At 42.5% G+C, this 72,089-nt stretch overlaps 1 pseudogene; it reads right to left on the bottom strand.

The window, feature by feature from the left end:
- Positions 1–19,422: 19,422 nt before the first annotated feature.
- On the bottom strand, positions 19,423–70,897 carry LOC132819993 (sodium- and chloride-dependent neutral and basic amino acid transporter B(0+)-like; annotated as a pseudogene).
- Positions 70,898–72,089: the final 1,192 nt, after the last annotated feature.

The following is a 72,089-nucleotide window of genomic DNA, read 5'->3' as shown; positions in this document are numbered from 1 at the left end:
GCATATTCACATCAAGAAAATCCTGAACTAGGACTCTGAAATTCCTTTGTGCTTCTGATATCCGAAGACTTGCTCCATTTAGAAAATATTCTGCACTCTACTTTTCCAACCAAAGTGCATAATTCCACACTTGCCACAGTGTTCCATCTGCCACTTCTTCATCTACTCTCCAAGTCTTTCTGCAGCCTCCCTACCTCCTCAACATTATCCGTCCCTCCACCTATCTCTGTTTAACACACATGTTGTTCTGAAACTTGTTGCTACTCTCACTCCCATTTGTAAAACCAATGACATTTGAAATCTGCGTCCTGGTCCTGATATTCAAATTTCTTTTCAGGCTCAAAATCCAGCATCCAATCTCATGACCCCTAATCCTAAAGGTCAAGGAGTGAATGTAAATCATTCATTGCGTTACTGATGACATTGAATGAAGATTTTGAGGGAGATGAGCCTGAGATGAAAACAAAGAGAAAAACTGAACTCTGTACCAGACAGTAGTAATGTAGGTACTGATAATAAAAGGTTGAAACTACCTTAGCTTCCCTACATCTACAATCCAGGTAGAGTAAAGCAGCCGAGAATGACCAACAGTGACAATACTAAAGGAGAGAGGATTTTCTTTGAAGCATCTCTCTTGCCTGTAAGCAATTATTATTGACAATCTTTCACTTCAGTGACTCAGTGACATGATCCTTGGAGCTGGATCCTGTCCAAGTCTCTCTGCTGTACAATCACAATGAAGTTGGTTATCGAAAGCATTGGCTACTTTTCTTATGACAGATCAACAGAATAAAATATGAACAGTCACGGAATGTCCCCAGTCAAAGTGAACACTGTACCTTTGGGAGTCCTGCTGCATGTTTCATCTGCTCCCCACCAACTGAAGCAGTCTGCCCATGGTAGGGGTGATTGGAAGGAAGCAAACAGGTAGTACAGACTGTACCAATAATGCAGGCATAGGAAATGTTGGCAATTATGATCAGAAGGACCATGGTGACTCCAAACCCTTAAAATTGAACAAAGGAAAAAGAGCTTAGAAACAATACTGTTTATTTGAAATAAAATTGTTCTCTTGAATTCAATTGCAATGTATTTCCAACTAGAATATGTTTAATGTAATTTGAGAGAGAAAGAGGGAGACAGTGTTTTGAAATAAGGCAGCCATGGTTGACTGATGTTGCTTCTCTCCAGTCTGAATTTATAAAGCTGAAAATAAGCCATCAACTTTATTTTCCCTGTTCTTGAATATAAGCACAGGTCATCCTCAGAGTTCAGAAATTATGATAAAGTTACAGACAATTAGGTTCAGAATCTAAACAAGAATTGGACAAGAGAATATTATTCTGTTGTTACAACTATCCCTCTAGTATTGCCATTGTCTTAGTGGGTGTTAGATTTGGTCAGCATTTCCAACAATGTTCAGCTAAAATTGTTGAGTTGATGATCCACCTTGGCCTCATCCGACGGTCGCCAGCATCACAGATGCCAGTCTTCAGCCAAATCAATTCACTCCACTTGATGTTAAGAAACAGTTAGAGTCACTGCATAGTGCAAGGGATTTGGGCCCTGACAGCGTTACAGCAACAGTACTGAAGAGTTGTGCTCCAGAATTCATCGCCAAGCTCTTACAGTACAGTAAGAACACTGGCATATACCTGACAACATGAAACATTGACCAGATATGTTCTAGACACAAAAGCCAATTACTGCCCTAACAGTCCACTCTCTCAATCATCGGAAACAACCTGCTCAGTGACACCCAGCTTGTGTTCCTCCAGGGTCACTCAGTGCCTGGCCTTGGTTTAAACAAAACAGCTGGATTCCAGAGGTATGGTGGAAGTGACAGTCCTTGACATCAAGGCCGCATTTGCCCGTGTGTGGCATCAAGAAGCCTGAGCAAACTGAAATCAATTAGTGTCAAGGGACAAACTCTTCACTTGTTCGAGTCATACCTGGAACACTGAAAGATGGATATGGATGCCGGAGGCCAGTCATCTCGGCTCTAGGACATCTCTGCAAGAGTTCATCAGGCAAAGTCTTAGAGAGAATTGTAAGGGATAGGATTTATGAACATCTGGATAGGAATTGACCTGTACAAGAAGGACGGATTGCACCTAATTTGAAAGGGGACTAATATACTGGCAGGGAAATTTGCTTGAGCTGCTCAGGAGGATTAAAACTAGTAAGGTGGGGGTTAGGGGGGTGGGACCCAGGGAGATAGTAAGGAAAGAGATCGATCTGAGATGGGTACAGTTGAGAATAGAAGCAAGTCAAACAGGGCAGGCAGGGACAAGATAGGAATAATAAATTAAACAGCATTTATTTCAATGCAAGGAGCCTGACAGGGAAGACAGCTGAACTCAGGGCATGATTAGGAATGTGCGTCTAGGATAGAAAGGGAGGTGAGAGAGGAGGGGGAGTGGCATTTGTGATAAGGGATAGCATTACAGCTGTGCTGAGGGAGGATATTCCTGGAAATATATCCAAAAAAGTTATTGAGGTGGATCTGAGAAATAAGAACGGGATGATTACCTTATTGGGATTGTATTATAGACCTCCTAATAGTCAGAGAGAAATTGAGAAACAAACTTGCAAGGAGACCTCAGTTTTCTGCAAAAATAATAGGGTGGCTATGGTCGGGGATCTTAACTTTCCAAACATGGACTGGGACTGCCATCGTGTTAAGGGTTTAGATAGAGAGGAATTTGTTAAGCGCATTACAAGAAAATTTTCTGATTCAGTATGTGGATGTACCTACTAGGGAAGGTGCAAAACTTGATCTACTCTTGGGAAATAAGGCAGGGCAGGTGACTGAGGAGTCAGTGGGGGAGCACTTTGGGGCCAGCGACCATAATTCTATTAGATTTAAAACTGTGATGGAAAAGGATAGATCAGATCTAAAAGTTGAATTTTAAAATTGGAAAAAGGCCAATTTTGACAGTATTAGGCAGAAACGTTCAAAAGCTGATAGGGGGTAGATGTTCGCAGGTAAAGGGACGGCTGCAAAATGGGAAGCCTTCAGAAATGAGATAATGAGAATCCAGAGAAAGTATATTCCTGTTAGGGTGAAAGGAAAGGCTGGTGGTATAGGGAATGCTGGATTACCAACGAAATTGCGGGTTTGGTTAAGAAAAAGAAGGAAGCATATGTAAGGTATAGACAGGATAGATCGAGTGAATCCTAAGAAGAGTATAAAGGCAGTAGGAGGATACTTAAAAGGGAAAGCAGGAGGGTAAAAAGGGGACATGAAATAGCTTTAGCAAATAGAATTCAGGAGAATCCAAAGGGTTTTTACAAATACATTAAGGACAAAAGGGTAACAAGGGAGAGAGTAGGGCCCCTCAAAGATCAGCAAGGCGGCCAGTGAGCCTGAAGTCGGTGGTGGGCAAGTTGTTGGAGAGAATCCTGAGGCACAGGATATACATGTATTTGGAAAGGCAAGGACTAATTAGGGATAGTCAGCATGGTTTTATGCGTGGGAAATCATGCCTCACAAACTTGATTGAGTTGTTTGAAGAAGTAACAAAGAGGATTGATGAGGGCAGAATGGTAGATATGATCTATATGAACTTCAGTAAGGCGTTCGACAAAGTTCCCCATGGGAGACTGGTTAGCAAGGTTAGATCTCATGTAATACAGGGAGAACTAGCCATTTGGATATGGAACTGTTTCAAAGGTAGAAGACAGAGGGTGGTGGTGGAGGGTTATTTTTCAGTCTGGAGGCCTGTGACCAGTGGAGTGCCTCAATGATCGGTGCTGGGTCCTCTACTTATTGTCATTTACATAAATGATTTGGATGCGAGCATAAGAGGTCTAGTTAGTAAGTTTGCAGATGACACCAAAATTGGAGATGTAGTGGACAAAGAAGAAGGTTACCTCAGATTACAACAGGATCTTGACCAGATGGGCCAATGGGCTGAGAAGTGGCAGATGGAATTTAATTCAGATAAAGGTGAGGTGCTGCATTTTGGGAAACCAAATCTTAGCAGGACTTATACACTTCATGGTAAGGTCCTCGGGAGTGTTGCTGAACGAAGAGATCTTGGAGTGCAGGATCATAGCTCCTTGAAAGTGGAGTCGCAGGTCGATAGGATAGTGAAGAAGACATTTGGTATGCCTTCCTTTATTGATCCGAGTATTGAGTACAGGAGTTGGGAGCTCATGTTGCTGCTGCACTGGACATTTATTAGGCCACTGTTGGAATATTGCATGCAATTCTGGTCTCCTTCATATCGGAAAGATATTGTGAAACTTGAAAGAGTTCACAAAAGATTTACAAGGATGTTGCCAGGTTTGGAGGATTGTGCTGTAGGGAGAGGCTGAACAGGCTGTTTTCCCTGAAGCATCAGAGGCTGAGGGGTGACCTTTCAGAGATTTCCAAAATTATGAGGGACATGGATAAGATAAATAGACAAAATCTTTTCCCTGGGGTGTGGGAGTCCAGAACTAGAGGGCATAGGTTTAGGGTGAGAGGGGAAAGATATGAAAAAACACCTAAGGGGCAACTTTTTCACACAGAGGGTGGTACATGTATGGAATGTGCTACCAGAGGAAGTGATGGAGGCTGGTACAACATGTAAAAGGTATATGGATGGGTGTATGAATAGGAAGTGTTTGGAGGTTCGGGCGCTTGCAGGTGGGACTAGATTGAATTAGGATATCTGGTTGGCATGGACGAGTTGGACCGCAGGTTCTGTTTCTATGCTGGACATCTCTATGACTCAATGACTCTCGGTGTTCCTGCCATAATGTGCCTTTTGTCATATCGGTTTGGCTACAATGTGATTAATTAATTATGGGTGATGTTTGGATAATGTGAAGTTTCTCTTGAGCAGATTTTCTGTAGCAATCTACAACACAATTCTCTGTAACAATTTCAATAGCACGATTTTCTGTAGTGCGGAGTTGCAGAAGAACGCAACGGCTGCATTACAGCAAAACAACCTGTATCTAGATGCATCTGCTCCAAGCTCAGCGAGGTTACTCTCGTTTTTAAAATCATTTCACAAGATGTTAGCATCTTCACATTTGTTGCCCATTCTGGATTACCCTGATAATGAGTGACCTGTTGACCATGGAGGACCTGTTAACTAACAAAAGATAGTTAACTGTTAATTGCAATGCTGTGCAGTCACACGTAGGCCAGAACTGGTAATCATGAGAAATATTGTTTGACAATGACTCTGGTGAAGCAGGTAGGTGTCTGCAATAACCGATGGTTGTTTTACAGCATCATTCAATTCCAGATTCTATTAATCACATGGAAACCTCACAAACCATTGTGATGAAATATGGAGATGTGGGCACCATGGTGGTTCAGTGGTTAACACTGTTGTCTCACTCACCAGGAACTCAGGTTTGATTCCAGCCTCGGCTGACTGTCTCTGAGGAGTTTGCACATTTTCCCCGTGTCTCTGTGGGTTTCCTCTGGGTGCTCTGGTTTCCTGCAACAATCCAAGCAAGCTAGATGAATTGGCCATGGTAAATCGCCCGTAGTGTTCAGGGATGTATAGGCTAGGTGCATGAGTCAGGGGTAAATATAGGATAAAAGGGTAGGGGAATGGGTCTGGTTGGGTTACTCTTTGGAGATTCGATGTGGACTTGTTGGGCCACAGGGCCTGTTTCCATACTGTATGGATGCTACGATTCTATGACTTCCCAGCTTTTGGCAGTGTTGGGTACTTGTTTCCCTGATAATAGGAATAACCAGACAGGGAACTGCACAATGCCTTCGTGAAGTCTTTATTGCAGAAGTATGGCATTAATGGTACATAGCAAGGTGATGCAAAGCACATCTGTCTGTGTTTTGCTCACATTCTTATACATTATTTCTTCATTCTATGCTCTCCCTTTACCCAATCCTCAGCCTCCACTTGCTCTGAGTACTTCTAACCAATCACATCTTACATGTCCAATCACAAAATGTTTCTCTATGTCCTACGATTATCTGCTAAGTTAAGCATGACCAAAATTTACTCATCAACACAACTTGTTCTGACTGTGATTGCCAGATGTTTCCTTTACAGGGTACTTGATATTTTGTTTGTCAACTGTACTGCTATAGTTAGCAACTGAGCGAATTTAAAATTCTCATAAAGTTATAGAGCACGGAAACAGACCCTTTGATCCAACTCATCCATGCTAACTATGTTTCCCAAACTAAACTAGTTCCACTTGCCTGCGTTTGACCCTTTGGATTCCAATCACATTGTACATTATGAATCATTACCCATATGCAGCAGTCAGTATTCACTTCTTCTGATCAGAAGCTTCAAGATGTCGTAACTTAGGAGGGTTAAGGGCATGAGTAAAACAACATTTGATACATACATATAAAGCAAGAATAACAACAAGAAAGATGTTAGTCTCCTGGAGGATAGATGTTTCAAGTGATCCTGACCAGTTATAGCCCAATTCTATATGGTACTTGAAAGGAGTTGTTTAAGTTTGTCGACCTCCTTGTGAATATGAGCAGCTGAATTTATGATCTCTTCAGAATTGGCCAGAATGTAGATACAACACTCTTTTCCTACGTGGGCATAGGTCCGTCCTTTCTCAGATAGTAGCCAATCCAGGGCCATTTTGTAATTTTGTAATGTTCTTGTTCGAATAGCAACCATTTCTACATTACTCTTATCAAGGGCTTGGGAGGTGTCATGAACTACTTGTTCCAATATGGAATAGAGTAATTGAATCTCAGAAAAGGATTTATATGCAGCATATGGCCAATATCAAAGGGCAAAGAACTTGTCTATCTTAGAGTTGCAACGTTTATGGAGAATAAGGAATGAAAGGTAGATTATGACACATAAAAGGGACTAAAAAAGCTAAATAAACAGAAACCAGATCATGACAGAGGTAACCACGTGTAAGCCTTATGACCGCAAACAAAAAAAAGTACCATTGCACAGGATAAACTGAGTTATATAGTTCGGGAGCCAGGTGTGGTCAAAAGTTTCTGCTGATGTAAGATAATAAAATTAAGTTTAGATGGAAGACAAGCATCAGATGTGCCATTAAAATATTAGGTACAATTACTCTGACATGCAAACCAACCCTTCGGCTTAAATCAAGTGCGACAAATAGAACATAACGGTTTTCCCACCATTGATGTATTAGTGATGGTGATACGGACGGTATTAAATTGAGGTTGATACCAGCATTCAAATGCCGAAAAACTGTTGCCTGTCGATTCCCACATACCTCTGGTGCCATTAATTTCCACCCAATATATCCCTTTCTCTGTGGAAGATGTGGCAGCCATGTGGGATTCGTTCTGGAGAGTGACCCATTCAGCCACTGCGGATACATTAAAAGGCATGGGTCTAAGGGGATACCGTCCTTTGAATATATGGGAATATGAGAGCAAACCCAGCAGCTGGAGACGTTCGTATGTCCAGGATAAACATAAGACATGCACAAAAAAGTATTCGCATACAACTTGTGCCTGACAGTGCATGTTCATGTGACCCAAGAGATCAAAACAATTACGAGTTCCAAAATAAAAACTTTGTCACAATGGGGCAGGGGTGTTAGCCCTTTTCACATGTGATGCATGAATCCAAGTCTTCCTGCCCTGCATATTCATGGCTGAAGGTGATAGGAGAAGAACTTGATACCGACCTTCCCACTTGGCACCCAACGGTTCTTTGTGTATTTTCTTAACGTAGACCCACTTGCCAGGAATGATGTCGTGAACACCTTTAGGGGAATCTCCTCAAGCTGCTGACACCTGTGGGGAAGCAAAATGAACAGAATCGGTTAGATCCTGAAATACTTTAACAATGAATCACTCAATAGTTGACAATCTGCTGTTCTAAGATCAATTGTACCAGGTAAAGACATGAGTCTACCAGTTATCACCTCAGAAGGGCTCATACCTGTGGTTTAATGAGGGATAGCTCAAATGCTACATCATACCAGAGGCAGAGCTTGAGGCCAAGGCAATCCTTCCTGATGATAGTTAGCCGAGTGTTGGTTCAGAATCCGATTTGTGTGTTCCACCTGTCGCAGTGACTGAGGGTGATTAGGCCAATGCAATTCCCACTTAATACTCAGCAGTCTCTACACTTCCTGGCACAATGCATCTACAAATTGAGTCTCTTGGTCCAAATCTATACAACTTGGGAGTCCCCATCGGGGAAGGTATTCCTTACAGAGGGCTGTAGTGGTATGATTGGACGTGGCTTGCCGAGTGGGAGATGCTTCCACCCAGCTTGACAATTTGTTAAGAGTGACTCAAACCTCGAAATATCCTTGACATTTTGGTCGGGATATCTAAGAAGATGTTGGAAGAGCCCAGCAGGTGCCAGAGGTCTCAATTGTGCAATCACTGTGGTTGGTCCAGGATTATTTTTGCATGTTGCGCAACGATTTGCCACAAATAGCGGATGTTACTTGAATCCTGTTCCTCACTAACTCTTTTGGAGCCTTGCCATCATCTGTAATGGAAACAAATGTCCCCACCAATAAATTTTCTGTGCCAGAAATGTCATTAGTATTCGTGGTGTTCTTTTTATTTTTTTCCTTTCTTTTGATTTTTTTAACCCCCACACTACCGCCTAACTGCGGTAGTGCTTATTTTTTTCTCCTGCACCCATGGTGTGTGTATGCAATTGTGAGACACAGTAAGAGACACAACTTGCACAAATCTTTATTTAATTTCCACCACCAGGAAGAAAGGAAACACCCGAATGGCCTGTGACAAGGAGTGCCCTTCACATCAAAGGGCAATGCTGTGTGATCAAACAGTGAAGGGGAGGGCAGGGACTAAATCAAAATAGAGTTGGAGGGGGAAATGATGCACCCCACTCCCTGCGGCGCCCACCTCTCCCTGAACAACTCCAGGGTGTTGGTGGACACCGCGTGCTCCTTCTTCAAGGACACCCGGGCCCTAACGTAACCGCGGAAGAAGGGCAGGCAGTCGGCCCTAACGACCCCCTCCACGGCCCGTTGCCTGGACCTGTTTATGGCCAGTTTGGCCATGCCCAGGAGCAGACCCACGAGGAGGTCTTCAGACCTGCCCTCCCTCCTCCGCACCAGGTGTCCGAAGATCAGGAGCGTGGGACTGAAGTCCATTCAAAAGCAGAGGAGGAGGTTTTTCAGAAAATCAAAAAGGGAGTTCAAACGCCCACACCCAATATACACATGGTCCACGGACTCCACAGCACCACAGAACAAACAGTTGGGCTGGGAGTCCATGAACCACCGCAAACTGCGGTTGCAGGGGACTGCTGCATGCAGCACCCTCCACCCCAGATCCCCGAGAGAAAGGGGGAGGACTCCCGCGTAGATGGCCCTCCACTGGGGATCCCCACCATCCGGTGGCAAATGGGCATGCCAGGGCATGTCCGGACGGTGGATGAGGGAGAAGAGGTGGACGGTGTGCAGCAGCAGTCGATACAAGGCCCGCCTTTTCACCCCCTGAAAAGAAACAAAATTAAAATTCCGGAGGTGGCTCAGGTTGTGGGGCACAGGCTCCCGCGGGAAGTACGGGACCTTGGGGCCAATGCGAAATTCCGTCCGGGCTGGGGTGAGCGCGGACGGGATCCCACCGCACACCTGAGCATCCTCCAACTGGTGCACTACGTCGGGCCCGAGCACCGCCGTTTTAAGGCGTCAGATGGCAGTGGCCACTGTTGAGACAGATCTTCTGTCCGTTTGGAGGAGAGAGAGACACCGGGTCTGATTAAAAGTATAAACAGGTTTAATGAGAGAGAATCGTACACAGTACAGTGAGGTGTCTAGCTCACTGGAGAAGGTGCGTTCTGACTATATTTTTAATTTGTCTATCCTTTTGTTCTCTCACATTCCAGAGTTACATCCTTATTTGGTAAAATGCAGAATTTTAGTATGTCATTGGTTCTCACCTGATAACATTCTATTACCTCAGTTTGAGCTACGTGCATTTAGACACGGCTCCAATGTCCTGTTATCTCTCACCCTCCCTGGGGCCTCTTCAGGCTATGCCATCAGCTTTTCAGTCTGTTCTTAGTGTAACATAATGGCTTACTGTTGTCTAGTGAAGCTAACAAGTTCCAGACTTGCTAATACTACCTTACGTGAGCACTACCTAACAATAAAGTTTCTTACACTACCTAACCTTAATAATGGATCCCAACACTCCCTCCCTTGGCCTCGAAAGAGGCCACACAAAATACAGCAGTTCGCGTGCAGCAGTCAGGACCCGGATGGTCGGTGAGCGCCCCTCCGTCGCTCCTTTGCAAGACCGACCAATTAGCTTAACCCGGCTTGTCTGACTCTAGGGAGACATAGTTATAGGGGATAGGAGTCCCTAAGCAGCATACAACTTCACAAAGCAATCCGCGTCGCAAAAAATCCCTACTCTAGGCGCCTCTCCAGTTCGCATACAATCGTTAAGGCACGAGAAGCAGTGAAATAATACATAACAGACATAAGCACTCAAAAGTCATAACATGGGGGTGGGAGGTCCCCCTCCATCTCAAATTCGGCCATGCCAACTGTCGCACAGGGAGCACCTGCGCATTCCTGCTGTACAGCTTGATAAGGTGAGGGCGAAGAAAGGTGGTCATCCTTGTCTGTAAGGGCTCGGTCGATAGTTCGAGTTACAAGGGTCCTGAGACAGGGGATGCAACGACAGCCACAAATAATAAAAATAGCAACAGAAATGCTCAGGCCCAGGGCCAACTGCCCCAACATATTTCCCCACTTCCCGAATGTTTTACTCAACCAATCTATAACAGGATTACTGACCCCAGACTGCAGCTTCAGTTCAGTGGCCAGAGCACGTAGTTTCCTTAAAGTTCTAGTGAGTTTCCCATCTGGGCCCATATTGTTTGCTATTGAAGTACAACACATTGTACCAAACATCGCGCAGACCCCTCCTTTCTCTGCTAAGAGCATATCCTTTGTTACCTGCACGGAGAGTCGTACCGCAAAGCACAGACCCAGCCCTATGAGAAGATGACCAGTCCGCCTTGGTTCAGACATCATCACCACCACTCTCCGTCTCCTCTCCGGGAGCGCCCTCCGCCAGTGATTGTCCTTTTGGAGATCTGGAACAGTGTGAAAAGTGGTGCCAGTTATTGTCCCCCTCCCTGTCCACCCTCAGGGTGTTGTTAGCCACTTTGGTGACTCGGAATGGCCTTTGCCACCTCTGCTCACTCCAGGATGTCCTGCCTGGGTGCCGGAGGTAAACTTCCTCCCCCACCGAGAGCGGTGCCATTGAACCAGTCTCCTTTTCCCGAGCATCGATCACCTGTTGCCTGACTAGCTTAACCATCTCGTGCAAGACCTGCATGTACTGGGTCATGCCCTGGTTCATGAAGTCCCAGGTGTCCTCCCACCGGGGTGATAAGCGAGGTCCGGGCATGGATCTACCGGTCAGAATCTCATGAGGGGAAAGGAAGGTGTCTCCGCACTTCTCCTGGCGCATGGACATAAGAGCCAGGGGCAGTGCTTGTACCCAAGTCATGGAGGTCCCCGCCAGGACCTTCGCTATCTTGTCCTTCAGGGTCATATTCGCCCGCTCAACTAAGCCCTGGCTTTCTGGATGGTATACACTGCCAAACCTATGGCTTATTCCCAGCGCCGCCTCCACACGGGCTAGGTGTTCGTTCTTAAAGTGGGTGCCGTTATCGGTACAAACGAGTCTGGGTACCCCATGTCTGGGGATCAACTCATTTCGCAGCCAGTTGGCCACTACCTCCCCATCCTCCTTCTTTGTTGGCGTCGCCTCCACCCACCGGGAAAAATGGTCCACAATCACCAGGAGGAACCTGTAGTGGTCTGGCGTGCGCCACTTGGCCCCCATGTCAGTGAAGTCCATGCAGATTTCCTGCCACGGGCCGAGGGGCGTTGGGAAAGTAAGTAGTGGGTGAGGAAGAACTTTGCGAGCGTTATGCTCATTGCAAATCTTACACTTTGCTCTCAGATTTTCCAATTGTTCCCGTGGCTTGGGAGCCCACCAATGAGCCCGCACTGCCAGGAGGACCTTAGTCAGTGCCACATGCGTCGGCCCATGGAGTTCAGCAAATAGTGTAGGGAGCAGGGACCGGGGCGCCACTACCTCTCCGCCTGCAGATCTCCAAAGTCGATGCTACGACGTCCCCACACAAATCGTCTGAGCCACCGCCCCCTTGCTCTCCCACTCACCTTTCTCGGCCGCACTTGCGCGGTCTTGTAACTCAATAAGGTGCATAATGGCATCCTCCCGGCTGACCGGGTTGCCCACATCGCGTTCATTCCCATGTGGTGTCCCCTGTTCATCCGTTATCCCTTCTTCCGTGGCCCCTCTAACACTGTCTCCCTGTGTGCGCCTCCCTTCAAAATCCTGAGCCACCAATCTTGTTTCAGTATCAAATGTCCTTCCACAATAATGGCATCCTGCCTGTGGAGACCTTCGTCTCTGCCCCTGTCGCTCAAACTCTCTATCAAATGCTCCTCCTTGTCTCTCCCTATCCCCTTTCTTCTCTGCCCTACATGCTATCACTCGCTGCTCCGGTTGCTCACTTTTGGTTGCATTCTTCTCCTAATTACCACATCAACCGCAGCTACCATCATTTACGCGTTCTGCTCCTGTCACTCGTCCTTTCTCTCTTTACAAACACTTTCTGTGCCCCTCCTAACAATTCATTTAATGGTTTTATCCCACTTCACCCTTCTATCTTCCGTATCTTTCCCTATCCAGCATCCCCATATAAGTCTCCTTTCTCCCACAGTAAATCGTATATTCTAAATAGACATTAACTCAGCCCACAAATACAGACTGGGCCTCAAAAATAAATTAACTTGTTCTGACAATCCTATCGGATTCTCAACCAGGACCGTCATTTCCTTTTAAATGTTCCGACCTCCCCACTGGTGAGGGGGTCACACACAAACCCAATCTCCTTGTCCCCTATCAACACTTCCCAAAGGGGACAAGTCGTTATGTTCTTCCCTGTTTCTTTCTTTTAAGAAATTTTCCAATGTTCCTATCTTCCCATATGCTCAAACACCAATTTATCAATTCATGCTTGACTAACTTTAAGGCCTGTTCCTAACTTGTAAACATATTTATATATTTACGTCCATTTATTCAGTGTTTAATATTTAAAATGTAAAATGCATACAGTTCCCAATTTTGAAATCCACTGTAATCGTCCAGATTTAGTACCCTAATTTAGATCCAAAATTAGTTTTCTTATGTACTCCTGACCAATCATTTCTCAATTACAATACTTTAGGTCGTAAAAATAATCAGAGCTGTCTTACATCAATTCAAGTTAAAAACTTCTAACGCATGCACAATGGTCGAATCCAAGGTCACAGATAATAACCATGGAAGTTTTCGTTTTTACAACTACCCACTGTCGAACGAAACTTCGACTGTCCTTCATATATTGCTTTTATGTAAAAATAAAAGAGGTTAGTAAGAAAAGTAGTTAGGGAGTCATGACTCATAAAAGAACAGGAGTTATTAGCCTTAAAAAATCATGTTAAGTTCACATAAAAAGAAATCACTTTAAACAGTAGTCCCAGAACTCAAGCTCTAGAAACAAAAACAAGAATTTAATCACCAAACAAACAGATGCATCTAAATCATGTTAAACAACCATAACAATCACATCCAAAACAGTCCCGGGACTTACGCCCTACGTGACAAGACTTAAACATTCAATCACTATCAAACAGATGAATTCAAGCCAGAGCACAAAGTGTTAAACTGCCTGTTAGTTGAGCAGCCTTTTGCAAGTCTCTCTCTCTCTCTCTCTCTCTCTCTCTGGGCAACAATACAGACGTTTTCACAGACTTCCACACATAGAAACTTTTTTCTCACACAGACTTTTACAAACACAGAAATACTTATACACACACAGATTTTTACACACCCAGAGACTCTATCTTTCTCATAAACAGACTCCCTCTCACACACACACACAGTCGCTCTGTCCGTAACTCTGTGTCTGTCTCTGTCCCCTGTCCTCTGTCTTTGTCTCTCTCCTTGCCCAATGCCCCCCTACTCTAGGAATTCAACTTATGTGCGTCGGGGTTCGTGAGCCCCTATTAAATACTTCCATTATATTGCGGGACGGGCCGGCTACTGAAATACGGTCCAGAAATCGGGTTCTCAAATCCTTGTAATTCGACTCCTGACAAAGCCTGTTCCAGTCAACACTGTCCTCTGGTCAGGGGAAGTATACACTTTACCCCAAATTCGTCAGCGCGGGGGGAAGCATACGCTTTACCCAAATTCGTCAGCGCGGGGGGAAGTATACGCTTTACCCAAATTCGTCAGCGCGGGGGGAAGCATACGCTTTACCCAAATTCGTCAGCGCAAGGGGAAGCATACGCTTTACCCCAACCCAGTCCAAAGCGCAGGGGAAGTATCCGCTTTACCCCAAAACTATCTCTTCACCAAAACTTCGCAGCGCTGCATCCAAAAATGACTCACCACTCTTGATCACCGGTTCACTCTACTTACTCATCTCTAGGACTTTCGATCCTTCACCCAGAGACTTTCGTTAACAGTGAAACAAAACGGTTCGATTCTCTCTTGGGCTGACAAGCCCAGAAATTCGGTTGGCAAAGAGTTGTGAGACACCAAACAAAATAAGAATTTAGTGTATTCAAACCCCTACTGGAGATCTTTTGTATAAAGGGCGTCTCCGAGCCCGTTTAGGAGTGGCCGGCCATGCGGCGAGCTCTCAATCCCTGCCAACAAGCGTGTCTCTACTCCCTTCCCGCGGCGGGATCACTATCTCTGTTGGGACAGGTCTTCTGTCCCCGTGTTCATTTGGAGGAGAGAGACACCGGGTCTGATTAAAGTATAAACAGGTTTAATGAGAGAGAATCGTACACAGTACAGTGAGGTGTCTAGCTCACTGGAGAAGGTGCGTTCTGACTATATTTTTAATTTGTCTATCCTTTTGTCCTCTCACATTCCAGAGTTACATCCTTATTTGGTAAAATGCAGAATTTTGGTATGTCATTGGTTCTCACCTGATAACATTCTATTGCCTCAGTTTGAGCTACGTGCATTTAGACACGGCTCCAATATCCTGTTATCTCTCACCCTCCCTGGGGCCTCTTCAGGCTATGCCATTAGCTTTTCAGTCTGTTCTTAGTGTAACATAATGGCTTACTGTTGTCTAGTGAAGCTAACAAGTTCCAGACTTGCTAATACTACCTTACGTGAGCACTACCTAACAATAAAGTTTCTTACACTACCTAACCTTAATAATGGATCCCAACACTATTTATCCTATCCATGCCCCTCGTAATTTTATAAATCTCTAGAAGGTCACCCCTCCGCCTTTGACACTCCAGGAAAAGCAGCCCCAGCCTATTCAGCCTTTCCCTATAGCTCAAACCCTCCAACCCTACCAACGTTCTTGTAAATCTTCCTAACCCCTTTCAAGCAATGATAAATCAATCCATTTGCATCAGTGCAAGAATAAATAATGGAATCCTCAGTAGAGAAAGAAGAGCAGGACATATAGAGTAGCTATGAATAGTTGGCTTGAATGTCAAAGGGAAAAGTTTGTTTGACCAAACTTGTCGAAAGTTTTGAGGAGGTCATAGAGTAAATGGGCAGTAATGTAAGGGGTACTGATATAGAACAGAAGAAGCAACACGGCTGCTTGTGAATGGCCAGTTTTGTGCTAAGTGACCCAGCAGGGATTTGCCAGAGTGATTAACTCTTTGGGAATAAATTGGCAAGGAGGACCCTGAATGGGGAGATGGTCAGAGGGTATGATCCAATCCAATGATCCAAGGAGAGCAGGATCCAAGCTTGTGAGAATGGGGTGAGTGAGCTGTCAGAAGAGGCAGTCTGGAGAAGTATGCTGTGTGCATGTGAGTGTACACTAAATAAATGGAAAACTTGAAGATCAAAAGATTATGGAGGAATGGGGGTGAATTAAAATTATGGTTGCTTTTCCACTCTTGATTTGGAGACAGGTATCGTTTGAAGTCATGATTTCCCTTTTTGTCCAGTTTTGAAGTAAGCCACAACATGCTGCCCAAACTGTACCTTTATTTTTTGAGTTTCAATCTTGGAAATAAACCCAAAGCAAAATCTTTAAGATGGGGTTTATTAATAAACATGCAAAACATGGAGGGACAAACTCTGCTACTTCATTCACACACACAAATACAGTGAAGAAGGATAGAGAAAGAAAAATAGTTGCAAATTGAATTTCATGAAAAGTTATTACATTGGTATTAGTTCACATGACTTAGAGTCCAATTGGTCAAGAACCAAATTGGGAATCTTCATTTGGTTAATCTTACTGCAATTCTTTTTCTGAGTTGGGATACAGGTGGATGGCAATTAAGAGTGCAGTGGTATTTGGCATGCTCAGAGAATTAGTCCACCATGGCTGACTAAGTCTGCAATTTGTTTTTCTGAATAAGAGACTTTTGGGAGAGATAGAGATGGAGAGAAGGCTTTTTCACTGCTAAAGTTTGGAATTACAGTTCTTGTAAAACAGCAATTGATATCAGAAGTCAAAACTGCATATGTAAAAAGGGCTCAAACAGCTCGGTTTCAGTTGTGTGATAGGGTGGTTTCTGCTAAGCCAGTCAGATAAACTGGTAGTTTGACCGTCCACATCAAAACTGTATGGGATGAGGGATGGATTCATGGGTAGATTCATGGATGGATAGTGTCACAGATGAACAGATCGATGGATGAATTCACATGCAGACAGAACAATGATGTGATGGATTTATGGGCAGATATACAGATGGAAAGATTCACAAAGGTGTGGATGGATCGCCAGCTAGATTCATGGAGGGAAACACAGATTTAAGGATGGATTCGCAGATAGGTGCATGAAATAATGTACTGATTGATTCTCAGAAAGTGGGCCAAATTTCCAGGCAGATGGACTTGGTAGACAGTTGGTTGGATTCATGATTGGATGGTCAAATTCAATGACAGGTGAATTCATAGATGTATTCATAGACGGATGGGTTCATAGACTGATTCATGGATTGCTGGAATAATTATGGAGGGACTGCAACAAAGACTGCAACTAGACTATTCCTGGGATGACAGGACTGATATATGAAGAGAAAGTGGATTGATTAGGACTATATTCACCATCGTTTAGAAGGCTGAGTGGATATCTGATAGAAACCTATAAAATGCTAACAGGATTAGACAGGGTAAATTCAGGAAGGATGTTCCCAATGACCAAGAAATCCAGAACCAGGGCTCACAATCTGAGAATACAGACGAGGTCATTTAGGAATTAGATGAAGAGAAACTTCTTCACTCAGAGAGTGGTGAGCCTGTGGAATTCTTTGCCACTGACAGTGATTGAAATCAAACCATTCAGTGTATTCAAGAAGAAGTCAGATATAGTTCTTAGGACTAAAATGCTCAAAGGGAAAAGTAGGAAGAGGATACTGTCTGTGCCTGTGAAGTTTGCTTTCTCCAATGCATTGACATTCACTCCTAGTATCTGCTGTCTGGCCAAATCTCTACTGGTTATTCTACTGTCTTTAGGATTTTTGAACCACAGGAGCTGAAGAGAATCTGCTGACATCTTGTGGTAAGGTTGATCCCCCTGTCTTATGTTGATCTGTTTTGCTTCCAGATTTTTGCTTCTCTCACCATCTAAATGGCTTTCTTGAAAATTTTCTTTGGACCACAACAAAACTGAAAAAGACTTACCAGTAATCCATCAATAATTCTATCTCCAATGAAGGGTGATTTCAAGGCTTCATAGTCATATTTTTCCACTACTATGTAGAGATCACTAAATAAATTACTCATAGATTTCTCTGGAAGCTGAACACCTGATAAATATTGTGTTTTCAAGAATTTAATTTGTTGGACAGTGATTTTTAAAACCTTGCAGAATTTCATCAAGTGTATCTGATGCAACTTTTATGAGCAACTTGGTACATTAGATCATTGAATATAAAAGTGTATTTGTTCAGTTTCTGATTAAGTATCTAGTTTGGAGGCAAAATCAATATCTTAAGATCAGTTATTGGCAAGGTGCCAATTTTATGTACTATTTGGCCCATTTCTGAAATGACATCTTGCTGACAGTACTATTACTGCTGCCTTGTCTTCCTCATATGATTATTTAGCTTCCTTTTCATTTAATGATTCAAAATCTCAATGTCTCCTTATCTTAAAGGATTTCTTTTTTTTTAGGTCAGATTACTTACAATGTGGAAACAGGCCCTTCGGGCCAACAAGTCCACACTGACCCTCCAAAGAGAAACCCACCCAGACCCATTCCCCTACATTCACCCTTGACCAATGCACCTCACACTACTGGCAATTTAGCAAGGCCAATTCTCCTAACCTGCACATCTTTGGACTGTGAGAGGAAACCGGAGCACCCGGAGGAAACCCATACAGACACAGGGAAAATGTGCAAACTCCACACAGACAGTTGCCCAAGGCAGGAATTGAACCCGGGTCCCTGGCTCCGTGAGGCAGCAATGCTAGCCACTGAGCCACCATGCTGCCCAGTAGACATTTCCCATTCTCTTCAGAGCTGCATGTGGGGTTAAAGACAATCCCAATCACTTTAATGTGTTCTACCAGATGAATCTAACTCTGTTGATTTTGTCTTGTCAAAAATTGGGATGCGTTTATCATCTTAAAGTTATACCTGAAGATACCTTCAAAGCTCACCGGAACCTGCACCGCTGCTCATCATGTTAGAGATTGCTCATACCATCAAACCATCAAGGCAGGTTCACTGCCAACATATCCTTCCTGGCAGGGATTTGCAGGGCTCCTTTTATCAAGTGTGGTCGAGGAAAAACACTTGGTCCTCCAACAAGCACAGGTCTTTGTCTTAACCAATGTGTCATTTATTACATGTTAGCAATAGGTACATATTCCACTGATATGATAGACATTGTCACAGAGACTGTAAAGAGGATTTCAGTGGTAGGTTTTATTAATCAAGCTACTATTCTTCCACCCAAATCAGAATGATGATATTGATATGGCCATTCTTAATGCAATCCTCAGCATTAACCCTTTCTGCACCTTCTATGACTAATATCATTTTGAATCAGATTCCGCTGCATCAAATCTTCCCTCATCCTGTAGTTAATTGGTGGGAACCCAGGCAGTGCAGACTGTAAGTGGGGGCTGTGAGAGCAGGAGCTAGTGTCCACAATGTACAGAGACTGGAATCCTGTGTATTATCACCAGGACGCAGGGAGGAACATGACTGAACACTCATGATGCAGGAACTTGAATGCTCAGTAATTCTCAGCAGCCCCATCCTGCCCCAAATTGATGCCCATGTTTACAGTGGGCACAGGAAACTTCAGCAAATCTTATCCCTGGGTCTTGGCTGAGGTGCTGACTGATCAAGGGAGCACTCAATGAAGTGACACTGATTGTACTCCAGAATGGCTGTGGAATTTCAGGACCAATGTTTTCCAATTGAACAGGAATTTTCCTTTGCGTTGTTACTTCTCAGGAATGACCAGAAGGTGCACACAGTTTGGGTCTTCTGTAGAGTCAGGCTTCTTCCTGTATCTTTCCCCTCTGTGTTGTCCCAAGTAGGGACCCCAATCAGGGGCTGATGTGCAAGCAGCAGATATTTTCTGTGAATGGAAATGTAAAATGTTTGATCATTTCTGTTGGATTTTCACCCACTGTTAAGTGGAAAAGAAATCTGGTTCCCAATCAGATTATTCCGACACCTGATAATTCACACTATAGCAAACAATATTTCATGACAAAGATTATACTTTCATCCAGACACTTCAATTGATCCTGTTGTGCACTGGCAGTGAGACACACTGAAAGAAATAGACTTTTCACAGACAATCAGTTTGATGCAATGACCTTAGTGCAATTCATTAAATGTTAAAGGTCAGAGACATGGTGAGATGAAGAGGTTTAGGGAGGCAATTCCAATGTTTAAGGTTAACCCTGCTGAATGCACAGTTACCAATGGGAGAGTGAGTGAAATGGTGAGTGTTGCAACAAATGTCAGAATTGTAGGAGTGCAGGTATTTTGATGGTTCATACAGTTGGAGGAGGGTACGAGAGAGAGGATTTGCTCAATGATACAGGGGTGAAAATTTTAAAAGTGTGATGTTGGATTAGTGTCTCATAGTGATCAACAAGGACAGGGCTGGCAGATGAACAAGGCCTGGTGTGGTATAAGCCACAGTGCTATGGAGAAGCATGGATTCACTTAAGGTGGAAGACGGGAAACATGAGCACCAGTAGCCAGTCAATTAACCTACAAATTATAAAGACAATGACCAGGATTTTTCGGATAGCAAGGTTTCCTGTCCGACAACCCGAAGACTTGGTGGGGAATATATCCGTACAGGTTATGGCTGTGCCAGAGTCACTTCAAGCTGCTCAGAGCATCAAATGGTTGGATATGGGATTTTTATCCTCCATTTTGTGCATTTTCCTTGAACAAAACTGCCTGCCAATCTGACTGAACAGCAGGGCCACAGGGAGTAATGGTCACTGCTGGCACCAGAAGCAACCTCCAGAATCAAAGTGCTGGAGTTCCACAGGGGGAGCCAGTAGTGAGGTCACATGACAGGAAATGGGAGCGAAGGTCCAGGGAGAGTAGGGAGAGTAGGGGGAGTCAACAGCAAGGTCAGGAATGCAATGAATATCTGGATAGGCTGGGACTTTGAGCTGGTCTCATTGATAGAGTCAGCCATCTCCTTTTCTGAGCCTTCCTGTTCTCCCCTTACCACGCAAACCCACAATTGCAGGGGAATATTAACTGATGCTCTAGGCTTTGCCTACACCTTATAATGTTGTAGGCCGGACACAAGCATGGGATGGCAAACGAGGAGACTGTACGGGCCCTCCTGCCTACTAGTGCAGGATTGTAAGAACTTGCTGTTTACAACAACCTCAAAGACCAACCTCCTAACTATTGCATTCGGGGTTTAGTATCCTGTAATGATGTCACAGAGCAGCTTTTCATTGGGAAGAGATACCACAGTGTAAGCTGAATTAAGAAACGAAAAACAGAAATTCTTGGTGAATTGGGCAAAACCCGAAAACCGAACACTGTTTACATTAGAAATACTTGCAGAGAAGCAAATGATGTAAACTGACTAGCATTAATGATAAGGATTACAGAATAGTTTATCAAATAATCCTTTAGATGTATTGTTGAGAAAAGACACATTTTGTCAAATCCTTTTGTCCTGCATTTATTGGGACATTTTGCAAGAATCCCAACCAATTCAAGGTGAAAAGTAAATTCTGTCATCTGAAAGGAGACTATTGATTGGTTGCTAAATGAATTCTGATTGGCAGAGATGTTGCCGTGGAGAATGCACCCACTAATGCTGATTGACAACTAACTGCCAGGTTTTGATTAGAGAATGTGGAATTTCACGCCATGGAGAGGAAGAGGCTGAGGGGGATTTCACTAAAGTTCACAAAATAATGAGAGGTCTGGGCAGAGCAAACAGGAACAATTAGCTCAATCTCATTAAATCTGTGCTGTTTAGACCTTGATGTTTTGATTGGTTTGCAAAAGTAGCAAATAGATTCATAGAGATGTACAGCACAGAAACAGACCCTTCAGTCCTATCGTCCATGCTGGTCAGATATCCCAACCTAATCTAGTCCCATTTGCTGGCATTTGGCCCATTTCCCTCAAAACCCTTCCTAATCATAGACACATCCAGATGCCTTTTAAATGTTGCAATTGTACCAGTCTCTGCCACTTCCTCTGGCAGCTCATTCAAAATACGGATTACCCTCCGCATGAAAAAGTTACCCCTTACATCCCTTTTAAATTTTTCCCCTCTCACCCTAAACCTGTGCTGTCTAGTTCTGGACTCTCCCACTCCAGGGAAAAGACCTTGTCTATTTACCCTATCCAAGACCCTCATGATTTTATAAATCTCGAGAAGGTCACCCTTCAGCCTCCAATGCTCCAGGGAAAACAGCCCCAGCCTATTCAGCCTCTCCCTGAAACTCAATCCTCCAACCCTGGCAACATCATAGTAATTTTTTTCTGAACCCTTTCAAGTTTCACAACATCCTTCCAATAGGAGGGAAACCAGAATTGCATATGATATTCCAAAAGTGGCCTAACTAATGTCCTGGGCAGCCACAACATGGCCTCCCAACTCCTATTTCAATGCTGTGACCAATAAAGGAAAGCATTCAAGACACCTTCTTCACCACCCTATCTAATTGTGACTCCACGTCCAAGGAACTATGAACCTGTACCTCAAGGTCTCTTTGTTCAGCAAAGCATACCCCCACCCCTACCCCCACTCCCCCCACGACCTTCCCAACAATTGTACAAGTCCTGCTCTGATTTGCCTTACCAAAACATAAATGACAAAATGGACCGATCCTTGTGGCACACCATTGGTCACAGGCCTCCAGTCTGAAACGCAACTCTCCATCACCACCCTCTGTCTTCTACCTTTGAGCCAGTTCCGTATCCAATTAGCTAGTTCTCCCTGTATTCCACGAGATCTAACCTTGCTAATCAGTATTCCATGAGGAACCTTGTTGAACACATTATTGAAGTCCATATAGATCATGTCCACCGCTCTGCCCTCATCAATCTGCTTTGTTACTTCTTCAAAAAAACTCAATCAAGTTTGTGAGACATGATTTCCCATACAAAAATCCATTATAATTATCCCTAATCAGTACTTGCCTTTCCAAATACATATAAATCCTGTCCCTCAGGATTCCCTCCAACAACTTGCCCACCACCGATGTCAGGCTCTCTGAAATATAGTTCCGTGGCTTGTCCTTACCACCTTTCTTAAATAGTGGCACCACGTTAGCCAACCTCCAGTCTTCCAGCACTTCACCTGTGACTATCGATGATACAAATATCTCAGCAATCATTTCTCTAGCTTCCCACAGAGTTCTTAGGTAGACTTGATTAGATCCTGGGAATTTATCCACTTTTATGCATTTCAAGACATCCAGTACCACCTCTTCTTCAATATGGACATTTTTCAAGATGTCACCATCTATTTCCCTACATTCTATATCTTCCATGTCCTTCTTCACAGTAAACACTGATGTAAAATACTTGTTTAGTATCTTCCCCACCTCCTGCAGCTCCACACACAGGCCTCCTTGCTGATCATTGAGGAGCTCTATTCTCTCCCTCGTTACACTTTTGTCCTCAATGAATTTATAAAATCCCTTTGGATTTTTCTTAAACCTATTTGCCATTGCTATCTCATGTCCCTTTTTGCCCTTCTGATTTCCCTCTTAAGTATACTCCTACTGCCTCTATACTCTAAGGATTCCTTCGAACTCTGCTGTCAATACTTGACATATGCTTTCTTCTTCTTCATAACCAAAACCTTAACATCTGTAGTCATCAACATTCCCTATACCTACCAACCTTTCTTTTCACCCTAACGGGAATATACTATTTCTGGATTCTCATTATCTCATTTCTGAAGACTTCCCATTTTCCAGCTGTACCTTTACCTGCAAACATCTGCCCGCGATCAGCTTTTGAAAGTTCTTGCCTAATACCATCAAAATTGGCCTTTCTCCAATTTCGAACTTCAACTTTGAGATTCAGTCTATTCTTTTCTATCACTATTTTAAAACAAATAGAATTATGGTCACTGGCCCCAAAGTGCTCCCCCACTGACACCTCAGTCACCTGCCCTGCCTTATTTCCCAAGAGTAAGTCAGGTTTTGCACCTCTCTAGTCAGTACATCCACATACTGAATCAGAAGATTTTTTTCAGCACACTTAACAAATTCCTCTCCATCAAAACCCTTGATACGATGGCAGTCCCAGTCTAAGTTAAAATCCCCTACCATACCAACTCTATTATTCTTACAGATAGCTGAGATCTCCTTACAAATTTGTTTCTTAATTTCCCACTGACTATTGGTGGGGTTTATAATACAATCCCAATAAGGTGATCATCCGTTTCTTATTTCTCAATTCCTCCCAAATAACGTCCCTGGATGTACTTCCAGGAATATCCTGCCTCAGTAGAGCAGTTATGCTATCCTTTATCAAAAATGCCACTCCCCCTCCTCTCTTGCCCCCCTTTCTATCCTTCCTATAGGATTTGTATCCTGGAACATTAAGCTGCCAATCCTGTCCATCTCTGAGCCACATCTCTGTAATTGCAATGACATCCGAGTCCGATATTCCTAACCATGCCTTCCCCGTTAGCTCTCTTGAATTGAAATAATTACAGTTTAATTTATCAGTCCAACCTGTAGTTGGTTTCTGCTTTGTTCCTGCCTGCTTTAACTAGTTACCTTTCCCAACCAATCTCAAATTGATCTTTTTCTTCACTATTTCCCTGGGTCCCACTATTCCACCACCTCCCACCCCTCCCCCCCCCAACCCACCCCCACCCCCACCCCCACCCCCCACCTTGCTAGTTTAAATCCTCCTGAGCAGCTCGAGCAATTTTCCCTGCCAGTATATTCATCCCCTTCCAATTCAGGTGCAATCCATCCTTCTTGTGGAGGTCATTTCTACCCCAGAAGAGATTTCATTGATCCATTAATGTAAACCCTTCTCCCCTGCACTATCTCCTCAGCCACACATTCATCTGCTCTTTCCTTCTATTCATACCCTCATTAGCTTGTAGTACCAGGGTTATTCCACATATTGCTACCCTAGAGAACCTCCTCTTGAATTCCTGCCTAAGCTTCTATATTGTCCCTTTAGAATCTCATCCTTTTCCCTTCCTATATCATTAGTTCCAAAGTGTACAATGACCTCCTGCTGGTCCCTCTCCCCCTTGAGAACATTCGGCACTCTCTCCAACATATCCTTGATCCTGGCAACACACCATTCTGATTTTTCACTGTTGGCCCCAGAAGTGTCTGTCTATGCCTCTGACTAGAAAGTCCCCTCTCACAATTGATCTCTTGGAACCTGACGTACCCCTCATTACATTGAGAACCAGTCTCCGGACCAGAAATTTGGCTGTTCGTGCTACATTCCCCGGAAAGTCCATCACCCCCTACATTTTCCAAAACAGCATACTTGTGTGAGATGGGGACAGCCACAGAAGACTCCTGTACTATCTGCCTACCCATCCTAATTTTCCTGGAGTTAACCCATCTACCTGAATGTTTCTGTGGCTTTTCTCGCTTCCTATAACTGCCACCCGTCATATTCCCTAGCTCTTGTAAATTCCTTATTGCCTCTAACTGCTGGTCCAACCGAACCATGCGATCTGATAGGATTCACAATCAAAGACACTTCCTGCAGAAGTAACCATCAGTAACATGGAAATGCTCCCTAAACTCCCACATCTGATAGGAAGAGCACCTCACTCAACTAAAGGTCATCGTTGCTCCTTCACAATCTACAGACCCAGAAAATAGCACCATCTTTTTGCTCTTTAAAAAAACACTGCTCCATGCTAACTTAGTACCTATGGTTTATATTTTTAAAATTTAATCAACAGACCGATCTCAATAAAAGATACAATTAAGAAAGAATCCACTCTATTCACTACTGTAGATTTACAGCAAGATTACAAGTACAAACTATGCACATGTCTGTTCCTGTGCTGTGAGCTCACCCACACAGGTTCCTCTAAGGTCAGCTGTGAATTTCACTGTTTGTTAAATTTTCCTAAATGCACTCTAATGTCCAGAGATACATGAACTCAAACAGCAAAAGCAGTGATAGTGCAGATTCACTGCTGTGTCAGACAGCAGGGTCAGTCTTTCTCTGACCCTGTGGTCACTGCTTTTGTCTGTCATCCTCCTTTTAAAAGTGCCATTGTTTTGATCTTTTATTGCAGAATCATTCGGTGTACTAGAGACAGCGCTGGATAATCACTGAAATGGGAATAATGTCCAGGGTTATGGGAAAAAGCCGGGGGAATAATACTAAGGCCTTCTGCGCATTCAGAGGGCTGGTACAGGCATGATGGGCTGAATGGCTTCTTTCTGCACCATAACAACTCAGATTCTGTGAACTTTGTGTAGTTGAGACAGACAAATCATAACCTTGGTCTTATATAGAACAGTACGGTACAGACACTAATCCTTCAGTCCACAATATTGTACCGAACATGATGCAAAATTAAACTATTTTCTTCTGCCTGCCATTGGTTCACATCCCTTCATTCCTTGCATATTCATGTCTTTAATTAAAAGTTCCTAAATGCCTTTATCATATCTGCCTCCACCCCTACCCCGGCAGCCTGTTCCAGACTCCTGACACTCTTTGTGTAAAAAAACTTGCCCCTCACATCTCCTTTGAACTTTGGCCCTCTCACCTTAAATGCTTCTCTTAGTATTTTTGAACTGTGGCGGGGGAAAAAGATTCTGACTGTCAACCCTATCTATCCATCTCATAATTTTGCAGGCTTCTATTAGCCGCTCCAGAGAAAACAACCTGAGTTTTTCTAGCCTCTCCTTAGAGCTCATACCCTCTAATCCAAGCCTCATCCTGGTAAACCTCTTCTACACCCTCTCCAAAGCCTCCACATCCTTCTTGTAATGTGGCGACTAGAATTAAACGCAATAGTCGTCATGCAGCCTAAGCAAAGTCTTATAAAGCTGTAACATGACCTCCTGATTCTTGTACTCAGTTCCCTGAGCAATAACGGCAAGTACGCCATAAACTTTCTTTATCACCCTACTTGTGACGATTTGTTTTGATCTGTATTTGATGCTGAAATGAGCTTCTGACAACATTTTCATAACACCACTAAAACCATATATTTTTGCCTGCATCATCTGATTCGATTCCTCTGTAGTTACAGAAATCCTCTGTTGCAAAAATCCACACCCATGCAGTCATGCCATTGGCACTTGGCTATTCAAATAGCAAATCGAGAGTTTGATGTTGGAAAAGCACAGCAGGTCAGGCAGCATCCAAGGAGCAGGAGAATCGACATTTTTGGCTAAAGCCCTTCATCACGGCTTTAGCCCGAAACATTAATTCTCTGCTCCTTGGATGCTGCCTGACCAGCTGTGCTTTTCCAGCACCACACTCTTGACTCTGACCTCCAGCATCTGCAGTCCTCACTTTCTCCTATTCAAGTAACAACTCAGCTGACCTCCCAAATCCGACCCTCTGTGAACTTAATAATTCAAATCTGTGCTCTTAATTACATCAAGTCCTGATCATCGATCATTCCTTTTTCACTAATTCATATTGGCTCCTGCTTAAGTAAGTACTCAAGTTTAACATTCTCCTGCTTGTTTCCAAATCTTTCCATGGTCTTGGCTCACCCTTTCCTGGAAATCTCTGTGACATGTGTGGTTGTTTAAATCAAGCATTTTGAACCCTTGCCGTTTAAATAGTTTGACCATTAGTAGATGGCCCCTCAGTTGCTGAATTACGGGACTTTGGAATTCCTTCCTCAAAACTCACTGTCTCCCTGCCTTTTCTCTCATTGAAAGCATGAAGAAACAAAATGTGAGATTGATCTTGACAAACCTGTACTGAAACCAGGAAATGTTCCACGTGGACTTTATTCAAAGACTATAGAATCCCACCACCTAATGCCACTACTTGTTATTACAACCAGACAAACGTAAAGATCTGCAATGCAGAAGACACCATTCTGAAACTGAGAGATAGTTTTGAAACAGTCCAAACTCCAACTTTGTAAGGTGCATAAAGAGTGTATGAATTGATTGAGAATTTAATGAAATCAACCTAACAATCTGTGATCCATGACTGAAATACAAAATATAGAGTTTAGTGGACCTTTTGTTTATATTTGTTAAATTAAGGTGACCTGCATTTTCCAAGGTATTGCAACACACTGATATGTTCATATTTGTCATGTGTTCCAATAGTGCAATTCTTTTATTATTTTAAAACCTATCTTTGATTTAATTGCATAAATGTGATAAATTATGTTTTTTTGTAACATTGAAATAGCCATAGTCCTATCAGATCACAGGGCTGCTCTCTCAACAGAGAGCGAGGCGATTGATGGTGATTTAACCTGAGGATCAAGGGGAGAGTTCCAGAAGGAGAGTTCATCACAGTAACCTCAGCTGGTACAGGGATTGGCATCACTCAGCATCACCAACTCACCCATCCAACCAACTGAGCTAACCGATCCACTTTCTTTTAGTTGTATATTCAAACATTCACAGATACTACTTCCAGTCCACTCCAGCTTTAGTGCCTGAACCAAGATGGTATCACGGTGGACTGAACTGAGCATAAGTGAAAGGACAACAAAAAGACATTTTGACTTTGCATCAAAATGCTTTGCATTGCATCTATCATGATCCAAAACCTAATTTTATGTTCTCTGTTCCTTAATCTTTAAAAGATTTCAAAGCGTCCCTCACCTGCCACAAGGTGGGGCCCTCAGCTTGGACAACTCTCACCACAGCCATGATGGGGATCCACACAATACAGAAGATGGTCATACACCAGCCCAGTGCTCCTGACCAGACAGGGTATTCAACAGATCCATATTTTAGTGGGGCAAATGTTGTCAAGGACCAGATTAAGACTGCCTGAATGTGGATAAGATACAAAACTAAATCAGAAACAGAATGAGAGATTGGGTATTTTCAGTTTAAATCAAAATAATGTGTAACAGCTTCTTACCACCAGCAAACACGGAGAGATCAGAATCCAACACATTCTCCACCACAGCCAGAAGAGTCAAGTCCTTTCCCCAATCATCATCTCAATGTCCTTGAGGAATCGGTTTGTCCCTGTGAACAACAAGGAAGAAGAGAGACACCATCACTCACTCTGTCCTGTCTTTAGGGCAGCTTGTTTACTGTTGAAGTTCATCTTGTACAGGGTGGCACTGATGAACAGGTTAACCCAGAGAAGGGATTGCTCCAGATTTCAAACAGGATAAGGAAATTGATTCTTGTCACCAACTGATTGATCTTTCTCTACCATTTTGGGAACAAGGGTCTGTCCATCCCAGCACAAATTGGAAACATAAGCTTTTCCTGGAATGAGTTCTTCTTGGGCGATGAAGGTAACTTGGAATTTGAAACACAAACAGATCAATCATGACCGTATTGATGGTGGAGCAGGCTTGAGGGGCTGAATGGCTCTATTTCTGCTAAGGACTTGTAAAATATGAAAGTGAAGAGTTCATAACAAACCCTAAATAAAGAAACATGTGAACAACAGCAAAAATAGGCTAATTTTCTCTAGTCTTATTACAAATCACTTGTTAGGGATACGATTAATACTGATAGAAACCAATGAAGGGTAAAGAGTGGGGTGTTTCCAATGTAAAGAACAGGGGTATAAGTGTAATTAATTAAAACTTATAAAATACACCATTGAGTTAAATGCAATAGAGATGACCACTTAGGTGATATATTGCAACTGTAGCATGTGGTTGCTGCTGGATTCCTAAAGAAATCCAGTTATATTGGATCAGCTCAAGCATTTGAGATAGTACCACACATGAGGCTCCTTAATAACCTGAGAGCCCATTGTGCTGTGTGTACAGTATGACCATGGATAGTGAATTGGTGAGCTGATAGAAGATCGACAGCAGTATCTTGTCGGGATCTGGATGATGTGAGCTTGGCAAGGTTTATTCGAGAATTGGATGAGAACTGTAGCAATTCTGATGTCGGGAAGACCATTTTTTTTGATTCTTTCAGTAAGCAATGAGCTGAATCTTTCACTCAGCAGTGATGAGTTCCTAATTAATGGGATTATTCCCTATTAAGCAGCAAGCTAATGGTACAACACGCCTAACTAATATGCAGCTTCCTATCTTAAACTCACCTAACAAGCTCAACATTGAGAAAACTTGACCTGGAGATTAGAGTGGGGATCTCGTGAATTCAGCTTATTACATGCTCCAAATGACCTAAATATTAGGCACTGAGGTCTCAGAGAATACTCCAAGGATGCCAGCCACATACACTTTACATTCATGGTATTGGATCTGATATGTGCCAGTCTCTAATATCTTGCTGGGCCATCTCAGAAAATTTCTACACTTCAGTACTGCACCACAGTCTGCCCCAGTGACTATCATTGTAATGCCTCAGCCAGCACACCCAAGAGCATGAACCCAGGCTGCATCTCCAGGCTGGTCACTTGCTGTCCCAATTCTCACTCATTCTGAGCTGGCCTGGATGCTCACAACACCTCTCCCTTGCCTTGCCTTTTGCCTTTGTGTGTTTGCTACCTCAGCCAGGGATATTATTCCAGTCGCTCCTTGCCATTTAGTGCAGACACAAAGGAAGGAATCTTGTTGTGGTTGTCAACAGGACTCTGTCAAATCAAGGAGGGTGTAATGGGGTGCTGGCACAGTAAGTCATGGGCAGTCTCTGATACCAATTCCATGTGCTTAGACATGGGCAACCAGCTGCTCAGGGTGGTCAACATTAGTGTTTACTCCACGTAAGGGGTTAGGAACTGAATGAAGGTCAGCCCACCACCTGGCTTGAGTCTTTCTGCTCTACTGTGGGCTGCTTACTTCCTGAAATGAGACAGAGGCAGGTATTAATGGAGATGAAAGGACGTGTCCCAATTGTTACTGTAGGTGCAGCTGGGAGGTATCCTGAGTGAACAAGCAGTGCAGAGGGACTGCAGGATTAATGGTGTCTGGGATTGGGGTAGGTGTGAGTGAGCGGAGGGGGACAGATTGCAAGCTGTAGTGAGATTGGTAGGGCATGAGACTCAGTGGAAGGTGGGTATAGCAAGAGAGTTGCGGTGAGGGTGAGATAACAAACATGGTAGCACTTACTAGCAAAGTGGAGAAGATCATTGACTTCCTTCTTTCACTGCTGGGTATTCCTCCAGATGGCTGAGATTGCACTGATCCAGGTGGCAACCTCGGACCAGGTTGTCATGTCATGCCCTGATCTTACCAATCCAGGGGTAAGAAGAAATCCCACTTCAACACCACACTATGCAGTAGAACCTTTAGATCCCTACCTATCAGGCAGGACACTCCTTCCCCCTGCCTGCCTGCTATGTCTGGGATCAATATAAGTAACACTGTAGGGCTGTTCTAGACTGACAGTGTTTGTATAGATACTTAATGGGCTTTTAATGAAGTTGTAACCATAACATATGGAGCTGTCAGTGTTGGCCTGGGTGGACAAGGTCAGAAGTCACATGGCACCACATTATAGTCCAAAAGGTTTATTTGAAATCAAATGCTTTCGGAGCACTGCCCCTTCGTCAGGTGAAGTAAAGAGAAGCACACAGACACAGAGTTTATAATCAGAGAGATCAAAATATCATACAAGTGGTGTGAGTGGAGTGTTGAATAATAGGTCTCTGCAGGTGATCAAGAGTGTCAGATGGTGTGAATAAAGTGTCAACAGCTGAATAGCAGGTGAAGGGATGATCTATAATCTGATTCATAAGGTAGTTCTGGAGACAAACCAAATGACTGGAATAACATGGTAGGTATAAGATTCACACGCCGAGGGTCAAACCAAAGTAACAAGTACTAATCCAAAACTGTACACATTAAATAAGGTAGAGAGATCATAATAAGTTATCAAGGTGATGGTGTCAAAACTGGACAGTAAGGAAGATCTTACAGGTACAGAACAGTGTAATGGGGTCACATGTAGTACGACTTGTAACTAAGATCGTGGTTGAGGCCATCTTCATGGCTACAGAACTCAGCTATTGGTTTCAGCTCAGCAATTCTGTGCTATTGTGGTCCTCAAGATACAAAACAACACAGAATTATTGTGAGGTAGCAGTGCTAACCACTGGGCCACTGTGCCACCCAAAGTGGGGATATTTTCAGGATGGCAACCTGTAACTGTATGACAGAGATTAGAGCTAGGGCCTCGATTATGACTGGAATGAAGAAAGTAAATATACAATCACCAAGTTTCCAGATCACAAAAATAGGTGGGAGGGCATTTGGTGAGGATGACACAAAGATTCTATTGAGGGATACAACAGGTTATGTGAAAGAACAAAAACTAGCCAGGTAGAATATAAAGTGGAAAAATGTGAGTAATACACTTTGGCGGGAGGAATAGAGGAGTTGAATATTATTTGCCTGAAAAGACTGCAGAAAGCTGCAGCACAGAAGGATTAGGGGTTCCTTGTGCATAAATCTGAAAAGCTTGGCCTTTAAATTTTATGGGTATGAGGGAAGGAAAATGGATAGTTGGCCTTTATTTCAAAGCAAACAGAATACAAAAATAGGTAAGCTTTGTTATAAATGTTCAAGGCACTAGTGAGACCATGCCTGGAATATTCGGAACAGTTTCTATTCCTCCATGGGATGAGGATGCCACTGGCTCAGTAGAATTTATCGTCCATCCCAGAGAGCAGTTACGAGTCAACCATACTGCTATGTGTCCAGAGTCACATGTTGTCCAGACCAGGTAAGGATAGCAGTTTCTTTCCCTGAAGGACATTAGCAAACCAGAGGGGTTTTTTCAATCATTGACATTGATTCAAGGTCATAATTGGACTCTTAATTCTAGATTTTTATTGAATTCAATAAAACAGGGCAGCACAGTGATTCAGTGGTGAGCAATGTTGCCTCACAGCACCACGGACCTGGGTTCAAATCCAGCCTCAGGTGGCTGTCTGTGTGGATTTTGCACATTCTCCCCATGTCTGTATGGGTTTCCTCCAGGTGCTCCAGTTTCCTCCCACAGTCCAAAGTTATGCAGCTTGGTTGGACTGGCCGTGCTAATTTCCTCTATAATGTCCACGGATGTGCAGGCTAGGCTGGTTAGGCATGGGAAATGCATGATTACGGGGATAGGGTAGGGGTCTGGGTCTGGGTAGGATGCTCATCAAAGAGTTGGTGTGCACTCGTTGGGTCAAATGGCCCGCTTCCACATTGCAGAGATTTTATGATTCAAATTGCACCATTTGCCATGATGGGATTCGAGCCTGGATCCCTAAGGCAGTACCTGGGTTAACAATCCAGCGATTATATCATCAGGTCATCATCTCCCCCTCAAAAAAATATATATTGGCTTTGGAGGCAGTCCAAAGAAGGTTCATGAGATTAATTTCGGATATGGAGAGATTTTCTTTTCAGGAGTGTTCGAGTAATTTGGGCTTGAGCTCTTTTGAATTTTGTGGAATAAGAGGCGATCTATTTTGAAAAGTATATGATTGTTAACGATTGTGCTTGATCAGATATAGGAATAGAGGCTGTTTTCACTTATGCTAGAGTCTGGGACCAGAAGGCATCTCCTGAGAACCAAGAGGTTACATATTTAAGACAGAGATGAGGAAGACTTTTTGCTCTTAGAGTGCAGTGGTATTCTTTTTACCACAGAGTGCTGTTGAGGCTAGGTATATAAGTCTATTCATGTAAGATAGATTGTAAATCAGTAAAGGAATCAAACATTGTGGGGAAATGGTAGGAAAGTGGAGTGAAGGATAGTCAAATCAGCCATGACCTCATTGAATGGTGGCGCAAAATCAGTGGGGTGAATGGCCTACTTCAACTCCTCTGTCTTATGGTCTCATTGTCTTAAGTACTTCTATTGCTATAAAACTCATACTTACACAGTCTGGGCTCTGTGCTGCCTCACTACATACAACAAACACACAGTAACTGCAAGCTGGCTGCTAATATTATCACTGCTACTGAAGGTCAGTCAGGAACCTTTGTACATCACATATTTGTGAAGCAATCTAACAGCAGAAAGATAAACTCCCTATGTGATCTTGGATTTGTGCAATTATACAAGTATCAGCAATTAACAAGACCATGATTGTAGTAAAATTGGCTGAAATCCAGCAAAAACAAGTGGATCCTGAGTGAAGGATGCAAAAAATGATGTTGTGTGTTTCATGCTGGTTTCTGGAACCAATTAGGTTTCATTGTCAGGAAGAGCAAGTGAATTCTGATACACGTCTGCCAGCATCTGATTCATTTGGTCTGATTTTATTAAAGAAACCTTAATTTTCACAAAGTACTTTAAATTTAATATGTTTATTTGTTTCGGTCTCTTTTATGATTGACTGACCATAGATCCAGCTGAGACCGATGAGTTGCAGGAGAGCTGTTATAACGAGAATCCAGTCCGTAACGTAATGATCCATTAAATTTAGCTAGTAAATCCCAGCCTAAAATTAAATGGAAAATTCAAAAATGTTACACAGGAAAATGATCGTACTCTTACTTTCAAATTCAGACTTTGATGAGATTTGAAAAATGTATACATGTATGTGCTTATAATAAAAGCACAATTCTAACTAAAGCAAATTCAGAAGTCACAATGTCAGGTTATATTCCAACAGATTTATTTGAAATCACAAGCTTCTTCATCAGATGATGAAGGAGCAGTGCTCTGAAAGCTTCTGATTTCAAATAAACCTGTTGGATTATAGCCTGACATCGTATGGCTTCTGAAATTGTCCACTCCAGTCCAACATTGTCACTTCCACATCATAACTACAGCAAAATACTACAGATGCTGGAAATCTGAAACAAACACAGAAATTCCTGGAAAAAATCAGCAGGTCTGGCAGTATCTGTGGAGAAAGAAACTAACAAATTGATTCCAGTCTGGTACAACTCATCTTCAGAACTGTTCCAACACAATTCTAACTCGATGCTCAATATTCCCTCATTCATTTGTGTGTGGGATTCAATGATGCTGCTGTTCCCTCTTCTCCATTCTCACCTGAAAGTCATTTTTGAAATGGGGAGATCAGAATTTACCTGCAGTGTTCCAAATGTGATCTCACGTGATCAAATAAGTGAAGAGGTTACCTCAGAGTCCAATTGGACCTTGATCAGCTGGGCCAATGGGCTGAGGAGTGACAGATGGGGTTTAATTTAGATAAATGTGAGGTGCTGCATTTTCGAAAAGTAAGTTAGGGCAGAATTTATACACTTAATGTTAAGGTCCTGGGGAGCGTTGTTGAACAAAGAGACCTTGGGGCGCAGTTTCATGCAGAAGGTGGTGTGTGTATGGAAGTTTTGGAGGCTGGTATAATTACAACATTTAAAAGGCTTTTGGATGGATATATAAATAGGAATAGTCTAGAGTGATGTGGGCCCAATGCTGGCAAATAAGACTACATTTATTTAGGATATCTGATACCATGGATGAAGGATCTGTTTCTGTGCTGTACATCTCTGACTTTATGACCCTATGGGCGGCATGGTGGCTCAGTAGTTAGCACTACTGCCTCACAGCACCAGAGACCCAGGTTCAATTCCCGCCTCAGGCAACTGTCTGTGTGGAGTTTGCACATTCTCCCTGTGTGTGCGTAGCACTCTCCGGGTGTTCTGGGTTCCTCCCACACTCCAAAAATGTGCAGGTTAGGTGAGTTGGCCATGCTAAATTGTCTGTAGCGTTAGGTGTAGGGGAATGGGTCTGGGTGGGTTGCTCTTCGGAGGGTTGGTGTGGACTTGTTGGGCCGAAGGGCCTGTTTCCACATTGTAAGTAATCTAATCTAATCTAAATACATCCTAGATTTAGACATCATGACCCCTCATGTACATCTTAACTCTTTGCCTCCAGTTTTAACTGCCTGAGAACATTGCATTAATGGGATTTGTGAAATTACCAACTCTCCCCACTCAGTATCTGAACTACATTCCCATTCAACACAAATATCTGAATAAGGGAACATGGCTCAGGAGTAGGCCATCCTGTCCCTAGGGCTTACTCCACCATTTAATAATGTTAAAATCACACACCAGGTTATGATCCAACAGGTTTATTTGGAAACACTAGCTTTCTGACCGCCGCTCCTTCATCAGGTGGTTATGGAGTATAAGATCGTATGACATAGAATTCAAAGCAAACTTTTGAAAGCTAGTGCTTCCAAAAGAACCTGTTGGACTATATCCTCGTGATATGTGATTTTCAACTTTGTACATCCTAGTCCAACACTGGCACCTCCACGTAATTTAATAAGGTTACTGCTGTTATGAATTGCTTTCATTATATTTGCGTCCTTCTTTCCATAATACAAGCAATACTGTATACAGACTCTCACATTATGGAACCATCAGTGCACTGTATAACTGAAGCTTAACATCTCTACTTTTGTATCCACTCAGCCTTGCAGCAAATGATTAAGTTATATTAGCTTTCCCAAATATGTAGATGAGGACTGCAAATGCTGGAGATCAAAGTTGAAGAGTGCGGTGCTGGAAAAACACAGCCAGTCAGGCAGCATCTGAGGAGCAGGAGAGTTGATGTTTTGGGCATAAGCCCTTCATCAGGAATGAGGCTTGTGGGCCAAGGGGGCTGAGAGATAAATGGGAGAGGGATGAGGCTGGGGGGAGGATAGCTGAGAATGCACTAGGTAATGTATCTCCCTCCCCACCCCTATCCATGGTCCATAAAGACCATTCCTTCTGCAACTCCCTTGTTCAGTCCATGCCCCCACCAACCCACCCTCCTATCCTGGCACCTTCCCCTGCCACCAAAAGAATTGCAAAACTCCACCCACGCCTCCCCACTTACCTCCGTCCAAGGCCCCAAAGGAGCCTTCCACATCTGTCAGAGATTTATCTGCACTTCCACACACATCATCTACTATGTCTGTTGCTCCCAATGTGGTCTCCTCTACATCGGGGAGACAGAACTCCAGTTTGCAGAACGTTTCAGAGGGCATCTCCAGGACACACGCTCAAACAATCCCATTGCCCCATTGCCGAACACTTTAACTCCCCATTCACTAAGGACATGCAAGGCCTGGGCCTCCTCCACCGCCAAACCCTAACCACCCGATGCCTGGAGGAAGAATGCCTCATCTTCCACATTGGGACCCTCCAACCACATAGGATCAATGCAGATTTCACCAGTTTCCTCATTTTCCCTCCCCCCACCTTATCCCGGATGCAACTTTCCAACTGGACACCACCCTCTTGACCTGTCCTGCCTGTCCATCTTCCTTCCCACCTATCTACTCCATCCTCCTCTCTGACCTATCGCCTTCACCCCCAACTTCATCTACCTATCGCATTCTCAGCTACCTTACCCCCAGCCCACTCCTTCTCTCATTTATCTGTCAGCCCTCTTGGGCCACCAGCCTCACTCCTGATGAAGGTCTCATAGCCAAAACATTGATTTTCCTGCTCGTTGGATTCTGCCTGATCTGCTGTGCTTTTCCAGCAGCACACTCTTCATTTTTCCTAAATATATTGGAGGGTTGTTTATCAGACTGGAGGCCTGTGACCAGTGGAGTGCCACAAGGATTGCTGCTGGGTCCTCTACTTTTTGTCATTTATATAAATGATTTGGATGTGAGCGTAAGAGGTACAGTTAGTAAATTTGCAGATGACACCAAAATTGGAGGTGTAGTGGACAGCGAAGAAGGTTACCTCAGATTACAACAGGATCTTGATCAGATGGGCCAATGGGCTGAGAAGTGACAGATGGAGTTTAATTCAGATAAATGCGAGGTGCTGCATTTTGGGAAAGCAAATCTTAGGACTTATATGCTTAATGGTAAGGGCGGAGGGAGTGTTACTGAACAAAGAGACCTTGGAGTGGAATCGCTGGTAGATAGGATCGTGGAGAAGGCATTTGGTATGCTTTCCTTTATTGGTTAGAGTATTGAGTACAGGAGTTAGAAGGTCATGATGCGGCTGTACAGGACATTGGTTAGACATTGGTTTGAAATATTGTGTGCAATTCTAGTCTCCTTCCTATTGGAAAGATTAGATTAGATTATTTACAGTGTGGAAACAAGCCCTTCGGCCCAACAAGTCCACACCGATCCGCCGAAGCGCAACCCACTCAGACCCATTCCCCTACATTTACCCCTTCATCTAACACTATGGGCAATTTAACTTGGCCAATTCACCTAACTTGCACATTTTTGGATTGTGGGAGGAAACCGGCGCACCCGGAGGAAACCCACACAGACACGGGAAGAATTTGCAAACTCCACACAGAGAGTCACTCGAGGCGGGAATTGAACCCGGGTCTCTGGCGCTGTGAGGCAGCAGTGCTAACCACTGTGCCATCGTTGTGAAATATGAAAGGGTTCAGAAAAGATTTACAAGGATGTTGCCAGGGTTGGAGGATTTGAGCTATAGGGAGAGGTTGAACAGGCTGGGGCTGTTTTCCTTGGCACGTCGAGCCGAGGGGTGACATTATAGAGGTGTACAAAATTATGAGGGGCATAGATAGGATAAATAGACAAAGTTCCCTGGTGTCAGGGAGTCCAGAACTGGAGGGCCTAGGTTTAGGTTGAGAGGGGAAAGATATAATAGAGACCTAAGGGGCAACTTTTTTCCACGCAGAGGGTAGTACGTGTATGGAATGAGCTACCAGAGGAAGTGGTGGAGGCTGGTACAATTGCAACATTCAGAAGGCAATTGGATGGGTATATGAAAGGAAGGGTTTGGAGGGATATGGGCTGGGTGCTGGCAGGTTGGACTAGATTGGGTTGGGATATCTGGTCAGCATGGACAGATTGGACTAAAGGGTCTGTTTCCATGCTATACATCTCTATGACTCTATATGCTGCATCTGCACAGTAACTTTTGATTGTCACGCATCCTTCTGTCTCTCAGAGTTCTGCAATCTCTAATCATTTTGATATGATATTTTATTTTTTATTCTTCCTGCTAAAAGGGAAACACTTCATGTTTTCCTACATTATACTCCATTTGCTACATCTTTTCCCACCGACTTAAACCATCTTTCTCTTTTTATAGCCCCCTTATGTCTTCCTTGAAAATTACTTTCCAATTTTATGTCATCAGCAACTTTGGTAACTGTGTCTTCTACTGCTTCATCTATGTCATTGATGTAAATTGTAAATTATTCAAATGCCAGAATTGACCCTGAGGCACGCCACTTGTTATATCATGAGAACCTGAAAAAAAAACACATTTGTACTGACTCTCTGTTTACTATTAGCCAGCTAATTTTCTGTCCATGTCAATATGCTAACCACTGTACCATGAGCTCCTATGTTCTACAATGAATATTAATGTGACACTTTATCAAATGCCTCTGGAAATATAAGAAAAAGTACATCCACCATTTCCCCACTATCCAAACACTCATATTATTTTTGAAATAATTCTAACAAATTGGTGAAATATGTTCTCTCCCTTCACAAGACGTACTGGCTCTATTTGACTACTTCAAAACCTACATTGTCATGCCACAAATTCCTTAATAATAATTGCTAACATTTTACTTATGATAGATAGTAAGTTAACTGCTCTGTATTTCTTTCTTTTTGAATAAAAGATTTATATTTTCTAACCCAGTCATAGAGTCAAAAGTTGTGGTGCTGGAAAAGCACAGCTGGTCAGGCAGCATCCAAGGAGCAGGAGACAATAGACAATAGGTGCAGGAGTAGGCCATTCAGCCCTTCGAGCCTGCACCGCCATTCAATATGATCATGGCTGATCATTCCTAATCAGTATCCGCTTCCTGCCTTATCTCCATAACCCTTGATTCCACTATCTTTGAGAGCTCTATCCAACTCTTTCTTAAATGAATCCAGAGACTGGGCCTCCACTGCCCTTTTGGGTAGAGCATTCCACACAGCCACCACTCTCTGGGTGAAGAAGTTTCTCATCATCTCTGTCCTAAATGGTCTACCCCGTATTTTTAAGCTGTGTCCTCTGGTTCGGCACTCACCCATCAGCGGAAACATGTTTCCTGCTGCCAGAGTGTCCAATCCTTTCATCATCTTATACGTCTCAATCATATCCCCTCTCAGTCTTCTAAACTCAAGGGTATACAAGCCCAGTCGCTTCAGTCTTTCAGTGTAAGGTAATCCCTCCATTCCAGGAATTGACCTTGTGAACCTACGCTGCACTCCCTCAATAGCCAGAATGTCTTTCCTCAAATTTGGCGACCAGAACTGCACACAGTACTCCAGGTATGGTCTCACCAGGGCCCTGTACAGCTGCAGAAGCATCTCTTTGCTTCTGCACTCAATCCCTCTTGTTATGAAGGCCAGCATGCTATTAGCTTTCTTCACTACCTGCTGTACCTGCATGCTTGCCTTCATTGACTGGTGTACAAGAACACCTAGATCTCTTTGTACTGCCCCTTTACCTAAATTAATTCCATTGAGGTAGTAATCTGCCTTCCTGTTCTTGCCACCAAAGTGGATAACCATACATTTATCCACATTAAACTGCATCTGCCATGCATCTGCCCACTCACCTAACTTGTCCAGGTCACCCTGTAATCTCCTAACATCCTCATCACATTTCACCCTGCCACCCAGCTTTGTATCATCAGCAAACTTGCTAATGTTATCGCTGATGCCATCTTCTATATCATTAACATATATTGTAAAAAGCTGCGGTCCCACACGGATCCTTGCGGTACCCCACTGGTCACTGCCTGCCATTCCGAAATGGAGCCGTTTATCACTACCCTTTGTTTCCTATCAGCCAACCAATTTTCAATCCAATCTAGTACTTTGCCCCCAATACCATGCGCCCTAAGTTTACTCACTAACCTCCTATGTGGAACTTTATCAAAAGCTTTCTGAAAGTCCAGGTACATTACATCTACTGGATCTCCCTTATCCAACTTCAGAGTTACATCCTCAAAAAACTCCAGAAGATTAGTCAAGCACGATTTCCCCTTCATAAATCCATGCTCACTCTGTCCAAACCTGTTACTACTATCCAGATGTGCCGTAATCTCATCCTTTATAATAGACTCCAGCATCTTTCCCACCACTGAGGTCAGACTAACTGGTCTATAATTTCCTGCTTTCTCTCTCCCACCTTTCTTAAAAAGTGGTATAACATTAGCCAGTCTCCAATCCTCAGGTACCGATCCCGAATCTATCGAATTCTGGAAAATAATCACCAACGCATCCACAATTTCCCGAGCCACCTCCTCAGTACCCTGGGATGTAGACCATCAGGCCCCGGGGACTTATCAACCTTCAGACCTAACAGTCTCTCCAACACCAAATCCTGGCAAATACAGATTCCCTTAAGTTCAGGTCCTTCGGTCACTGCTACCTCAGGGTCTTCCCCAGTCTTGTGTCTTCCCCAGTGAACACAGATCTGAAGTACCCATTTAATTCTTCTGCCATTTCTTTGTTCCCTGTAATATATTCCCCTGTTTCTGTCTTCAAGGGCCCAATTTTAGTCCTAAACATTTTTTTGCCTTGCACATACTTGAAAAAGCTTTTACTATCCTCCTTTATATTATTGGCCAGTTTACCTTCGTATCTCATTTTTCCTCTGCATATTTCCTTCTTGGTAATCCTCTGTTGTTCTTTAAAAGCTTCCCAGTCCTCTGTTTTCCCACTTATCTTTGCTATGTTATACTTTTTCTCTTTTAACTTTATATGTTTCTTAACTTCCCTCGTCAGCCATGGCCACCCATGCCTCCTCCTGGGATCTTTCTTCCTTTTAGGAATGAACTGATCCTGCAACTTCTGCATTATACACAGAAATATCTGCCATTGTTCCACCACGGTCATCCCTGCTAAGGTATTGCACCATTGAACTTTGGCCAGCTCTTCCCTCATAGCTCCATAGTTCCCTTTATTCAACAGAAGTACTGTCACTTCCGACTGTACCCTCTCCCTTTCAAATTGCAGATTGAAACTTAATGTATTATGGTCACTACTTCCCAATGGCTCCTTCACTTCGAGGTCTCTGACCAATTCTGGTTAATTACACAATACTAGATCCAGAATTGCCTTCTCCCTGGTCAGCTCCAGCACCAGCTGCTCTAAGAATCCATCTCTGAAGCACTCCATAAAGTCTCTTTCTTGAGGTCCAATACCATCCTGATTCTCCCAGTCAACTTACATCCGACATCCAGACTACTGTTTGGGGGCCTGTAGATGACTTCCAAGAGGATCGTTTTACCCTTAGTATTTCGCAGCTCTATCCACACTGACTCTACATCCCCCGCGCAAGGGACTGAATATCGTCCCTTTCCAACAAGGCCACTCCACCCTCTCTGCCCATCAGTCTGTCCTTACGATAGCACGTGTAGCCTTGAATATTATTTCCCAGGCCCTGTCCACTTGAAGCCACGTCTCAGTTATCCCCACAATATCGTATCTGCCAATTTCCAAAAGAGCCTCAAGCTCATCCATCTTATTTCTAATGCTTCGTGCGTTCATATACAGCATTTTTAATTTGTTACTGCTCTCACCCTTCCCATCAACCCCTATTCCACTCAACCTTACAGCATGATCCCTTTTTGAATTTTCTGCCTCATTGATACAGTTGTCTTTCTTGACTTCTCTTGTTCTAACTTTTCCTTCAACTCCCTTTTTGTACATCCAGTTTGTCCCCTCCCCCCCGCTACTTAGTTTAAATGTAGCGGTGTTGCAGTAGAAAACCTACTGCCAGAATGCTGATCCCTAACCTGTTAAGGTGCAAACCGTCTCTCTTGTAGAATTTATGTTTGCAACAAAATGTACCCCAGTGATTCAAGAACTTAAATCCTTGCTTCCTGCACCAGTTCCCCAACCACACATTCAAGTCCATTACCTCCTTGTTTCTGGCCTCACCAGCTCGAGGAACTGGAAGCAAACCAGAGATAACCACCTTGGACGTCCTGCTTTTCAGCCTTCTTCCTCGTTCTCCAAAGTCCCGCTGTAGTATGTGCCTCCTCTTCTTCCCGACATCATTTGTGCCGACATGTACCACCACCTCTGGCTCTTCACCCTCGTCCTTGAGGATTTCCTGCACTCTGTCCGCGATGTCTTTCACCCTGGCACCAGGAAGACAACACACCATCTTTAAATCCCATCTGCTGCCACAAAAACCCCGGTCAGTTCCTCTCACGATGGAGTCCCCTATTACCACGGCTCTATGCGATGTCCGACTCTTCCGCTCTGCCTCTGCGCCAACTTTTGATTGACAGACCTGGCCGCCTCGCGGACTGGCAGTGTCATCAGTCTCCACTGTTTCCAACAGCTTCAACTTGTTCCTGACAGGTACTTCTCCTGGGGTCTCTTGCACCTGTCTCCTCTCTGCCTTCCTCATCGTCTGCTCTCTTCTGCTCTCTTCTGGCATGATTGGTGTAATAACCTCGCTGAAGGTCTTGTCCAGAAATATCTCATTTCCTTGGATGAGCCTAAGGTCCTCGAGTTCTTTCATCAGCGCTGCAATATGCTCGGTCAATAGCTGAATGTGCACACACTTTCTGCACATGTACGAGTCAGACACACCAGAGTCGTTGACCTCGCACATCAAGCACATAGCGCACTGAACCAGCTGGGCAGTCATGTCTTCACCCTCTTCAACTGTGGCGTAATCACTTCACTCAACCTCCTTTTCAAAGACTCCTGAGCTGAAGCCTCACTCTTCGATTAAAAACTTCCTTAGACCCTTGTTTTGTAACAAGCCTGTGGACTCTTAATTTAGGTTCTTAACACACCCACTCTAATAGCAAATCACTTACCTTCCCAACCGACTTTGCGCTCTGCCTGAACTTCCGCCCAGCTCCCGCCGCTCTCTGCTGCGAAAAGAGAGAGTTGACGTTTTGAGCACAAGCTCTTCATTTCTGATTAAGGGCTTAAGCTCAAAACATCGACTCTACTGCTCCTCAGATGCTGTCTGACCAGCCGTGCTTTTCCAGCGCCACACTTTTTGACTCTAATCTCCAGCATCTGAAGTCCTCACTTTCTCATGTCGGCCCGACCAAGTAATAATTGAAGTTTCCTTCCGTAAAGGACATTAGTGAACCAAAGGGGTGTTTCTAACAATCAACAATGGATTCATTTGAATTCATTAGACTCTTAATTCCAGAGTCTATTGAATTCAAATTATACCATCTGCCGTGGCAGGATTCAAACCTGGATTCCCAAAACGTTCCCTGGATCTCTGGATTAACAGTCTACCGATAATACCAGTAGGCCATTGTCTCCCCTAAGGCTAGGCTAATCTAAGCATGTTTGCAGACAGTGAGGGAGAAAATTCTGATGCCGATGATCATGACATGATGCTGAGTTGCAGCATCTAACATCAAGGCAACTGAGTTACCAGTCAAGAGCAACTGAAAATAACACACGTCTCTTCAAATCGGTATACAATCACCAGGTCAGAATGAGTTGTCAAACCTCCAAAACGATTTATTGATGGTTGGATTATCAATCTTCTTAATTCACATTTTTATTGTTTGTTGGTAACCTCAGTCAATGCAGAAGTTGAACCTGTGTTGTTGGTGCCCCTCTCCCCCCCGCCCCCCACTCCCCTCCACCCCCATTGTAAATCAGCCATCCAGGAGAAAGTGAGGATTACAGATACTGGAAATCAGAGTCAAAACTTGTGGTGCTGGAATCATCTTCCTGTTAAAGACCTTATGGTCGAAACATCAACTCTCCTGCTCCTCAGATGCTGCCTGACCGGCTGTGCTTTTCCATCATCACTCTCTTTAAAACCAACCATCCAGCCAACTGAGCCAAAAGAAAACAGTGTGGTGGTGGTGGATAAGCAGGAATATCATAGGGGATAGTGGAGGAGCTGATCATCACAGGAGGAGACTGAAGAGAAACAGAAGGAACATCGGTGAAAAGGGAGAAGGCTAGGAGAGGTGGGGAGGGTATATAATGTAGAGGAGGAGGGTAGAGTGTGAACAAATCAAAGGAAACACTAACGGCCGCATCTTTCTCTTAACTGGCTCATACAGAGGGCTAGCAGAGAATGTGCACTATAATGGGAAGGGTTCAAGATCTCTTCCTGCACAACGCAATTATACCCAACAGAAACAGAAATTGAAGAATATGATTGCACAAGGCCTCATTTGAAGGCTTGGCAATAAAGGGAAGCTTTTGCTACAGATTAAAAGTGAATGAACAATTCCGTGTCTCAAACATAATTTCTCTCAGAGAGAAGCACTTGGGTGCACCAACAGTGACAATGGTGGTGGAGCTGGTGGGAAGCAGAGAGTATTCCACATACAGCCATGCAGGAGCATTCACAGGTACATGTATCTGGAAGTTAAGGGCATAGGGATCAGGCTGTTCTGCCACCTGCGGAATTCTAAAAGCAAAGGAATGTGGATGCTGGAAATCTGAAACAAGAACAAAATTTGCCAGAGAAACTCAGCAGGTCAGACAGCTTCTGTGGAGAGAAAGCAGAGTCAACATTTCAGGACCAGTGATCCTTCTTCAGAACTCATTGTTGCTAGGAAATGATGGGATATACACTGAAGACAGGGATTGGGAGAACGGAGTGAACAACAGGTGGAGATGGAGCCCACACAAAGAGAGAACACTTGTTGGGCAGACAAAGGAATGGATACTGTTGAGCCTGGGCAAAAGAAAAGTTGCTTATCGGGACCATTAGTGAGTGAAAATGGGTTAGCTGCGATGAAAGGAGCCCAAGGTCATCTGGAAACTCTGGTCAGCATCCCATTTCCATTTGGGGTCCCTGCAGTTGTCAGGACTCGATATCAAGTTCAATATTTTTCGGGCCTGAGCACCTTCATCCATGTCATCCCTCCCACTGGGCCTGACCTTGTCAAAACAGTGTTGGGGCATACGTAATGGTAAATTCATTGCTTTTGGATCCAATATTCTATCATAATAACAATCTAACTGTTTGAACATAGGACAGAAAACATTTCTTCTGGTATGCACTATCACAAATTTCCATATGTACCAGTTTAGTAAATGATTCATTGTAGGAACAAAACATTGAAAATGATTTGACATAAACCACTGAAACGTGCACCGTCAAGACTACAACAATGTCTCATAAAAGTTCAGGGATATAACTTTGATATTTGTTACAATCTGGGCTACTTCAGACACAATGAGAGGTGTACCAACGCCAAATTAGACAATGGCTGTTTGGCTGCACTTACAAAAAAATTACATAAGAAAACATCATCAATATCAATCCAGATGAATATTGGTCAACAGTAAGAAAAAAGACAATGAATGATTCACAACTGAGGACATTTTGGAAAGTTATTATCAAAGTCCGGCCTGATGGGATACAAAACGTGTCAGATGTGTTCCAAGGAATTTAGCCAGACAACGATGAGCCAGGGACCCTCAAGAGGCATGCTTTTCAAACATAAACAGATGCTTGTAGCTGAAGCTCTTTAGTAAACTCTATTGCCTCATTATACCAGGGGCATATGGGCATAGGGTGAAAAAGGCCCCTGTACAGCTCACTGTGTATTGCTCAGTTCACAACAGAAAAATCGAGAAGACTGTGAGGGTGTATCAGGCATGTCAAAGTCAGCCACCACATCAACAGAAAAAAAATTTCTCTACCCTCACAAGATTCCAATATATCTTTGGTTGAAGCTTGTAACAGATTTACTTACCATCCACGGTGACAATTTTCACCAAGTCACTGAGTAATATTCCAATTTTCCAACCACCAGACATTGGAAGGATCACTCAACTACACCCATGGTAATCACCATAAGTAGAAAGTGCATTGTGTACCTGGAGAAAATATCTGAAATTGGATCATACTGCACTGATAAATATCTTATGGACCTAGGATACCTTGGATGTGTACTACATGGGGTCTAAATCATGTGACAGCCTCACCACATTATCCCAGACCCAATATTTTTGCTGAATGAAATGGTTCATACTATTCAGCCATCCGTCATGAAATGAGCAACTGGACACCATCTCCATATTGCCATGTCACACTTCATAACAATACGTCTAGGTATGGGCTTTCTATTACCAGCAACAATCACATTAAAAAGCAAGTCAGGACACATTTGCCAAGTCATGAACAGTCCAATTTCCTGTAAATATGGGATAAACATCTTGAACATTCAGGCAGAATAAAAACAGCACTCATTTGACATCTGGGTGTGGAATTATCTAGTTTGTGAGAGTGGTAAAAGGTTTGAATCATACATCCCATCCAGGGAACATGGTCACCCACAGAAGTACTCAGAAAGTGTAGTGAGCCTTAAACCCAAGGAGTCACAATATCTAATGGAACAATGAGAAAGAGGAATAGAAAATAATTTGGGGAATTGTACAACATTCTAACATTGAGCATTCTGACTGTGCACAGAACACCACCAGAGGTAAACTCAGGGAATGAAAATGTTGAACGCAACCATGAAAATAATCTCCTCTTTAACAAAAGTAAAGTCACCAAAATATCAGTGAGCCAAGAACAGTCAGTTGATAAATCTAGATCACAGGACAGAAAGAAGATCATGAGATCTGGAAGGATTATTAAATTATTGATTCATTGTACAACCACTTAAAGTCTTAAACAGTTCAATTCTTAAACTCCTAAGCACAGTGACCTATTTTTGGAGTGATAGTTCTCACAACCAGTCTGAGACATATTTATTTTCATTCATGTATGTTATAGGAATATAGTAATATCATTTTAAGAAGAACATGCTGATGAGCATATAACCTTGATATAATACATGTCACTGACAGCTATAGACTTGTTCAGTGTGCAGTACATATTGCGAAGGGAGAGCAGCTATGCTTCCCTGTAACAACTAACCGCGATAACGAATGTGTCTTCTGAGCAATTTTATGACATAATAAACTGAACCGTGGTCCTGTTTCCCAGTCCTATTGTAAGAGTGGATTATCTGAGAATAAACTCAGAATCACAGCAAGATATCAATATGACATGATCACTGCACAACATTAAACAACTGCAAAAAGAAAGGACCAGAACACTATTGCCTTCTTTATTTTTTTCATCCTGTGAATTTGATCACCTTTTACAGTAACTGAGTACATGTGAAAACAGCTGATATCACTGAAATACAACCTACCTGTGTCACACATAGAAGGCCAAGCAGATAAAATAACGAACAAACACCAGCTGTCAGAAGAAGGCGCTTTGATTGGACCAATGTAGGGAACTGGTCTTGCAGGGCTGTCATAACTGTTTCTAATGGAAGAAAATGTCAAATGAAGACATTAATTAATAACTTGCACAATGACAGGACAAAACACCACTGGACACACCAAAGGCCAGTAGCAGTGGTGAACTCTCCCTCTTTATGGTCATTTAAGCAGGCATTGGATAGGCATATGGAAGTTATTGGGCTAGTGTAGTTTAGATAGGATTTGGTCGGCGGAACATCGAGGGCCGAAGGGCCTGTACTGCGCTGTATTTTTCTATGTTCTTTTCTATGTTCTATGTAAAAGGTTTCTGCATCCATTTTCTGGCTCTGAGATATGTATTTTTCCCCCAGTTGTATTTTTCCTGTTGCTCTGATGCAGAGGAAAACTGCATCATCGTTATCCTCAAATATCACGTAGGGTGTTTCAACATGAGTGAGTTTCAACATGAGTGAGTTTCAACATGAGTGAATAAGTTTGCTGACCATCCTGCTCCCTGTAAGGTAGGTAAATAAAAATCCCCATCTCTTGAGCAGCAAGATCTGTCTCAACGAAAAGATAAATTCTAGGCATGAGAGCAAAGATAAGATATAGAACATTAACATCTGAGATTGAAAATCACCACAATAGCTATTGGGCAGAGGAACATAGAAATTAGGAGCGAGTGGACAATTCAGCCCTTCAAACCCACTGTACCATTTGTCACGTTCATGGCTGTTCTTATTGTGGTCGCAATTCCTGCCTGTTTCCCACAGCCCTTTGTCCCATTTTTCATCAAAACATATCTATTTCTTTCTTGAATTTGTTGATTGATTCTGCCTCTTCTGCACTCTGGGGCAGTGAGATCCACAGATTCACAACCCTGTCAGAGAAATAGTTTCTCCTCACCCCAGTTTTGAACCTACTTCCTCTCAGGCTACATCTATGACCTCTTGTTCAAGACTGTCCGACAAGGAGGAATATCTGTTCCACATCTACCTTATCAATCCCCTTGAGCATTTTATGTGTGTCAATCAGATCATCCCTCATTCTTCTGATCTCCACATCCTTCCTCAAGTAAAGAAACCAGAACTAGATACAATACTCCAAGTATGGTCTCAACATCATCTCATATAATTGTGACAACATTACTTTTATAAACCAGTTCTTTTGCAATAAATGCCAAGATTCCACTTGCCTTTCTTATTATATGCAGCCCCTACATACCCACTTTCTGTGATTCATACACAAGGACACCCAGATCCCTCTACACTGAGGCACTTTGAATCTGCTTCTGATTTAATTAATAATTTGCTCTTTCATTATTCTTGCCAAAATATGTAACCTTGTACCTATCCACGTTAAATTCCATCTGCCAGATTCTAGTTCATTCTCTAGCTGTGAATTTTGTTTTGTTACATTCTGTCCCTCCCGGCAGCTCATTGATATAGATTGTCAACAATTGATGTCAGAGGATTGAACCCTGTGCTACCCCAATAGTTACTGTTCGCCAGAAGGACCCATTTATCCCGCCCCTCTGCTTTCTGTCAGTCAACTAATCCTCTATCCGAACCAATACTCTACCCCAAACACCCTCCGGTCTAACCTTTTGTATCAGTCTTAATGCAGCACCTTATCAATGTCTTCTGGAGGTCTAGATATAACACATCCACTGTGTCCCCATTATCCAACTTGATAGTTACATCCTCAAAAATTCCAACAATTTTGTCAAGTTCAACTTGTCCTGTATGAAACCATGCTGCCACTGGGGAATTGAGCTTTGTTGTTCCAAGTGGTCAGTTCTCTCCCTTATTATTGACTCCAGCAACTTCCTCACGACCGAGGTCAAACTAATTGATCTACAATTTTCCATGATTTGCCTATTTCTTTTTTCAAATACAGGCTTCATATTAAAGTGTTTCTAAATCACTGGCACCTTTCCAGAATCGAGGAAATTTTGGAATGTAGTAACTAATATATCCACTATCTCTGCTGCCTTAGGGTGCAGGCCATCAGGTCCTGGGGACTAATCTGCCTTTAATCCCATCAGTTTACTTAATACCTTTTCCCTAGTAATTTCACCAAGTTCCTCTATAGTAACTGCAGATTTTGGGAAGAAATTATAATCTTCCACTGCAAAAAGACACAAAATACTGGTTTAGTGCCTCTGCCATTTCTGAGTTTCCCATAATTACCTCACCATTTCCATCCTTTAAAGGGCCACCATTTACTTTCACTACTCTCTTCCTTTTTATATACTTATAGAAGCTTTTGGTGTCAGAGCTTATGGTTTTTGCTAGTTTCCTTTTATTGATCTCCTGATTCTCCAGAGTGTCTCAAACATTTGCAGTATGATATGCCCTAGTTTTTGTCTTTATGTTATCCTCGACCTCCTTGGTAAGCCATGGATTATCTTTTACCTTTCTATAATTCCTTTTCCTCTCAGGAATATACTTTAATTGACAGGTATTTAGTAACTCATTGAGCATTTGCCACCATTTTTCAAATGTCCTGCTCCTTTAATATTTTTCCTCAGACCCCCAGGGCCAACTGCTTTCTCAGGCCTGTATAATGACTTTTGGCCAACATTAAAACTCCTGTATATGACTCTGTCTTCACTCTTGCCATCTGAATTTGAAACTATAGAAGGTTGTGATCACACCCTACAAGATGATCCTTAACTACATGATCATTTACCAATCCTTCCTCATTACACAATACCAAATGTGAAGCAGCCAGTTGGTTCCATGACACGTTGCCATCAGAAAGAATCCCTCAGACACTCTATGAATCTTCCTTCAATACTACCCTTGACAAGTTGATGAATCCAATCAATATCTATGTACAAATCACCCATAATTTCTGTTATGGCTGGCTCATAAGCCCTCATTACTGCCTCATTTATACTTAGCCCTACTTTGGAAGTATTGTTTGAGAGTCTGTAAATTATTCCTACCAAGGGGTTTCTTCCCTTGCCTTTTATTTCCACTCAGATTGATTCAACATCTTGGTTCGTAGTGCCAATATCATTTCTTAATGCACCTTGATATCTCCATTAACCAATAAAACAGCTCCACCTCCTATTCCTACTTGCCTATCCCTTTGGAATACTCATTACCCTAGGACATTTCACTCCCAGTACTGATCTTCCTGCAACCACATTTCAATAATCTTCACCAGGTGATGTGACTGGTCTCTATTTGTGTTGTCAGCTCATCAACTTAACTCTGAATGCTGCATGCTTTCGCTAATAAGTTCTACTGGTTTGTCTTTCTCTTTTAATATTTGCTCATACACTCTCCGTTCTTACTTACTAATAACACTGAACCTCATCTCTCTCATTTACTCCAACTCACATTTTGATCTTCTATGATGCCTTCCCTCACCATCGCTGTTAGTGCAAATTGTATTGTGAAATCATTTGGATGCCGATGCAACTTTTCCCCAATTTTTATTTTGATGCAGGTGCTAATCATTTAAGACTAAGAGCTGCATTCTTCTTTCAGACAATAAGGGAACAATTGCTACAAAGAAATGTTATGCGTTTGTCCACTAACATCACCAACAGCACTTTTTTGCCCAACACTGTCATAATTTCTTCAAAAGAAATGATTTTTTTAAGTGATGCAATGCCATTTTTACCTAAACCTGCAAACTGTGTGTCAACTCCCAGAGTGAGCAGCATGAAGAAAAATGAAACAGACCATAATGGTGCCCACGGTAACTGTGCAAGGGCCTCTGGGTAGGCAATGAAGACCAAACCGAAACCTGAACAGTGAATAGAATTGAAATGACATAATGAACGTTGCTATTAACTTGTTGTTGACATTCATTTCATTTCATTTATTACAGTTGCCAATATTAGCCACCATTTGCAAAACTATTCATGTCACCAAAGTTGTGCGGATATGTGTTTACAATAAAAAACATTAGTTATTATATATTTGTAATACTAATCACTTTCAATTCAGAAATTATAATATTTAGAAGCAGTGAACACTGAGTTCAGAGTGACATTTGCAATCTAAGCAAAAAAAGAATCTCTCTAATATATTGGTGAAACTGGCATTTTAAAACAGGGAATAATGTTGGAGAGTAGGGAATGGGGAGAAATAATTGAACGGATAATTTAGAGTGTTTCTTAAATGGTTGGGGATTGTAAAGTGTAGTTGTACAAAGAGACCTCAGTCTCCTTGGTGCTAAGTCACTGAGGGTTAACATGTGTGTGCAGCAAGCTATTAGGAAGCCTCATGGAATGTCATCCTTTATTGCAAGAGGATTTGAGTACAGGGATAATGAAGTCTTATTTCAGTTGTATAGCAGCTTGGTTAGGCCACACCTGGAAACTGTGCACAGTTTGGTCATTTTTTCTCAGGAAAGATGTCATTGCATAGAGGGAGTGCAAGACTTGCTCCTGGAATGGTAGAACTGTCCGATGAAGAAAGATTGGGAAAACTGGGCCTTATTCTCTAGAGTTTCGTAGAATGAGAGGCAATTGCATTGAAACTTTCAACGTAGTTAAAGAGAACAACAGAGTAGCTGCAGGTAAGATATTTCCTCTGTCTGCAGAATCTAAAACCAGCGGCCATAATTTAAAACTAAGGGGGATGCCACTGAGGGCCAAGCTGACAAGAAATTAGTTTATTCAGAGTGTTGTGAAACATTGGAATTGTCCAGCACAGAGGGCTGTGGAGGTCAAGATTTGAGTAATTTAAGATTGAGATTATTATATTTCTGATTCTCAGTGGTGTACAAGGTCAGGGAATGGAATGAGTAAAAAATATTGAAATGTTTGATCCTTCATTATTACATGGAGTAGTGAGGCAAACTACTCAGACTGAGTGGCCTACCCCTGTTCCTATGTTCCTGCCTCGGTTCAGGCTGTCAAACCACTCAGTGCTCAGACTATTGGAGTAATCAGAATGAGTGAACTGTGTTTTATTGTAACTTTACCTGGTCATTAATTACTTATCACAGCATCATCAACCGATACAAGTGGCTTAGCACAGAACATTTCCATGTTTCTTGCTCTTCATATTAAACATTTTTAAAATGTACTACTGTCAAATTGAATATTTGAGCACATAATATGATCAGTAACTAATCGTCAATAAATAAAAACTGTCTCTGATTCACCTAAAAGCACAATATTATGGAATTCATTCAAAATTTACTTCTTAAATATAAAATGTGGCTCATATGAAATGTAATTCTAAGGTAAATAGCAAATCTTACAGCGGATTATAATGTTAACTGAGTGCTTTTGAAATTGACTATTCTGTGATTCTTTCAAAAGCTCACTTTTAAGAGCTAGGGTTCAACTCCGGGCATACCATTGCATTATTCAGCTCCAATCCCTGTCCAGTATAAACCAAACATCATGGCAATGTGTCTTCAGAGCCTGGCTATCAGTTTGTATCTGAGGATTGATTTCAGAGAGAACATTAAAGCTGTCTGACCCTTGACAATTTTAACAGCTCTAGTTTACCTGACTGGGCAACCTCTGAAACGGGCTTATCTTGTCTGTGAGCCATGTGTCCCAGGATGAAGAAAATGCCAAATCCAGCAAACACACTCGAAGCACAATTAACAACACAGACAATGATGGTATCTCTGTAGCAGTTATTGTGGAACTTGTTGTAAGACGACAATGCTACTAAAGTGCCCCAACCCACTGAGATAGAAAAGAAAATTTGAGTCGCAGCATCTTTCCAGACCTGGTAAATACAAAATAGAATAGATGTCTGGAGGGAAATGAAACACAAACATGTACAACAGATAAACGACATTAGTGTGAAGATAATGAGAACTCATGTGGTTAATCCATGGTGAACTGAGCAAAGTAGCTCCCTCTGGTCAACAGTAACTCTTCTTAAACAGAACAGTCATCACTACAGTCGATTATTTACAGTTAAATTTCCTCTGGGATATCTGACACAGGTCTTTCTGGTATAATGAACGTTTCATTAACACAAATTACCTGTACCGTGATTGACGATTGGGGACGCTTTTCTAAAGTGCAAAAATTCAAAAAGTATGTTGGCTAGAACACGATTACATCGGCAACACTGTAAGTTGTTCCTTGTATTGCGTGATTCTTGCATAGCGCAGGGTCACACGGAACGTGACTATTGCACTCTCGAAGACGTGACTGTATACTCTTTCACCAGCCATGGTTTTCAGTGACTGACTCACTTGCAGTATTGTACTGACCATAGTTAATTCCATTCTTTTCGTGAAAGTAACAACAAAGAACACCTTTTACCATAAATAATGATCACTTTCATATTGTAATAATATCACAGTAGCTTAATATCAACAGGAACCAGTAAAATTACACTGTAATATCTCGGATTATGTAAACAATGGTTAAATGATTTAAATCAAAATCCAATTCCTGTCAGAAAAATTAAGCAATAAATAGTGTTCACCATTGTCTATTCACAAAGACTGCTGTATCTTTGGACTGAATACAAAATTCCAGCCATCATTATCCCGTATGCATGAGGACACTGTCAGCTTCACAAATGTGGTATTGCCTAGTCTGCCTATTTGCATTCACTGGGCTCCATGATGTTTCTGTCCTTATGCTGTTGACTGAATCACCTCGGAGATTTGTTTCAAGAAACATGACATTGAAATAGCCTTTTAATGACATGCCAAGCATTTACTTACTGCCAGTCACAATTTCTGGCACTTAAACTACCTACTGGAAGAATGGAATCACAGCTTGGAAGTCACCCACTCAAACTTACACTTCCTTTTCTGTCTCAGTCCTTGCATTGTTATATTCCAAGTACGATAATCTGACTGGTTCAAGATATAATCAGTTGCTTTCCAATGTTCACTCCAATGTAGATTTCAGATATAGACAATGTTCTTTCATTTCCATCTCCCACTTCCAGATACTTGCAGCACCAAATATCATTGACATAGAATGGATAAGGACAAGGCTCATCAAGAGTGGCTCTTTCTATTGCCCTGATACAGCAAAATGTGGGTCAGTATTTGCTTTGTAGGTCAATGAGGTATTTCACCTGAAACTCCTGAATCATTTCCAAGATTTCAGAAAGGAGGAGGCATGAAGGAAGAATTCTATTGCATCCCAATCCCTATCATAATTCCTCATCAATTTCGATCCTCTCGTCCATCATAGCTGATGCCCTGACCTTCTTTCCTGTTAATGGCAGGATGATATAGACCTTAAACTGACTCTTTGAATTCATCACAAGCTTTGTTAAAAATTTCCAAGAATTGAATTAAGGACTCAAAAGCAATACATTGATTTTAAATCAATGATGAAAGTGAGGACTGCAGATGCTGCAGATCAGAGCTGAAAATGTGTTGCTGGAAAAGTGCAGCAGGTCAGGCAGCATCCAAGGAGCAGGAGAATCGACGATTCGGGCATGAGCCCTTCTTCAGGAATGTCGATTCTCCTGCTCCTTGGATGCTGCCTGACCTGCTGCGCTTTCCCAGCAACACATTTTCAGTTTAAATCAATGATGACAAGCTAACAAAGTAAATGTGCTGAGGCACGAATCGATTCAACTAAAAATACTAATGAGACTCAATCATTCATATTGCTGTATTTACCTCAGCATCAGCCAGTCTGGAGAAGTCTGACTGGCTTCCGATGTAGAATTCAATTCCTTTAGAAGCTCCCTCCAGGGTAACCCCTCGGATCAGGAGTATGGTCAGAACCACGTAAGGGAATGTCGCAGTGAAATAAACCACCTGAGCATGGAGAGCACCTTGTTAGATTTTCCTGTATTACTGGTACAACAGAAGAAAATAAAACCTTGAAGCAGTACAAGGCCATGTGGCCCCACCATGCAATAAGATTCTGCCTGATCACCCTGACACTTGCCCTCTCCAGAACCTTTGACTCTCTTGTACATCAACAATTTGTCAAACTCTGCCTTGCATATATTCAATGATCTGACCTCTACTGCTTTCGGAGGAAGAGTATTTGAAAGATTAAAAATTCCACTTCATCTCTACCTCATTTGGAGAACCTTATTTTGTAACTGTGCTCCCTGTTCGAGATTCTCTGAGAAGGTCAAGCTTTCTAAGACCATTCGAAATCTTTGAAGATCATTTCTCGGTCTCCTAAATTCCTGTGAGTACAGGCTCAAACTTATATTTTCAAAAGAATTAATGCAAAGACATTCACTGAACTTTCTCCAATACAAATATACCCCCTAACTAAGGAGACCAAAACAGTAGCTGCTGTACCTTTGTAGCAAGTTTTGCCTACTTTTATACATCATTCACCTTGGAATAAAGACAATATTATCCAACCAAATGGCAAATTAAATGGATTCTCATCAATGCATCGAAGGGAACAGATGACAAACTGAAGAGGAATAGTAACATGGAAGATGTACGCAAGGATTGCGTTTTCATCTAGTTCACAGGGTTTGCATGTTGAGACTTTGTTTTGTGATACATTGTTATAATGTGCTTATTTAAACACTGCTAAACCTATAGACATGAGGATCTAAAATTTGAATTTAGGCAACAAAATATGAAGATTTTTATTACAACAAAATGGTTTCTCGATTTAAAAGAATACTATAAAATGGCCTGTGAATCATACTGCTGAACATACTGCTGATTTGCAGAATTAACTTGCAGTTGAAAGATGAGGACAATAGAGTTTTCATAAGATAAACACTGATACATTAATTGACCATTTGAACAAACGTTGAACTAATACATGGCATGACAATTTACGTAAATTAGATATCCTTCTTAAAGGAAATACCATTGGATTAGCCTGTCTTCAATCATATCACCATATTACAATTGATTGGACATTTTTTTGTAGTTAAGAACCCTTTCCCAGAAAATATCATTAGATTAATTCGCTGTAAATCATATGTGATTGGTCTTTCTTGTAATTAAGACTGTACTATTTCTTTAAAAACATGTAAATAATGTGTAATTTTCAAATGTAATTGCGCAACTTTTCCCCAGAACACAGAAGCTTCAATCTCTGTGTTGCTGGATAGAATTGCATCAAGGTACCTTAACTGAATCAACTAATGACCCTTGTTTTTTGAATAAACCGCATTTGTCGATTCCTTTGACCGATCTCGAACCCTTCTTAAGGGGACACAGGTCTTCAGACATAATAACAGAAATTACACAATGAAAAGAATCAGTTAAAGGTAATTCTTACCCAAGACGCTCACCTCCTCACTGGGTAGGTACATAAAAGACACAGCAAGTTGTTCCTGACGTCAAGTTGGACCTTATGAGATTTCTCACCTGATTCTGCATTAAATCTCACCTTAGCACAGGCTGCTCATGTCACTAACAGATTCCACCCACAGTAACTGCTACACAGCTGTTACAACATATTCCTTCAACATTAATAACTACTAAAGGCACATTACACTGGAATGTCACATGTTGTGATTCTTCTAACAGCCTTAAAATTACATTTGCTCTTTGGTTTGGAACCTATCCAACAATACAACGGGGATGAAGGTCAGAGCTTTGTTAGTTAACCTCTGTTGTCCTCCAACCTATCACAGAATCTTCCTTTTACTCACCGAACCATATTCCCCATGTCCATTGTCTTAAGAAACCTCTTAAACTGCTATTTATTTCTCTCTGTCAGATGAAAGTCCATGGAAGTGAAAGATTAGATCGGTTTGTCTTGACAGGTGCTTCATAAGCTGTTGAGCATTCCCAGCATTTTATTGTTTTCACCTAATGATTGTTCCTCAGGTCTCAGTCCCATTCTCATGTCCAGACAAATCTCATTTCACTCAAATAAAACCCTGATCCTATCCTTTCCCATCACCGCCACCACACCCCCCTCCCCCACTCCCCCCCCCAACCCCCAAACCTTCCTCAGCCTTCCACAGCAATTGGAAATTCACCCAGAATTCCAGTGTCAGTGAGTGAACCCTTAGAATGAGGGACACATTGCAGGGGTTTGGGGAAGTTGCTGTTCTTTCCCTCATGAGAACGTTCTTCAGATCTCCCTCAGGCCTGAAGTGTTGATGAATTATGAATCTCTCATTTTCCATAGAGACACTGTTAACATCACCTGGGAGATAAACCAGACACTTCACAAATTATTTATCGTTTCTAGCTTTACTGTTACTTTGTCACGAGTTTTAACTCTATTTATCACCAATCATTTACCTTTCCTGAAGATTTGATTCCTTTTGATAATGCTGTCCCAACTATTAGCCAGGCAAGAAGCAGACAGAAGGCTAAATACCAGATTACCTCCCCAGTCTCATCCATTGAACTGGAACGGCATAAAACTGCTTTACTACAGAAAATAAGAACAAAAACATGTAGTAAGTTAGGACACTCTTCATTACACACAGATGTTTTTAGACATAGTGCATCAATGTATTTAACAAACAGAGTTGTGTAATATCTAAATTAATTTTTGATTTATAGAAGCTTTGATTCTTGCACTCAGAAATAAATGTGAAGTTTGATATTCTGTATGACATTTTTTTCCTCGTGTGTATTGATATTTTTCAATGTAAAGCTTTGTTCAAACAAGTTGATGAGATTCCCTGCAGAGCTGATTTGATGTGAAAGAGTTTCTGACAATGTTTCACTGACTGCTTCACAATGCACTGTGAAACCTATCTGGTTTAGTCACTATGTCTTCCAATGAATTCAGCTCCTTCATCTTCCTACACATGGTATCTACCTCCAGACAGTTAATCTAAATCCAATCCCAGGACTGTGTGTTAAAGTAATAACTTATTACAATTAAAAGCAGAGAAATGAACATCAGTCACACATGATTCTAACCATTTCATGTTTAAGAATTCTGGTCATGAATATTATCCTTGAAGAGCAAGAAAACAAAGAAAAGGGTTTTGCTTCATAAATATTGTCAAAGTTACAATGCTTAGAAACCAGAGGAATATTAAATAGTAAAAGTTTCCTTTCCATGATGCCATTTTGTAACAAGTGTGCAATGTAAATAATACCTCAATCAAAATGAAACAGCTTCTCTCTCATTAAACACATATAAACAAACTAACCAACCCAAGAGGAGTTACTGGCCCAACTGTGTAGGTTAGTGGTGCAGCTATCTGCAGCAAGGTACTTACTCCCAGTATTGCTCACTCGGGCCCTGGTGAGGATTGGAGATTTCTGATCCATTTGGACAAGATCCATTGTTTTCCTGCAGCTGTGTTATATTAACGATTTCAAAATATCCATCACTCAGAGTGAGATTGCAGAGAGTCTCTGGAAAATATGTTTCAGTATTATACATCAATTTTGCATCCCATTTCAATATAACCAGGGTCACTGTTTCACTCTGACTGAATTAGTTAATCCTTTTGATTACATGGGTAAGGTTATGCATAGATCAGAACACAGAGGTACAGTCCGTGCACTCACTCTCAGCACAGTCCTGCTCTGGTGCTCAATCTGCTTAATCTCTTGTTGGATAAAAGTCTGCATAAAAGTAATTAGAAAACCAAATTAAAATGGTACTGTATCTAAAAAGTTACTTCAAAAGTATTCACTAGTAGTTATTGGAGAAGACTTTAAGGATTATAATGGGCTGGATTATCCAGGGAAGGAGAGTCTCACATACCTTGCTACACCACTCCTTGTTTTACAAAATAAATGAATGGAGCTCCACAGTTCTGAGCGGTAGATTCAACTCAGGGCTCTCTCAGAAATGGGGAGCCACATTTTCAATCTGACAGTGCTTTCACAGCACAGAGCCTGCCAGGGGAAAGCAAAACCCCTTTTCACAACTGCTGTCTTCTCACATTTTAAAGTTCCTGACAGCTGCTGTCAAACAGGAAGTTCATAACATAAATGTGTGTTAGGGTGCAGGGAAGGGAAGGTGCTAAACTGATAGGAAAAGGGTGCCAGCTAAATAGGGTGCATGTAGGTAGGGTGCAGATATGCAAATCGAGAGCTATGTAAAATTCCATGTGGATAGGAGCAGGGTGACAGGTTGCCAGGTGGATAAGGTGCCAGCTGAGGAGGTGTAGGGTGCCAAGTGGGTACGATGCCATGGTGCAGGATACCAATGGAGTTTGCTAAATAGTCCAGTGTTGAGGGTAACTTGAGGATGATAGGAGAATTTTTTGGGGGAAGGGAGCAGTCTTCTTGGTCGGTTCCAGTAGCAACAACATTGGTGGAGGGGGATGGAGTCCAATGGTAACAGTGAATGGGAGGGTGGGGTCAAGTTTCATATCGGCAGAGAACTGGGGGTGATATCACATTTCCAGAGGAAGTTGGGGGCAGGGTGTCACAGCTGTGAAGCCATGTGCAGGGTTTTCAGAGCAGATTGTTAATTATTGATTGTACTGAAGCTTTCTTAGTGAGGTGGAGGATTTTCATAAAGAAGATCTCCTTCTCTAGCTGTGGTTACACACAAAAAGAATGCATTTATATTTTGTTTATGATGCATTTAATTTTAAAAGCCTTTGAGCTGATTGGTGACTGAAGCAGGATGCTGTTAAATAAGATAAGAGCACATGGCATTTGGGGCATAGTACTGGCATGGATAGAGGATTGGCTGTCTGGCAGAAGATACAGAGTGGTGATAAAGGGGCTTTTTTGGGTATTGCAGACGGTGACGAGTGGAGTTCTGCAGGTATCAGTGTTGGGACCTTCACATTATACATTAACAATCTGGATGAAGGAGCTAAGGGCATTGTTGCTAAGTTTGCAGATGAGACAAGCTAAGTGAAGGGACAGGTAGTGGTGAGGAAGTGAGGAGGTTATAGAAGGCTTACAGAGATTAAGAGAGTGGGCAAAGAAGTGGCAGATGGAATACAATGTGGAAAAGTGTGAGGAAGTGCACTTTGGTCGGAAGAATAGAAGCATAGACTATTTTCTAAATGGGGAAAGGCTTCAGAAATCTGAAGTACACATGGTCTTGAGAGTCTTGGTTCAGGATTCCCTTAAGGTTAACATGCAAGTTTCATTGGCAGTTATGAAGGCAAATGCAACTCACTTCAAGAGAGCTAGAACTCAAGAACAGGGATGTACTGTAGAGTCTGTGTAAAGCTTTGGTCTGGCCTCATTTGGAATATTGTGAGCTGTTTTGTGCCCTGTATCTAAGGAAGGATGTGCTGGCATTGGAAGAGATTCAGAGGAGGTTTACAAGAATGATCCTGGGGATGAAGGGCTTATCACATGATGAGCAGTTGAGGACTCTGTGTCTTTCCTTGAGGGTGTATCTCAGTGAAATTTTAAAAATACTGACAGGCCTGGATAGAGTAGATGTGGAGAAGTTGTTTCCATGCATAGGAGAGGCCAGGATCCTAGGGCACAGTCTCAGAGTGGAGGGATAACCCTTTTGAACTGAGGTGAGGAGAAATTTCTTCAGCCAGAGAGTGATGAATCTATGGAACTCATTGCTACAGAGGGCTGTGGAGGCCAAGTCATTGGGTGAATTTAAGGCAGAGATAAAATAGTTCTTAATTGGTAAGGTGATCAAGCATTACAGGGAGAAGGCAGAAGAATGAGTTTGAGAAACATATCAGTGATGATCGAATAGTGGAGCATACCTGATGGGACAATTGGCTTAATTCTGCTCCTATATCTTATGGTCTTATGATCTTACGGACATCCATAATTACTCTGAGCCCAGATGAACCACATTGTTGAATGTACTCTTATCAATTCACTTTCAGAAACTAGCAATGTAAAAATGAAATTTCAAATAACATAAATCTCAAGGATAAGATGAAACAACTGTTTTCAAAAATTACATTGTAATTTTAGCTCAAAAATAACTTCTTCATATCTGAATTATTTTTGGCAAGATGTAACATTCCAAATTCTGAAGTAGAAGATGTGGAAATTGATCGCGACTTGAATGAGTCCTAGCCTATGGAGATAAGGACTTCCATCACTGAATTCTGTGGGTGTATAATGGAAAATCCATGTCTTCTGGGTGTTGATAGATGTCCCTAACTGTATGGTATTAGACAGACAATGATTCTATTCTTTATAAATTAAAAACTAAAAAGATGACTTCGTCACGGATTTTGAAATACTAAATGGAACAAATAACATCAAGAGTCATCGAGTCAGAGAGATGTACAGTACAGGAACAGACCTTTCAGTCCAACTTGTCCATGCTAAAAAACATATCCGAAATTAATCTAGTCCGATTTGCCAACATTTGGCCCGTATCCATCTCAACCCTTCACATTCATATACACATCCAGCTAACTTTTAAATGTTTTAATTGTACCAGCTTCCATCACTTCGTCTGAGGCAGAGAAAAACTGAGTTCTATTCTTCTGGAATATTGGATAATGGAAATGTCCTAAAATTTCGAGAGTTTTTTTTTGGAATAAAGATATGAAGCTCTTCAATGCAAAAATACAGGACTGTGGATGATCCCTGACTGCATTGTACACTCTGGGACTGTCGGTGATCCCTGACAATATTGTACAGACTGGGACTGTGGGTGTATCCCTGACTGTATTGTACAGACTGGGACTGTGGGTGATCCCTGACTGTATTGTACACTCTGGCACTGTGGATGATCCCTGACAGTATTGTACACTCTGGGACTGTGAGTGATCCCTGATTGTATTGTACAGACTGGGACTGTGGGTGATCCCTGACTGTATTGTCCAGGCTGGTATTGTGGGTGATTCTTGGCCGTATTGTACAGACTGGGACTATGGGTGATCCCTGAGTATATTGTACAGACTGGGACTGTGGGTGATCCCTGACTGTATTGTACAGGCTGCGACTGTGGGTGTATCCCTGACTGTATTATACAGGCTGGGACTGTGGGTGATCCCTGACTGTATTATATAGGCTGGGACTGTGGGTGATCCCTGACTGTATTGTACAGGCTGCGACTGTGGGTGTATCCCTGACTGTATTGTACAGACTGGGACTGTGGGTGATCCCTGACTGTATTATACAGGCTGGGACTGTGAGTGATCCCTGACTGTATTGTACAGACTGGCACTGTGGATGATCCCGGACTGTATCGTACAGACTGGCAGTGTGGATGATCCCTGACATTATTGTACACTCTGGGACTGTGGGTGATTCCTGATTGTATTGTACAGACTAGGACTGTGAGTGATCCCTGACTGTATTGTACAGACTGGCACTGTGGATGATCCCTGACAGTATTGTACACTCTGGGACTGTGAGTGATCCCTGACTGTATTGTACAGACTGGCACTGTGGATGATCCCTGACAGTATTGTACACTCTGGGACGGTGGGTGATTCCTGACTGTATTGTACAGACTGGGACTGTGAGTGATCCCTGACTGTATTGTACAGACTGGGACTGTAGGTGATCCCTGACTGTATTGTACAGACTAGGACTGTGGGTGTATCCCTGACTGTATTGTACAGACTGGGATTGTGGATGATCTCTGACTGTATTGTACAAGCTGGGACTGTAGGTGTATCCCTGACAGTATTGTACAGACTGGGACTGTAGGTGTATCCCTGACTGTATTGTATAGACTAGGACTGTGGGTGATCCCTGACTGTATTGTACAGACTGGGACTGTGGGTGATCCCTGACTGTATTGTACAGACTGGGACTGTGGGTGATCCCTGACTGTATTGTACAGACTGGCACTGTGGATGATCCCTGACAGTATTGTACAGACTGGGACTGTGGGTGATCCCTGACTGTATTGTACAGACTGGGACTGTGGGTGATGTATCACCATATTGTGCAGACTGTAGTTGATGTCCAGGATCACCCACAGCCCCAGTCTGTACAGTATGGTCAGGGGAACACCCACAATCCCAGTTTATTTAAAAGTAGATTTTCTTTCAAAGCTGAAGTATTTTGTCCTCTGTTTCAGAAATTTCAACTTGACTCACATCAAGATTTCACATTAAGTTTTGTCAATTCACACAACATGAACCTTTGATAGTGACATGAGACATCCTGAGTTAAATAGTGTTATTGCGGAAGATGAGATGAAATTAAAGAGATGAGACATTTAAATAATTGCAACAAAAACTCTGTGTGTCTTAGAGTCAGACTGTGTAAGAAATATATGTGAGATGATCGATATTTGGAAAAACTCAGAGAAAGAGAATAAGTTAAGAAAATGATAGCTGCAAAAAACACAGTAATAGACAGAGAAGGGAGTCAGTGTGAGACACAATACAGGGATGGAGAGAGATACAAACAATGAACGCAGTCAGAAAGAACTCAACACAGACTTATTGACAAGGTGAAAGTAAACGTGAGACATGTGAAAGACTGTTAAATTCTGATGTTTCACTATTTATTTCTGACTGACTGTCCTGCTATTCCAGTGACTCAGTGCCATGATTCCTGCTGCTGCTTTCTATCCGAGTCTTTCTGCTGTATGGCCACAATGAGGATGGTCACTGAAACTATTGTTCATCTCTCTCCCTCACTCAGACTGACAGAATGAACAATGAACAGTCAGTGTGTACACTTTCCCCAGTAGAAGCTAACACTGTACCTTTGGGGGTCCTGCTGCATGTTTCATCTGCTCCCCACCAACTGAAGCAGTCTGCCCATGGTAGGGGTGATTGGAAGGAAGCAAACAGGTAGTATAGACTGTAGCCAACGATGCAGTTGTACGAAATGTTGGACATTGTAATCAGAAGCATCATAGCAATCCCCACACCTGAAAACAGAAGAAAGAACAGGGGAGTCTGGTTTGTGAATTATTGATTTAAAATAATGTATTTGACATGCATTTGGCTGGTCATTCAACCAAATTGGATTTTCTTTCAGTGAGCACAGGACAGAACAGGGAGACTGCCATGGCTGACCACACCTTTGGGGAAATATCAGTTTTGTTTAATCGATTATGTTGGCTGCTTCAACATTCAGTGTCCAACAGTAAAGATTTCAAAGGCTTTTTGTATTAAACAGGAAATGTTAATTATGTTACAATTCTTTGTCTAGATTACAAGAATGATGCTCCTTGTCTTCACCTTTATATGCCCTCTCACTAATTCTTTAGGACACCATTATCATTGTGAGTGGTGATAATCACACATGCCCAGTCTTAGGCCATAAGGTCATAAGATATAGGAGCAGAATTAGGCCATTCATCCCACTGAGTCTGCTCTGCCATTCAGTCATGGCTGATATATTTTTGAACCTCATTCTCTTGAGTTCTCCCCATAACTCTTGCACCCCTTACCACCAAGAACCTATCTATCTCTGTCTTGAGTCTACTCAATGACTTGGCCTTCACAACCTGCTGCATCAATGAGTTCCACAGAGTCACCACCCTCTGGCTGTGGACATTCCTCTTTATCTCAGTTCTGATGAGTTGTCCCTTCAGCTTGAGGTTGTTCCCTCATGTCCCAGTCTCTCCTACTAGTGGAAACATCTTCTCCAGGTTTACTCTATTCAGACCATTCATTATTCTGTAAATTTCATTATTCTGTAAATGTCATTATTCTGTAAATCCTCCTCGGCTCCTTTGAGCCCTTAACTGTTCCTCATTTGACAATCCCTTCATCCCTGGGATCATTCTTGTAAACCTACTCTGGACCACTCCAAGGCCAGAACATCCTCTCTGAGACATGGGGTCCAAACATTTTCATATATTTCAAATGCCGTCTGACCAGAGCCTTATAGAACCTCAGTAGCACATCTCTGCTCTTATATCCTAACCCTCTTGAAATGAATGTTAACGCTGTATTTGCCTTCCTACCTGCCAACTGAACCTGCATGTTAACTTTAAGGGAATCCTAAACTCCTACCTTTTATGTTTCGGTTTTCCAAAGCCTTTCCCCAATTTGAAAATAGTCTTTGTTTCTATTCTTCTTACCAAATTGCATAACTCTCACAATTTCCCATCCTGTATTCCATCTGCCATTTCTTTGCCCACTCTCCTCACTACTGTAAGTACTTCTGCAGCCTTCCCACTTCCTCAGCCCTTCCTGTCCCTCTACCAATCTTTGCAACAACTGCAAACGTAGCAACGATGCCCCCAGTCCCTTTGTCCAGATTGTTAATGTATAATGTTGTGGTCCCAACAGTCCTTGTGGAACTGGTGGATTTATCACTAATCTCTGCCCTCTGACAGTCAGCCAATCCTCTATCCATGTCTGGATGGGTTACTGTTTGGAGAGTCAGTGTAGACTTGTTGGGCCAAAGGGCCTATATGCATACTAATCTAACCATGTCAGGACCTTGCCCCTAACACCACCGGCTCTTATCCCATTTAGCAGCTTCATACATGGCTCCTGATTTTAGGCCTTCTGGAAATTCAAATAGATCACATCCATTGGTTCTCCTTCACCTAACCTGCTCATTACCACCTTAAAGAATTCTAACAAACTTGTCAGACATGACCTACCCTCGATGAAGCTGTGCTAACTCAGCCCTACTTTACCATGCACTTCCAAACCCTCCACAATCTCATCCTTAATAATGGACTGTAAAATCTTATAAATGATCAAGGTCAGACTAACCGGCTTATAGTTTCCTCCCTTCTGCCTCCATACGTTCCCAAACAGGGATGTTACATTAACCATTTTCCAGTTGTCTGGCAACTTCCTTGACTCCAGTGATTCCTGAATGTTCACCAACAATGCCTGTACAATCTCCTCAGCTATCACCTTCAGGATTCTGGGGTGTAGTCCATCTGACCCAGCTGAATTACTCATCTACAGACCTTGCAGCTTCCCCAGCACCTTCCCCACAGGAATGGCCCCTACACTCACCTCTGCCTCCTGACTCTTGACATCCTGGCACACTAATGGTGCCTCCACCAGTGAAGACTGATGCAAAGTCCCTATTCACTTTCTTCACCATTTCTTTGTTCCCCATTACTACTTCCCCAGCCTCATTTTCTAATGGTCCAATGTCCACTCTCACCTCTTTCTGACCTTTTATGCATCTAAAGCAACTCTTGCAATCTTCTTTTATATTACAATCTGCTTATCGTCAGATTTCATCTTCTTCCCCCTTATTGCTTTTGTAAGTATCCTCTGCTAGTTTTTAACTGCCTCCAAATTTCCAGACTTCCCACTAATTTTCACCACATTGGATGCTTTTCCTTTTGATTTGATGCTATTCCTGACTTCCCTTGTCTGCCGTGGTTGCCTCATCCTCCCTTTACTATGTTTCTTCTTCCTTGGGATGAATTTCTGTTTTGCCCCTCAAACTACCTCCAGAAACTCCTGCTATTGCTGCTCTACCGTCCTCCCTGTTATGGTCCCCTTCCAATCAACTCAGGTCAGCCCCTCCCTCATGGCTTTCTGGTTGCATTGACTCAATTGTAAAGATCTTACACCAGATTCCTGCTCTTCCATTTCAAACTGAAGGGTGAATTTTATCATATTATGGCCACTGCCCCCGATGGATCATTCACCTTAAGCTCCTTAATCGAGTTTACCTCATTACACAGCACCAAATCCAGAATTGCCTGTCCCCTGGAGGGCTCTATCACAAGTTGCTCCAACAAATCACCTCGTAGACATTCTGCAAATCCCTTTTTTATTGGATCCCCTACCAACCTGATTTTCCTCGTCCAGTTGTATATTGAAGACTCCCATGGTTACTGCAATTGTGCATCATTTTTTACATGCCTTTTCTACCTCCTGATTTATTTTCTGACCCATATCCTGACTGCTGCTGGGAGGCCTGGACATAACTCTCGTCAGGGTCATTTTTGCTCTGCAAACCCTCAATTTTCCAAGATGGCGACAGTGTAGCAGGGCTGCATGCAGACTCTTATCTAGAGCTCATCCACTTCCATCTACGTTTTAAAAATCTTTTAATTTCTGCTCTCTCTTGATTTTTTTTCTTTTCATTTCTCGTTTCTTTGGTGGGTTGGTCAGAGGCAACAAGAGCAGGCTTTACACGGAGTGGTGACAGCCTTCCGGTAATTGGAGGTGGCAGTGATGGTAGCAAGGACATTCCCCTGCTCCTCCAGCAATCGGAGACGGAGGTGATGGACTCTTTAAGGTGCCAGTGCTGGCATATTGGAGGACGATGGCTGGAGTGGGAATCTTGGCACACCAGCAGACTGGCCTGTCAGTGGAATGAGGCACTCCGGCTCGCAGTAGGCCCAGAGCGGGGACACCTGGTGTCACCAAGGCATCGGCGGAGCAGGAGACTCCTGGCTGGAATCACGGGAGGCCCGGAGTGGGAACTCTTGGTTGTGGGGCCCAACAGTCTACCCAGTATTGGAGGCAGCATTGAGATGGGCCCAGCAGTGATGAGATGGCGCCTGAAGAATGGTGACTCCTATAACAGCGGGTCCAGTGCAGACAGCTGCAAGTCAGTGGAGATGGGCGAGTGACACAGTTGTGGCATCTCTCTCCAGTCTCTCTTTGCAAAGGCATATTCCAGCAGGAGATGTGAGACAGTCACAAACTCCCCCTCCTTAAACCGATTTGTAGGCAACATGCAGTGGCGCAGACAATCCAAGCGTACGAGAAGAATCTCACAGGTACTGCCCTTCTCACCATGAGCCAAGTGATGTCATGGTGCTTGTTGGAAAATTCTGGCGATGAGGCATTCTGCGAAATGACTTTGACAGTCTGCTGACTAACCTGTCCTTTTCCAACAGGGTCTTGAGGATGCTACATACTGACCTCTTCCTAATAGACCTGTGGTGAAAAGTGTTTTGAAATTCTTCACAAAGGACAGACGATATGGAACAGTTAAATTCCTTGGAGCAGTCTGCAGCAACAAGACCAGTCCCATCCTTCACAACACCAGGGACAAGTAGAACCTCAGTACATAGTCAGATTTAGTGTTTGTGTACTGAGGAGCTACACACAGCTTGATGCAGCCACACACAAAGAAGGACAGGTCATACACAAGAGAAGCCAACACTTGTCACAGATGTGGTCACATTGAACCTCATATCATCCGTCATCATTTCCGCCACCTCCAAACGGACCCCACCACCAGGGATATATTTCCCTCCCCTCCCCTATCAGCGTTCCGAAAAGACCACTCCCTCCGTGACTCCCTCGTCAGGTCCACACCCCCCACCAACCCAACCTCCACTCCCAGTACTTTCCCCTGCAACTGCAAGAAATGCAAAACTTGCACCTACACCTCCCCCCTTACTTCCCTTCAAGGCCCCAAGGGATCCTTCCATATCTGCCACAAATTCACCTGCACCTCCACACACATAATTTGCTGCATCCGCTGCACCCGATGTGGCCTCTCAGGGATGAACTCAGACTTCTCCAGTTTCCTCATTTCCCCTCCCCCACCTTGTCTCAGTCCCAACCCTCGAACTCAGCACCACCTTCCTAACCTGCAATCTTCTTCCTGACCTCTCCGCCCCAACCCCCACTCCAACCTATCACCCTCACCTTAACCTCCTTCCATCTATCGCACTTCCAACACCCCTCCCCCAAGTCCCTCCTCCCTACCTTTTATCTTAGCCTGCTTGGCACACTCTTCTCATTCCTGAAGAAGGGCTCATGCCCGAAACGTCGATTCTCCTGCTCCTTGGATGCAGCCTGACCTGCTGCGCTTTTCCAGCAACACATTTTCAGCTCCTCAGTAGGGTCCATCAACTCCAATTTCATGCAGTTACAAGATATTGTCTAGCCCTACATCTCGATTTTATTTAAAAAGTTCTTAATTTTTTTTTTCAAAAAATTCCAACTGATCTTTTAATTTGTAACCTTAAATATTTCCCTTATTTACCTTCAACCTGAAAGTAGCCAATAATAGTCATGTTAGTAGCTATTATCAATCAATGAACTTATGCCTTACCAGTGATGTCACTCTGCTGTGTTAGGTCCCGAATCCTGGGTTTCAATTCATCATTTTTATAAAAAAAACCTGACAAACTATGAGCCAAAAACCAATAGACAGCATGTACCACATCTAATAATGTGTATGGCAGATCAGAGTGCAACATTACTTCACAAGCTTGGCTTTAACCTTTGTCAGATAAGGGAGGTTTATTATTATTTATTAAATCAACACTATTACTTTTCCGAATTTGCTGTGACTGTATCGATAAAATAAACATTCACCTTGTAATATAGGCACAGCCCTCCACACTGCAACAGGCCCAAGGCCGGCAAACTGACCAAAGGAACACTCCAAGAAAAACAATGGTATCCCAACAAGGGCCAGCATGACAGAATAGGGAATAAGGAATGCACCTGGAAAATAGCGGAAAGGATTTCAATTTTCAAGTGAAACTCCATGCTTACACTGTGTGGGGTGGATTAAAATTTACCCTGAAATCTCTACGAATGTCCAAATTCCCGTTTTGTGAATTTCACTCTCTAACACAATCAGATATCTTTTCAGGTCACTTTACACAGTCATGTTGTGACATTTCTTATACATTTGCGCTTGGTTTCCATCAATCCAATGGTGTGGGTTGTGAAGAGCCCTGATTTGAGCAGTTTTGATGATAATGTACAAACCTGAACACAGGGCCTGTCTGAAGAGCCTGCTCTTCTGAGGATTTCACACATTGTGCAGTAAATATATCTGAGGTGGATGGCTCATGCATTCCAAACAATATCAACTGAAAATACATTGCAAATTAATAAATGAACCATTTACTTTGGTTTATAAATAGCATATATTTGATGCATCACATTGCTAATTTTAAACTATTACCTTGACATATCTCTCTCTTCCTAAGAAAATAGTAGTCAAACTTGTTAGCTGTGGGATTGAATTTACCTGTTCACATTGAAATTGTTTAACTCTGCATTATTTACTATATCATTTTTAGTGCAATAAACATTTGTTATTTACTGAACTACAATTTTCAGGATAAGTCAACAAATCGATCCATTTAGTTCTGCCTTTCTTACTCTCCGATATTTTTAATTTCTCTACCGTACCTCCTCCGTTTTTGTAAGCCAGGTAAGGAAATCTCCAAACATTCCCAAAACCCACTGCATTACCAATCATTGAGAGCAGGTAATCAGTCTTTGAAGACCAGTTACCCCGTTCCACATTCTCATCACCCACAGCACCATGTTCATTGGCGGTATCCTGGGATAAAGAATTGAAATGGCAAGCTCAGACATTAATCTTTCTCAGACTAGATCTCAAGTGAAATGTATAGTCAGCACTCCCACAACTATCGGAAAATGGTGCAGTTCTCTATTTAGCAGCAATGTCTGTCAGGTTAGAAACAGCCAGATGTCCACAGAGAGTCTACAATTCACAACGACCAAAATCTACAAATCAACAGTATCTCAAATTGTCTTACATGGATTTTTACTGTTTTGTTTTGTTGAAATACTCACCGCATCCTGTGGAGGGTTTGGCCGATTATCATTCAGTAAGAACCGAAATAAATGCCTTCGGTCCATTTTCAGACATCAATGAACTATTCTTCCACTTGCACAAGAATTGGAAGTAAAATGAGGACACTCCTTTTGGCCAAAAGTCCTTCAACTTCTCATGAATGGATTATTCTTGTTGAGTCAGAAGTCAGCCTCTTACTGTGTTTCATAACAGGTGTAACTCTACTTAGCTAATCATTCAATTTCCACACTAAACATTTCTATTGAGTTAAATGATTTGTTTTCAGAACAGTTACGATCAAAGGGCATTCATTCCCTGTCCTCAGGGTTTGGGCAAAGCGCTGGTTTTAAAAGGAATAGCTTCCAAGTGAATCCAAACCAAGTTGAACTTCAGCCAAAGAAAAGCTATCTAAGATTTCTTCTAAAAATGAACGGGTCTTCTCCCATATTAGAAATATAATTGTCATCCCCTGCTACCCGAGTTCATTTTACGTAATGAAATTTTAATTAGTTTTGAATGTGTGGCTGCAGTTTTGTAATCCCTATATAAGATGAAATGTACATGGATTTGGGAAAAACATGATTGCTTGTCCATTGATCTGGCAGTCTCACCTCTAACCAAATGTTTAAAGTTAGAAGATTATAAGAGAGAAGTAAATCTGTATTGCTTTCTTAGCATTCCATCATGAAATGTTATCGCCTAAATTATAACTATGCTTACTAAAGTGAGGTGTAATAGTTCTATAGTTGGAAAAGTTAAGTAACTATTAAATAGTATGGTTCCTACACTGTTGCCTCTGACTATCAGCAAGTCACCAATTGAAAGAGCAGCACATTAATATTCAAAAGTCTTCATCTGTATTGGAGTAGGTTATTGATAGGGTAAAGCAATATTCTGAATTGTATGATTAGATAGGGCTCTCTCAGTGTGAGATCCAGAGCTAATTACTGAAAAACGTCCATTGCTTTCAAATGTTATTTACTGATCAGCTTAGCTATCTGGCTGGATCATTAGAAGCTTTGCTAGGTGCATGATCTTTTGGCTGAATCACAAACACCAGTGGGTTTGGAAGAGTGATGATTGCATATAAAAATACAACAAAAAGTGTATTCTCTTGTGCAAAATGCAATGTGTCACCACATTCAGCGTCATCTTGAAAGACTGAGTTTAATGCAAAATTTTACTGCTTTTGAGTTCATCTTTCCCTCTTCTTCTTAATACCCTCCGCTCCTCCTCCATTCACTGCTTAACATCAGC

Source organism: Hemiscyllium ocellatum, chromosome 11 (assembly GCF_020745735.1).
Source record: "Hemiscyllium ocellatum isolate sHemOce1 chromosome 11, sHemOce1.pat.X.cur, whole genome shotgun sequence".
NCBI classification, from domain to species: domain Eukaryota; kingdom Metazoa; phylum Chordata; class Chondrichthyes; order Orectolobiformes; family Hemiscylliidae; genus Hemiscyllium; species Hemiscyllium ocellatum.
This window is presented reverse-complemented; position numbering and strand designations above follow the sequence as displayed.